The sequence below is a fragment of the Triticum dicoccoides genome, chromosome 7A (genome assembly GCF_002162155.2).
Source record: "Triticum dicoccoides isolate Atlit2015 ecotype Zavitan chromosome 7A, WEW_v2.0, whole genome shotgun sequence".
Classification (NCBI taxonomy): Eukaryota; Viridiplantae; Streptophyta; class Magnoliopsida; order Poales; family Poaceae; genus Triticum; species Triticum dicoccoides.
In genome coordinates this window covers 395,444,409-395,516,497 of record NC_041392.1, presented here as the reverse complement: position 1 = coordinate 395,516,497, position 72,089 = coordinate 395,444,409, and the positions used below count along the sequence as shown (strand labels likewise).

General features: G+C 43.1%; 1 protein-coding gene and 1 long non-coding RNA gene across 4 annotated transcripts; one reads left to right on the top strand and one right to left on the bottom strand.

Annotated features, from left to right (window-relative positions):
* Positions 1-54,438: 54,438 nt before the first annotated feature.
* LOC119331195 lies at positions 54,439-55,904 on the bottom strand. 2 transcript variants are annotated; one of them, XR_005160414.1, is made up of 3 exons: positions 55,405-55,904; positions 55,111-55,299; positions 54,439-54,818 (listed from the first exon to the last, which is right to left on the bottom strand). It is a non-coding gene; the product is annotated as an uncharacterized LOC119331195 (long non-coding RNA). The 2 variants fall into 2 exon arrangements; XR_005160415.1 differs by having other exon boundaries at positions 55,111-55,238; positions 55,564-55,904.
* A 539-nt stretch (positions 55,905-56,443) lies between these two features.
* LOC119332552 (14-3-3-like protein GF14-A) lies at positions 56,444-67,862 on the top strand. 2 transcript variants are annotated; one of them, XM_037605733.1, is made up of 4 exons: positions 56,444-57,026; positions 57,121-57,243; positions 67,353-67,469; positions 67,555-67,862. In XM_037605733.1, exons 1-4 carry the CDS (start codon positions 56,541-56,543, stop codon positions 67,606-67,608), a joined length of 780 nt encoding a protein of 259 aa, XP_037461630.1. In that variant the 5' UTR covers positions 56,444-56,540; the 3' UTR covers positions 67,609-67,862. The 2 variants fall into 2 exon arrangements, with proteins under 2 accessions (XP_037461630.1, XP_037461629.1); XM_037605732.1 differs by having other exon boundaries at positions 67,552-67,862.
* Positions 67,863-72,089: the final 4,227 nt, after the last annotated feature.

The following is a 72,089-nucleotide window of genomic DNA, read 5'->3' as shown; positions in this document are numbered from 1 at the left end:
CCAATCTATTGTTTCCGTAGTGGTAGAATTTCGCCTCAATTTCGAGAAGTTTTCCATAAGCCCACTACAAGCTTATTCGTTTCGTTGTTGGTTTTCCAACAACTCCGTTAAAATTTCCTTGGAAGGGTGTTTTCCAAGCTCATTTGTGGCACAAGTTGTCATTTTCTTCTCAATTCTTTCCTTGCCAATGATTCAACTTCTATTCTTTCGTTCCAGAGGCATAGTGATGTTGCTCTCTTCGTCCATCATCCCATTTTGCCAAAGATCATGTTTCTTTCCTTTTGCTTATCCATTCAACCGGAGTGTCGTGTCCTTCATTCAAGTTCTCTCATCTTATCAAGTTTTGCCTCCCTTCTCAACCGGAGTGATGTCTGAAATCTTTCTTACCCATTGTGCAATTCTTTCAATAGTTCCGAAGGCAGTCTGTTGTTGATATAATCAAGTATCCTCTCATCTTGTAAAGTTCATGTTCAATTCCTTCCATTTACAGTCGGAGTGCTGTCCAAATTATATCATTCTTATTCCGTCTCTATCTTGTTTTAATCGGAGTGTTGTCGTAATTCATCTTTATCGTTTCTTGTACATCTCGTTTCTACCGGAGTGCTTGCATGTACTTCTTGTCCATTGCAACCCTTTTTCTTATGTCTTTCAACCTACAAGGTTCTAGTAATGTTCCTTGTTCCTCTTTTCTAACGGAGTGCTTTCAACTTTGTTCATCTTTGTTGTTTTCTTTCTTTCAATTGTTCAACCTCTCAAGGTTCGTGGTTTCACTCGTTTGTCCAAGAAGCAACTTTGTTTTACCTCTTCCTCTTCTGTTTCCCTCCGATGCCATCCTAGGTCTCGGGACGAGATCCTCTTGTAGTGGTGGAGTGTTGTAACACCCCGAGACCGTCGCGCCAGGTGTCTTCCAGTTATTTGCTGTTGTTGGCATGTCATTCGCTTGCGTGTTGCATCTTGTCATATCATCATGTGCATTGCATCCTCATGTTTTTAAAACTTGCATCCATCCTGGTCTCCCCCGTTCTTTCCGTTGTCCGTTCTGAGCCCAGACACACTTGCACACGCCCGCAGCATGTCCGAAATATTATTTTAAAAGTGGCCGGAAAATGTTCTCGGAATGCGATGAAAGTTGGCGTGCGGTCTTTTTATAGTGTAGGTAGACCGCCTGTCAAATTTTGTCGCATTCAGAGTTCGTTTGATGCCCCAACGGATAACTATAGCGGCAATATAGTCGGTCTAACGTCGGACATTTTCGGTCTCTGAAAACCTTGCCGGGCTGCATTTCCGTCTCGCTCTTCTCAGCCTGAGACCTCTCCTACACAGCCCACAAACCCCACCTAGTTCCCCCTCTGTCCGGAGCCGCACGATCATGATCGGAGGCTCCAAAACGCTCCAGAAACCCCTCCTAACCCTAATCCTAGCCTCCTTTCCTATTTAAACCCCCTCCCCTTCCATTTTTGGCAGCCTCCTAACCCCCTCCTTGTTTTTCGCGCCGCCCCAATCATTAGCGCCGCCGCTCCCCTCCGTTTCTGTGCCGGCAACCGCGTCCCTGCCACTTGGAGCGCTCCGATTTGCAGCGCCGTCGCCAGCCACCACGCGCAGCCAACCCCAACGCGCCATGTCACCCCTGCCTCCCTCCACCTCCCGCAGGGCCCGCTGAAGCCCATCTCAGGCCCGCCCCAGGCCGGCTCTGGGCCCGGACGAGCCTAGCCGCGCCCCCACAAGCGCCTGCTCCGCCGCCGCTCGTCGGCCTCGCCGAAGTACACCGATCCCACCGCCCGGATCGAGACCATCGAGCCACCGCGCCGGTTCCCTGTGCCTTGGACCTCCCCGGCGTCGCATGGTCCAGCGCCGCTGCCGCTCATCCCGTCGCCTTCGCCAAGTCCCGTCGCCGAGCCCTGCATCCTGGGAGCCAGTCGCGCCTCGTCCAAACTCCACTGCCGGCGCCGGCAGGCTCCTCTGTCGTCGGATCTGGACCTCCCTGCCCCTGCCTCGCCGCCTGGCGTCTCCCCGACCAGCTCCGTCGTCAGCCGGCCCGAACTGCTCCCTGCGTCGCCCTCGTCGGAGATGCTCCAGCGCTGCCCTGCTCCCGTTGACCTGCGCCAGCGCGTGGGCCTCGCCAGGCCCAGCGCCCCTTCCGGCCTGCTGCTTCCTTCTCCACCCACCGGGCCAAGCCCATGGGTGAGCTGACCCCCATGCACCCTCCTTTTTTCTCACTATTGGGCCAACCAGTTTCAGCCCAACTGCTGTTTTTTTAGCGAACAAAATTCTCTATTTTGAAGAAAACTGCAGTTTTATAGAAAAGTCCTCCTAGTTCATGCATAACATAACTCACAAATGGTGCATCGGTTTAAAATGATTTATATATGAAAGATGCTTAGAATTTTGTGTAGATTAATAATTTCCAACTTTCATGCATGTTTGCAATGTTTAAAATGTTTCTTGCATTAGTTTGCATAAATGCCATGTTTAAATGGTTTATTTCATAACTAAATAACCGTAGCTCCAAACTTAACAAACTTTATATGTAAATGGGGTAGAAAAATGCAAAGGTTAACATGGAGGCTGTACTTTGCATGTTTAATAACTCTAAAAAATGGACTAGGGCAGAACAGTACCAAATCTAGTATATGCTCATGAGGATTTTTCTGGGCTTGTTGCTTGTTGTTCCGGCCTCATTTAAACTTGCCTAGATAGGTAGTTTTCATATGCTTCACCTCTTGCCATGTTAATCAACATTTAATATTGTTGGGTACATAAACGAGATCAAACTAAATAACTTGAATGTGGTGTTCCGTCAATATGCAACTCGTTGCATATTGAGCTCCACTTAATTTGTAGAGTTGTTCGTGCACTTTGTCATGCCATGCCTCATTAAACCGGGCATGCATCATACTTGGTTGTGCATCATGCCATGTTTATGTGATGGTTGTTTACTATGTTGCTTGCTTCTTTCCGGGTTGCTTCTCTCGTTAGCTTCAGTTTCGTTTCATAGTTGTGAGGATCCGTTCGACTATGTCTGTTCGTCTTCTTCATGGACTCGTTCTTCTTCCTTGCGGGATCTCAGGCATGATGATCATACCCTCGAAATCACTTATATCTTTCCTTGCTAGTTGTTCGCTCTATTGCTATGCCGCGCTACCTACCACTTGCTATATCATGCCTCCAATATTGCCATGTCAAGCCTCTAACCCACCTTTCCTAGCAAACCGTTGTTTGGCCATGTTACCGCTTTTGCTCAGCCCCTCTTATAGTGTTGCTAGTTGCAAGTGAAGATGAAGTTTGTTCCATGTTGGAACATGGATATGTTGGGATATCACAATATCTCTTATTTTAATTAATGCATCTATATACTTGGTAAAGGGTGGAAGGCTCGACCTTATGACTGGTGTTTTGTTTTGTTCCACTCTTGCCGCCCTAGTTTCTGTCATACCGGTGTTATGTTCCTTGATTTTGTGTTCCTAACGCGGTTGTGTGTTATGGGAACCCCTTGACAGTTCGCTTTGAATAAAACTCCTCCAGCAAGGCCCAACCTTGGTTTTACATTTTCCTAACAACCTATTACCCTTCCCTTGGGTCGGCCAACCCGAGGGTCATCTTTATTTAAACCCCCCGGGCCAGTGCTTCTCTAAGTGTTGGTCCGAACCGAGCCGCCTGCGGGGCCACCTCGGGGGAACTCAAGGGCTGGTTTTACTCATAGTCTGTCTCATCCGGTGTTGCCCTGAGAACAAGATACGTGTGACTCCTATCGGGATTGTCGGCACATCGGGTGGCTTTGCTGGTCTTGTTTTACCATTGTCGAAATGTCTTGTAACCAGGATTCTGAGACTGATCGGGTCTTCCCGGGAGAAGGAATATCCTTCATTGACCATGAGAACTTGTGATGGGCTAAGTTGGGACACCCCTGCAGGGTTTGAGCTTTCGAAAGCCGTGCCCGCGGTTATGAGGCAGATGGGAATTTGTTAATATCCGGTTGTAGAGAACTTGACACTTAACTTAATTCAAATGCATCAACCGCATGTGTAGCCATGATGGTCTCTTTCCGGCGGGTCCGGGAAGTGAACATGGTTCTTGTGTTATGTTTGAGCGTAAGTAGTTTCAGGATCACTTCTTGATCACTTCTATCTTCTCGACCGTTGTGTTGCTTCTCTTCTCGCTCTTATTTGCGTAAGTTAGCCACCATATATGCTTAGTGCTTGCTGCAACTAAACCTCTCTACCCTTTCCTACCCATAAGCTTAAATAGTCTTGATCTCGCGGGTGTGAGATTGTTGAGTCCTCATGACTCACAGATACTTCCAAATGGTTGCAGGTGCCGATGATGCCAGTGCAGGCAACGCAACCGAGCTCAAGTGGGTGGCTCGATGAAGATCTTGATCTTTTTTTGTTTTGTTTCCTGTTGATCAGTAGTGGAGCCCAGTTGGGGCGATCGGGGATCTAGCATTTTAGTTTGTCTTCTTTTATTTTGGGTTCCGTAGTCGGACCTTGATTGCACTCTGGATGATGTATGTTTAATTTGTATTTGTGTGAAGTGGTGATTATAAGCCATCTCTTTATCCCTTTCTTATTCAGTACATGGGATTGTGTGAAGATTACCCCTCTTGCGACAAACCTACCATGCGGCTATGCCTCTAAGTCATGCCCCGACACGTGGGAGATATAGCCGCATTGTAGGTGTTACACCACCCCTCCCCTCTGGCACAAGGGTTCACACCCCCTGTAACTTTCACGCATAATCCAGTCGACCAAGCCCCCGGGCACCGAGACGTAGGGCTATTACTTCCTCTGAGAAGGGCCTGAACTCGTAAATCTTGCTGCATGTTGACCCACAAGTATAGGGGATCAATTGTAGCTCTTTTCGATAAGTAAAAGTGTCGAACCCAACAAGGAGCAGAAGGAAATGACAAGTAGTTTTCTGTAAGGTAATGTCTGCAAGTGCTGAAATCGTAACTAGTAGAGTAGTTTGATAGCAAGATAATTTGTAATGGGCAAGTAACGATGGTAGTAGCAAAAGTGCAGCAAGGTAGCCCAATCCTTTTGAGGCAAAGGACAGGCCTAAACAGTCTCTTATAATAAGCAAAGCGTTCTTGAGGGTACACGGGAATTTCATCTAGTCACTTTCATCATGTTGGTTTAATTCATGTTCGCTACCTTGATAATTTGATATATGGGTGGACCGGTGCTTAGGTGTTGTTCTTACTTGAAGAAACGTCCTACTTATGATTAACCTTCCCGCAAGCATCCGCAACTATGGGAAAGTATTAAGAATAAATTCTAGCCGTAGTATTAAACTTTTGGATCCAATCAGTCCCTTACGGAATAGCGCATAAACTGGGGTTTAAGTTTCTGTTGCTCTCGCAACCAATCATCTAATTGCTACTCCACAATGCATTCCCTTAGGCCCAAATATGGTGAATTTTCATGTAGTCGGCGTTCACATGACACCACTAAGGGAATCACAACATACATACTATCAAAATATCAAACACATATCAAATTCACATGATTACTTGCAACATGATTTCTCCCGTGACCTCAAGAACAAAGGTAACTACTCACAAATGATAAACATGCTCATGATTAGAGGGGTATTAAATAACATATTGGATTTGAACATATAATCTTCCACCAAATAAACCATATAGTTATCAACTACAAGATGTAATCAACAGTACTAGTCACCCACAAGTACCAATCTATAGTTCCGGTAACAAGATTGAACACAAGAGATGAACTAGGGTTTGAGAGGAGATGGCGTTGTTGAAGATGTTGATGGAGGTTGCCCTCCCCAAGATGGGAGAGTTGTTGGTGATGATGATGACGATGATTTCCCCCTCCAGGAGGGAAGTTCCCCCGGTAGAATCGCTCCGCTGAAGGGCAAAAGTGCTCCTACCCAAGTTCCGCCTCGAGGCGGCGGCAATTCGTCCCGAAAGTCCTCTCATTATTTTTTCTAGCTCAAAATGACTTATATACCAAAAGATGGGCACCGGAGGTGGGCCGAGGAGGGCACAACCCACCAGGGCACGCCTGGGCTCCCTGGCGCGCCCAGGTGGGTTGTGCCCACCTGGTGAGCCCCCTATGGTAGTTATTTGCTCCAATAATTCTTAAATAATCCATAAAAAATCTCAGTGAAGTTTCAGCTTGTTTGGAGTTGTGCAGAATAGGTGGCCTGGTGTAGCTTTTCTAGGTCCAGATTTCCAACTACCAGAATTCTCCATCTTTGTGTATACCTTGCATATTATGAGAGAAAAGGCATTAGAATTACTCCAAAAAGCATTATTATGGATAAAAATATTGTAAATAACAGTACGAAAACATGATGCAAAATGGACGTATCAACTCCCCCAAGCTTAGACCTCGCTTGTCCTCAGGCGAAAAACAAAATTGAAAAACATGTCCACATGCTTTGACAGAAAGGTGTCGATAAAAACAAAATACGGACATAGAAGCATCATGTTGATTATTATAACAGCAACAAAATTAAACATTGGACTTTTATCATAGAACTTTTATCATATACTTCTCATGAATGAGTAATCGTTCATCACACAATCAAAGTATAAAGCAAAAACTCTATTAGAAACCAACAAACTATGTTCTTAGTCAAATTTGCAACTACAATTCATCATCTTTTCAGGAAGGGTCATGTGTCGGATCCTTTAGGAAAGTCCACATACTCAACCATCATATAGCCTTCTATGATTGCTAACACTCACCACGTACCCATGAGAAAAACATTTCAACCGGACACATAGAAAGATAGGGGGCTTATGGTTTCGCCTCCCAACATACTCACCTCAAGGGTGATGTCAACAATAATAACTCATGCCACCCATATTCAACTAGACATATGTGCCTAGATCTTTCCTCACCACATGATGCTTGCCAAAGGAGAAAAATAAAAAGGAATAGAAGGAAAACTTTGACTCTTTGCATAAAAGTAAATACATAAAAGTAAAAGATAGGCCCTTCGCAGAGGGAAGCAGAGGTTGCCATGCGCTTATTTGTTTGTATGCTCAACCCCTTAGTGCAAAAGAACGTCACGTTACATTGCCCCTTGTGATAGTGACTTTTATTATGTAGTCTGTCGCTTTTATTCTTCACCATCACAAGTTCGTGCAACGCTCAATTTTCTCTTATACTAAATGATCTCACACATTTAGAAGCAATTTTTATTGCCTTTTTGCACCAATGACAACTTACTTGAGGGATGTTGCTCAATCCCTAGGTTGGTATGGTGGACACTTGAAAATAAGATTTGGGTTTAAGGGTTTTTGGATGCACAAGTAGTATCTCTACTTAGTGCGGAATTTTTGGCTAGCAAAGGTAGGGGGCAAGCACCACATGTTAAAGGATTTATGACAATATAACTTCTACGTGAATATGAACAAACATAAATGATTACGTTGTCTTCCTTGTCCAACATCAACAATTTTGGCATATAATATTTTGATGAGGGCTCACAATCACAAAAGATTTCTAGGATAGTATATTTATATGTGAATCTTCTCTTCCCTTGTTAACTCTTTCATGAGTTGCATCATTGACTAATGCTATGTTTGTCAATCTCTAATAGAATTTTCTACTTATAATTTTCCTTACGTGGTGCCATCACCTACCATAGGATTAGTATATAATCTTTTCTTTATTTATTTCCTTTCTTTTATTTGTTTCCCTTCTTATTTCTTTTCTTTTATTTTCCACATGAAAGTAAAGAAAGCAAAAACTCATACTAAACTTTATTATATAACTTGCACACGATTACAGGGATAGATCACTAAGCAAACTCTCAAAGAAGAAATGATCGAACTAAAATTTTATTCATCTAAAGCAAAAGGATCGAACTAAAATAGGTAAAAGCAAAAAAGATAGTGGGATGATACGATACCGGGGCACCTCCCACAAGCTTGGTGGAAACCAAGGGGAGTGCCCATACCCGATACTCAATTTTCTTTTGGTGGTGAAGATGATGATGGTGGTAATGAAGTAGTATTCTCCAATATAACCATGAGTAGATGCCTCAAACCTTGAATCTCCCGAAGGGTTTGATGAATTAATTCACTATTTTTCTTCACCTTGACCATTATGTGTTTATTCTCAGGGCCCCATGGTTTTGTTCCTGCACTATTTTCTCTTGGCCGGGATATGTCCCAGTTGGACGGCATGTGCCTACGAGGAGTGTTCTCGAACCCATAATTGTGAATCAAATTATGAAAATTAGTATGATGTAACCTATGTAATGGCCTCCTTGGTGGGATCTCTTCTTGCACTTCCAAGCTCGCTTGATTGTTCGATGATCCCATGGCTTGATGAGGATCAGGGTGAGCAGAGATGACAGCTAGTGTACCCCTCTTGGAGGCCGGAGGGTGAATCCCAAAGGGACTTTCCTCTTCTTCCTCCATAGTAACCTCTTCCGCTTCATCCCTCCTTAGATCCTCCTGAACCGACCCTATGTCTCCTTCTCCATTATTGAAGGGTGAGGAAGACATGACGTTGGTCTAGTTGAATATGTCAGAAAATAGCAAGAAAAGAGAACAAAGGATTTCTCCGTGATACGGTGGTCAACAGGTTCGGGAAGTATATATAGATTTTTTATCTTGGAGGACAAGCATATGGTAGAAAAATGGAGTATGAAAGGTGTCCCAGGTGGGCACAACCCACCTGGGCGCGCCAGGCAAGCCTGGCGCACCCTGGTGTCTTGTGCCCACCAGGGGATGCTTCCTGGAAGTTTCTTTATTCCCAAAATTCTTAAATATTCCAAAACTGATAAAAAATATTTTTCCGGATTTTTCGGAGTTTTTTACTTACCGTATCACGTACCTCCTTATTTTCACGATACTAGAGTGTTCCAGAAGGACTCTTTTATGTGTTCTTCCAGTATCATAGTTTGGATAATATTAATTTCAACATTAATGGGAGTACCTAAGATATAATGCTTTATTCGATGCCCATTGACAACCTTCGGGTTAGTACCTTCGGAATTATTTATTTTGATGGCTCCAGATCGGTAAACCTCCTCGATGACATATGGGCCTTCCCATTTTGAGACAAGTTTTCCTGCAAAGAATCTGGAATGAGAGTTGTACAAAAGAACATACTCTCCGACCTTAAACTCGCGCTTTTGAATTCTTTTGTCATGCCATCTTTTAACTTTTTCTTTAAATAATTTTGCATTTTCATAAGCTTGGGTTCTCCATTCATCTAATGAGCTAATATTAAATAACCTCTTTTCACCAGCAAGTTTGAAGTCATAATTGAGTTCTTTGATTGCCCAATATGCTTTATGTTCTAACTGAAGAGGCAAATGACAAGCTTTTCCATAAACCATTTTATAAGGAGACATACCCATAGGATTTCTATATGTTGTTCTATAAGCCCAAAGTGCATCATCTAATTTCTTAGACCAATTTTTCCTAGACCTATTGACATTCTTTTGCAAAATTAATTTTATTTATCTATTTCTAAGTTCAACTTGACCACTAGACTGAGGATGATAAGGTGATGCAATTCTATGGTTAACATCATACTTGGCAAGCATTTTACGGAAAGCACCATGGATAAAGTGTGAACCACCATCAGTCATTCAATATCTAGGGACTCCAAACCTTGGGAAAATAACTTCCTTAAGCATTTTAATAGAGGTGTTGTGATCAGCACCTACTACTTGGAATAACTTCTACCCATTTAGTAACATAATCAACAACAACCAAAATATGTGTATACCCATTAGAGGAAGGAAAAGGTCCCATGTAATCAAATCCCCAAACATCAAATGGTTCAACAGCAATTGAATAATTCATAGGCATTTCTTGACGCTTATCGCCTATTCTTTGACATTCATCACAAGATAAGACGAACTTACGAGTATCCTTGAAGAGAGTAGGCCAATAAAATCCAGATTGTAATACCTTATGAGTAGTTGTATCTCTAGCATGATGCCCTCCATAAGCTTCGAAGTGACATTTCCGTAGGATTTGTCCCTGTTCCTGCTCAGGTACACAATGTCTAATAATACCATCTACTCCTTCTTTATAAAGATGTGGCTCATCCCAAAAGTAATGTCTTAAATCATAGAAGAATTTTTTTTCTTTTGTTGGTATGTAAAGATAGGTGGTAAATATTTAGCAACAATGTAATTAGCATAATTAGCATACCAAGGAGTACTGTGAGAAACATTTATTGCATCTAACTGCTCATCAGGAAAACAATCATCAATAGGTAGTGGGTCATCAAGCACATTTTCAAGCCTAGATAAATTATCAGCTACTGGGTCCTCAGCTCCTTTTCTATCAACGATATGTAAATCAAATTCTTGTAACAAGAGAACCCATCGAATAAGCCTAGGTTTAGCATTTTTCTTTTCCATAAGATATTTAATAGCAGCATGGTCTGTGTGAACAGTTACTTTGGAATCAACAATATAAGGTCTAAATTTATCACAAGCAAACACCACTGCTAAGAATTCTTTTTCAGTAGTAGCATAATTTCTTTGAGCACTGTCTAGAGTTTTACTAGCATAATGAATAACATTAAGTTTCTTATCAACTCTTTGTCCTAGAACAGCACCAATAGCATAATCACTAGCATCACATATAATTTCAAAAGGCAAGTTCCAATCAGGTGGTTGAATGATAGGTGCAGAAATTAAAGCTTTCTTAAGTGTTTCAAAGGCTTCTAGACAATCACCATCAAAAACAAAAGGAATATCCTTCTGCAAGAGACTGGTAAGAGGCCTAGAAATTTTTGAACAGTCTTTGATAAATCTCCTATAGAAATTAGCATGGCCTAAGAAGCTACGAATACCTTTTATATCTTTAGGACACGGCATTTTCTCAATTGCATCAACCTTAGCTTTGTGCACTTCAATACCTCTTTTAGAAATTTTATGACCCAAGACAATGCCTTCATTAACCATAAAGTGGCACTTCTCCCAATTCAAGACAAGACTTGTTTGTTCACATCTCTGCGAAACTCGATCAAGAGTGCTTAAACAATCATCAAAAGACTTCCCATAAATAGAAAACTCTGCCATGAAAACCTCAACAATCTTTTCTCAGAAGTCAGAGAATATAGCAGTCATACATCTTTGAAAGGTAGTAGGTGCATTACATAGACCAAAAGGCATACGTCTATAAGCATAGGTTCCAAAGGGACAAGTAAAAGTGGTCTTTTCTTGATCAGGTTGAGAAACAGGTATTTGTGAAAACCCAGAATATCCATCAAGGAAGCAAAAGTGTGTGTGCTTAGGTAATCTTTCAAGCATTTGATCAATAAAAGGCAAAGGGTAATGATATTTTCTAGTTGCTTTGTATAATTTTCTAAAATCAATTACCATTCTATAGCTTGTAACAATTCTTTGTGGAATAAGTTTATTCTTGTCATTAGAAACAACAATTATACCTCCTTTCTCAGGAACACAATGAACAGGACTTACCCATCTACTATCAGCTATGTGATAGATTATACCTGCTTCCAGAAGTTTTAATATTTTCGTTCTTACCACTTCTTTCATCTTCGGATTTAACCGAGGTTGGTGATCAACAACGGGTTTAGCACCAGGTTCCATATTAATTTTGTGCTGACATAGAGTGGGACTAATGCCCTTTAAATCATGAAGAGTATATCCAATAGCAGATTGGTGCTTCCTTAGAACTTTCAATAATCTTTCTTCTTCATGTTTTGAAAGGTTGGCACTAATAATAACAAGATATATCTTCTTTTCATCAAGATAAGCATATTTCATGGTGTCTGGCAATTGTTTTAATTCAAACACAGGATCACCTTTAGGTGGAGGAGGACCTCCTAGAGTTTCAATAGGCAAATTGTGTTTAAGCAGAGGACGTTGTTCAAAGAAAATTTTATCTATTTCATTTCTTTCATGCATATGAAAGTCATTCCCATGGTCTAGCAAATATTGTTCTAAGGGATCAGTAGGTGGTACCACAATAGAAGCAAGACCAATTAATTCATCTTTACTAGGCAATTCTTTTTCATGAAGATTTCTACTAAACTTGGAAAAATTAAACTCATAAGACTCATTACCAAAACTAACACCGACAGTTTGTTTCTCACAATCTATCTTAGCATTAACAATGTTCAAGAAAGGTCTACCAAATAAAATGGGACAAAATTCATCTTGTGGGGAACCAAGAACAAGAAAATCAGTAGGGTATTTTATTTTCCCACACAAGACTTCAACATCTCTAACAATCCCAATTGGTGACATAGTGTCTCTATTAGCAAGTTTAATAGTAACATCTATGTCTTCTATCTCTGTGGGTGCTATGTCATTTATAATTTGTTGATATAAGGTGTAAGGAATAGCACTCACACTAGCACCTATGTCACATAAACCATGATAACAGTCATCTCCTATTTTAACTGAGATGACAGGCATGCCAACAATAGATCTGTGTTTATCTTTCTTATCAGGTTTGGCAATTCCAGCAGCTTCTTCACAGAAGTAAATAACATGCCCATCCACATCTTCTTCCAAGAGATCTTTAACCATAACAATACTAGGTTCTACTTTAATTCGTTCATCAGTTTTAGGTGTTCTAATGTAGCTTTTGTTAACCATAGATGAAACTTTAGCATGTTTCCTTATCCTAGGGAAAGGTGGTTTCTCAATGTAAGCAGAAGGAACAACTGGATCAGCATTATAAAGTATAGTTTCTTCTTTAATTGGTACCGGTTCTTTAATTTCTTATTTAATAGGTGGGTGATATTTAAACCACTTCTCCTTAGGGAGTTCAACATGAGTAGCAAATAATTCACAAAGGAGGCTACTATCTCAGAGTCAAGTCCATATTTAGTGCTAAACTTTTGAAAAGCATCGGTATCCATAAAATATTTAACACAATCATACTCAAGTTTAATACCTGACTCTTTACCTTTGTCGAGTTCCCAATCTTCAGAGTTGCATTTAATTCTTTCCCAAAGATCCCACTGGAATTCAATAGTCTTCTTCATAAAAGAACTAGCATAAGAAGTATCAAGCATGGTTTGATCATTACGACAAAGCCAAGCATAAAAGTTCTGAATAATAATTTCTCTTGAGAGCTCATGATTGGGGCATGAATATAACATTGACTTAAGCCTCCCCCAAGCGAGAGCGATACTTTCTCCTTCACGAGGCCAAAAATTATATATAATTCTGATCATGATGAATTAGATGCATAGGATAATTTTTTTGGTGGAACTCCAATTTCAAACGTTTCCAATTCCATGATCCAATATCATCGCATAGCCTATACAATGCCAATGCTTTTCCCTTCAAAGATAAAGGGAAAACCTTCTTCATAACTTTATCTCCGGGTAAACCTGCAAGCTTAAACAATCCATAAATTTGTTCTACATATATCAAGTGCATACTAGGATGTTCGGTTCCATCTACTGCATAAGGATTAGCTAGTAGTTGTTCTATCATACCCGAAGGAATTTCATATTCAATATTTTCAGTAGGTGCAGTAGGTTGAGGGGTAGCTAATTGTGGTTCCGGACGAGGTGAAGATACCCCGAAAACCCCCCTCAAAGGATTGTTTTCCATAGTAATAAGTGACAATAAATTTCAGCACGCTATATAAATGTTTCCTTACCAAAGGTGCTTCACTCCCCAGCAACGGCACCAGAAAATAGCCTTGATGACCCACACATACAGGGGATCAATTGTAGCTCTTTTCGATAAGTAAGAGTGTCAAAACCAACGAGGAGAAGAAGGAAATGACAAGTAGTTTTTAGTAAGGTAATGTCTGCAAGTGCTGAAATTGTAAGTAGTAGGGTAGTTTGATAGCAAGATAATTTGTAAGGGGCAAGTAACGATAGTAGTAGCAAAAGCGCAGCAAGGTAGCCCAATCCTTTTGAGGCAAAGGACACGCCAAAACGGTCTCTTATAATAAGCAAAGTGTTCTTGAGGGTACACGGGAATTTCATCTAGTCACTTTCATCATGTTGGTTTAATTCATGTTCGCTACTTTGATAATTTGATATGTGGGTGGACCGGTGCTTAGGTGTTGTTCTTACTTCAACAAACCTCCTACTTATGATTAACCCTCCCGCAAGCATCCTCAACTACAAGAAAAGTATTAAGAATACGACATTGCTATTTTCCTGCCGACTGGTGGTTTGCAACAGGCACATACAATCTGGCGACCGCTCGATCCGCTCCAATTTTTTTTCTAGTCTCCCGCGCAACAATCGCTCGATCTGGTTCTTTTTCAGTCTCGCGCGTGGAAAAGAAAAAAAGGGCACTAGAAAGAATCAAACCTAGAACCTGTTGGTTGAGGCCATAGCACGCTACCAACTGAACTAACTCTCTCTTCTGGTTTTACACGCAGATTACTTCTTTTTTATACCTTATTAAATGAGTAGAAAGGAAAAACAACTCAATCCGTTTCTCTCAGGCGACAAAACCGGGAACTTGTGTGTAAATAGCATGGTATTTGACGCATGCGGACCTAGTAAATTATGATGCAAAGACCGTGATAACTTATGGGTAAATAGCACGATTATGCATCGTAGATCTGATAATTTACTTACAAATACCATTGGTAATTTTGACCCGGAAAATTATTAAAACATATCCCGATAACTTCTGTCTAAACAACAGGATAATATACACGCCAATTTTGTGTAAAAAACATAGTAATTTACGCACGATACGGCTGGGTGTTGTACAAAATTATTATACTTTGCAGTGTGTAAAAATCATGATAGTTACACAAAAGTTATCAAAAGATGTTTTTAAAAACTTTTTTCTAGGTCAACGTTATCATGGTGTTTGTACATAAGTTATCGTGATAGCGATACATAAATTATCATACTATTTACATAGTAATTATCAGGGTACGTTTCAAGCACCCCTCGCGTTGAAATATTACCGTCAAGTTTGTATCTAAATTATCAGGGCTGCAGTGCATAAATTATCATGTCATTTACACAACAGTTATCGGAGTAATGTTTTCCAAAGAGAAAATTTTCAAAGTCAAAGTTATCAGCTATGTTGTGTGTATATTATCATGTTATTTGCACAGAAATTTTCGGGGTATGATTTCCAACAACTTTTATCCTAGGGTCAAAGGAGTTACCACGGTGTTCATACATGGGCTATCAGCTTTGTTGTGGGTATAATACCATCCTATTTACACAGAATTTATCAGGGATTGTTTTCAATACTTTTCCTCAGGTCAAATGGTTACCAAAGTGTTTGTATGTGAGTTATCAACTTTGTTGTGTCTATATTATCATGTTATTTACATACAAGTTACCGGACTAGATTATTTAACATTTTTTGGGTAGAAAGGTTACCATGGTGCTTGTACGCGAGTTATCATCTTTGTTTTTCTTATATTACCATGATATTTGCACAAAAGTTACCGGGGGTATTGTTTTCAACAACTTTCATTCTGGGGTTAAAAGAATTACCGTAGTGTTTGTATGTGATTTATCGGCTCTACTGTGCGTATATTACTATCATATTTACATAAAAGTTACCAGGGTTTGTTTTTCCACTAAAATTTTCCCCAGTCAAAAGTTACCGACTCTATTGTGTGACCACGGTTGTTTGTTATATTGTCATTCGTGCGTAAATTACTGTGTTTTTTACACAAAATTGGTCTGTATATTATCCTGTTGTTTAGACAGAAGTTATCGGGATATGTTTCAATATTTTTTCCGGGTCAAAATTACCGATGGTATTTGTATGTAAATTGTCAGATCTAAGATGCATAATCATGCTATTTACCCATAAGTTATCACGGTCTTTGCATCATAATTTACTAGGTCCGCATGCGTCAAATACCATGCTATTTACAGACAAGTTCCCGGTTTTGTCGCCTGAGAGAAACGGGTCGAGTTGTTTTCCCTTTCCACTCATTTAATAAGGTATAAAAAAGAAGTAATCTGCGTGTAAAACCAGAAGAGAGAGTTAGTTCAGTTGTTGGTAGCGTGCTATGGACTCAACCAACAGGTTCTAGGTTCGATTCTTGCTAGTGCCCTTTTTTTCTTTTCCACGCGCGAGACTGAAAAAGAACCAGATCGAGCATTTGTTGCGCGGGAGACTGGAAAAAAAATTGGAGCGGATCGAGCGGTCGCCAGATCATACGTGCCTGTTGCAAACCACCAGTTGGCAGGAAAATAGCATTGTCGATTCTTTTTATTGCGCTAGAAGAAAAAAAAAGATGCGGTGGATCGATTCCCACATCGAAGAAAAAAAGATGCGGTGGATCGATTCCCACATCGAGAGAAGCGGATCGTATGTGGGTGGAATCATCCGGATCTGTCGCTAAGTGACCAATCGACTGGTCGTTAGCACAGTCCTTAGGAATAAGTTCTAACCATAGCATTGAACTTTTGGATCCAATTAGTCCCTTACGGAATAGCGCATAAACTGGGGTTTAAGTTTCTGTCACTCTCGCAACCCATCATCTAATTGCTACTCCACAATGCATTCCCTTAGGTCCAAATATGGTGAAGTGTCATGTAGTCGACATTAACATGACACCACTAAGGGAATCACAACATACATACTTTCAAAATATCGAACACATATCAAATTCACATGATTACTTGCAACATGTTTTCTCTCGTGACCTCAAGAACACAGGTAACTACTCACAAATCATAAACATGCTCGTGATCAGAGGGGTATTAAATAGTATATTGGATCTGAACATATAATCTTCCACCAAATAAACCATATAGTAATCAACTACAAGATGTAATCAACAGTACTAGTCACCCACAAGTACCAATCTATAGTTCCGGTAACAAGATTGAACACAAGAGATGAACTAGGGTTTGAGAGGAGATGGTGCTGTTGAAGATGTTGATGGATATTGCCCTCCCCAAGATGGGAGAGTTGTTGGTGATGATGATGACGATGATTTCCCCCTCTGGGAGGGAAATTCCACTGGCGGTATCGCTCCACCAGAGGGAAAAAGTGCTCCTGCCCAAGTTCCACCTCGAGGCGGTGGCGCTTTGTCCTGAAAGTCCTCTCCTTCCTTTTCCTAGGTCAAAATGACTTATATACCAAAAGATGGGCACCGGAGGTGGGCCGAGGAGGACACAACCCACCAGGGCGCGCCTGGGCTCCCTGGCGCGCCCAGGTGGGTTGTGCCCACCTGGTGGGCCCCCTCTGGTAGTTATTATGGATAAAAAACATTGTAAATAACAGTAAGAAAACATGATGCAAAATGGACATAGCAGTGCACAACCTCGCCGTAGCTAGGACGTTGCCTCCTCCTACGTACCCCCTATTCTTACTATCAGACTTGCTCCCACAACACGATGCCTCTTAAGAATTGACAAATAGATCAGAAGAAACTAAAAGGAAATGTCCGGGCTTAGTTTAATGATAGCAGATCCAAACCATATGGCCATGGTACACTAAGAGGCTGGCGGAACTAAAAATAAAATAGGAAGGAAACCAGAGACCAAAGAAACACGAAGCCCTAAGAACTATCGGAAGTCATGCAAGAATGCTAGGAGGACCACTGACTGGCACAATGCACTGGTGAGGTAAAGGCTAATAGAAATAATATAGTTATTTAAGATGAAAAGTGCAAAAATGAATGCTTGATATGAAGTTAAACATATGGCAGTATTCTATTTACTTTCAACCCTTCTCTATATTTTCTCTTCAAACCCAAGATAAACTTTAAGCATGATATCATAAAAAATAGCCCTGCAACATGAACTTACATATGAGAAAAAGTAGGATACCAGTGAGCAAGTCAATGAACAAATATAGCCCTGCTGGATACACTCTTCCACAACCAAGCATATAGTGATGTTGCAACATCCACATATGTATCAAAGAGAAACATTTTTAGTCAGCAGCTCATGTCTACCATAAAAGCATAACTTATAACAGATACAATGTAACAAATGAATACATTACAGGCAACTGCATGCAGTTCAGGGTTTTAAACACCCGGGACAAGAAAAACTTGAACCATCGAAAAAACAAACCAAAGAAACCCTACAAAGATTTGTTGTCGGCTTCAAATTTTAACGCGGTTCAGGGTTCGTTAAACCGGCGGATGCTGGACTGAAACCAAACCACATAATATTTGTTTGGCTTTTTAGAGAGGATCTTGTTCATTCCCTAAGCACCCCTAAATGGCAACAGGTATATAACATCTTCTTTGATGTGTTAATTTTGAAACAACCAAAACTCAAAGCTTCCCTAAACTTGTTTTAGTCAAGTTAACATGAAAAGTGCATGAAAACAATGGACCATGGGAGGATATAGCTTCCAGGTAAATTTATATTCTATGAACTGAGATATATTGGACATGAACCTAAACCTGGACCAATATATCTTGGCTTCCATGGGTTTAATATAAATCAGTAAATGGTTATGTGCCGACGACTATTATCCAAAAAAATGCATTTGCAATAACTTCTTGATCTCAACTCGCACATATGTACAAATGAAAATAAACACATGCCATGCAATTTCCAGAGAAAGATTTCTCTGGTTGTTTTTGTTGCCTTTTTCTAACTGATTAAGAAGTTATGCCATTTAAGCTGCCTATGCATGGTTACATAGTAGTCAACAGAGAATGGTAATGAAATAAAGAAATGACTACAATGGCGGAGGTAGCTTGTAATTAAAAGAAAATTGCAAGAAAATTAGTACCTTAAGAAATAGGAACCACGACGTCTATATCTATCAATTACCTCCTCTTGAGTCTCTATCAATCATCTACTTCCGCAAAATCATAGCAAATCTGGCCCTGGAAGAACAGGGTACAAAACAAAACATAGTCAACAGACAATGCTAACAATCTAAATGTACCACCAAACAGTTAAAACCATATAGAAACATGACCTTTGTTAGAAATAATGCCCTGGGTGACCTATGACTGAAACTAGAATCAGGATAAAGCACAAAACATAAACTATATAATAAATTAGGTGTTCACCGTATTGTTTCCGATAAAGAAATAGTGTAGGCTGATTTTCCAAATCTTTCAACCATTGATTAGATGCAGTAGTACAGACTGATTTTCTAAATATTTACTCCCACCATTCCATATTAATTGTCGTTGATTTAGCACTAAATCAGCAACACTTAATATGGAGCGGAGGGAGTAGCTTTTATAACATCTTCACCAATTTCATGGGACCATACTTATTCTATAGCACCCAGTCTGGCTTATCAAAACAGAGTATAATACTCCCTCCGTCCCAAAATATAAGAACGTTTTTTACACTATACTAATGTCAAAAATGTTCTTATATTTTGGGACAGAGGGAGTAATTGGGAAAGATCTATATAAAAGATAGTATTACACAATGTAACGGGCAGACCCCTCCTATAAATTAGACATACACAAACATGGGAATCCGAAAGAAACTGCAAGATTTGGGGTTCGTGTACAAACCCAAAAAAAGGAAACCTGAGACACACAACAAGATTTTAGTAAGGTAAATATCATCCCTATGACTATAGAAAATAGCAGGCACCAAAGTGAACACCTATGATGAGAACTGTACACGTACTAAATAAGGCACTACTTCCTAATAATGAAAAGAAACTGCCAATACAGAAACCAAAAAACTGATCTGGCCTCGATCTCTAATTACAACTGCGGCACACATGTAACAATATCTTTCTACCTAGAGCAATCTTTGTTTTGCATATATATAGTAATTATAAAATTGGAATGTATTGATACATCGTCGTCTATTTTTATGCATGTACATCAGTTCAGAATCTATTCGACAACAAACAATACATACAATGCATCAAACCTAAGCAAAAGAAATTGTCAATGTTGAATCACACGAAGCATCAAGAGTAAGCATGCAAGAGAACACACACTGCATGAGCCCAAACTAAACTATGGGTGTTCATCCAATACTATGGAAACAAATTAGAAGGGAGAACGATCTGTTATACCTGCAATGTGCAGAGGTGGGCAAGGCTGATGGCATCCATGCCTTCTTCTGGCCAAGCACGTCCAACTAAGATGTTAAGCAATGTCAGCTTGTGCTACAAATTAACAACAAATAATAGTCTAAGTGCTATTATTCGGATCGAAAAGTCTCTACATCCATCTTCCATGCATGAACAAAACCATTCCCTGACCACACATGCACCCACTAAAGCCATTCATTTTCCAGGGCTAATATGTAGGCACTCATACAGTTCAAAGCAGAGAATCAAACATGTATAATCCAATCTAATAAGCAGTCAGTCGTACAGTTCAAAGAAAATTATCAAACATGTACAGACAAATCATACATTTCAAAGGAAATAACACATCAAGACTCCTAAAAAGACCGTTGCTTTGGCCGCTACTTTGACAACATTTCCAATGCTTCTGTAGCATGCTCATTGATGTTGCCGCTGCTTCGACAACATGGCTGGTGCTTCCGCAGCATGCTCGTTGCTGCGGTCACTGCTTTGAGAACATGGCTCGTGCTTCGTCGGTGCTGCGGCAACATAATCGGTGCTTCTGCAGCATGCTTGTTGCTACGACTGTTGCTTCGACAACATGGCTGGTGCTGTGGCAACTTGGCATGTGCTTCCGCAACATGCTCGTTGATGCGGCCGTTGTGGGATGCTTGGTTGTAACAGCGTTGGGGCCTGGCTAGGATGTTGAATGTGAGTTATGACAGTGCTGGGGTTGGTGGCCTGCGCGTTCAGTCGAAAGGGACACTAGGTCGTGAGGTGAAGCCGTCGCTAGACACTTGATTGCGCTCGATCCAAGAGAAATCAGTCAGATGACGCCTAGCGTCGCCCTTAATAGAAAGCCCGCCTCAAAGTGTTTGGGTAATTGGACATCCAAGAATCCTGAATTGCCATCGTACGGCTATTTCCAACACCGTTGACCTTACTGTATATTCTAAAACTACAAAGAAAGGAAAACTATGAATAGACCAGCCAAACATTATATATATACATATTGACCAACACAACATTATATATATATATATATTGTCAGCAAAGAACCTTAATCACATCATGCAAGAATTCAAGCGAACCATATAGCCAAGACCATTTGACTATCCCTGGCATGGGAACGGAAGAAAAGTTTGTTGGCATATAGAATTCCTCAGAACAAACAAACTATATACTACACTTGACATACTACACGAAACAAAGCAGTCGCAACAGAAGGTTCTACCATGTATGAGACCTTATGTAAAACAATTAGTATTAGCACTATTATTACTGTGCCATCAAATGTTCTGAGGAATAAATGTAGTAGTACAAACATCACAATGAATACAGTTCAAAAAAACATCACAGGGAATAGTTTGAAGCTACAATAATCAGACATCAGTAAAAAATAATGTTGTATATACCCATAAAAAGTGTCCTAGTGCAAAATCCTACCAATGAGAGTTCCCCATAACAAATAAACTCTCAGTCCATGGACCATACAAAGGTTTCCAATATGGAAATACTGCATCTAGAATTCAACAGTAGCATATGCATGGTAGTAAAGATAGTGATCAAGGTATCACCTGGCTTTGGCTTCCCAATTTAACCTCCTACTGTTGTCACAATATCTGGCCAGCTTTTATTCCATGTCAATGAACGGTAACACCTTCAGCTTCCTATAATCAAATAATTCATCACATAAATAGCAAAAGAATAAATGGATCAGACCAACAGATCAGATAGGTTTCCATTACTAATGCACAATCTGGAATGGTGCTACTTGATACGTCCCCAATGTATCTATAATTTTTGATTGTTCCATGCTATTATATTATCTGTTTTGGATGTTTTATATGCATTAGTATGCAATTTTGGGACTAACTTTTTAACCTAGAGCCTAGTGCCAGTTTCTGTTTTTTTTCTTGTTTTTGAGTTTCGTAGAAAAGGAATACCAAATGGGGTCCAAATGGAATGAAACTTCACGATGATTTTTCCTGGACCAGAAGACACCCAGAGAACTTGGAGTCCAAGCCAGAAGAGCCACGAGGCGGCGGCAAGGGTAGAGGGTGCGCCCTAAGGGGGACACGCCCCCCTACCTTGTGGGCCCCTCATGACCTTCCTGACCTAGCTCTTCGTCCTATATAGTCACATATATTCCAAAACCCTTAGAGGAGTCCACGAAAATACTTTTCCGCTGCCGCAACCTTCTATTCCCGTGAGATCCCATCTTGGGGCCTTTTCCGGCATCCTGTCGGAGGGGGATTCGGTCACAGAGGGCATCTACATCAACCCTATTGCCCTTCCGATGAAGTGTGAGTAGTTTACCATAGACCTACGGGTCCATAGCTACTAGCTAGATGGCTTCTTCTCTCTCTCTCTCTCTCTCTCTCTCTCTCTCTCTCTCTCTCTCTCTCTTTGATTCTCAATACCATGTTCTCCTCGATGTTCTTGGAGATCTATCCGATGTAATCTTCTTTTGCGGTGTGTTTGTCAAGATCCGATGAATTGTGGATTTATGATCAGCTTATCTATGAATATTATTTGAATCTTCTCTGAATTCTTATATGCATGATTTGATATCTTTGTATTTCTCTTCGAGCTATCGGTTTAGTTTAGCCAACTAGATTGGTTTTTCTTGCAATGGGAGAGGTGCTTAGCTTTGGGTTCAATCTTGCGTGATATCACCTAGTGAAAAAGTAGGGGTAGTGAGACAAGTATTGAATTGTTGCCATCGAGGATAAAAAGATGGGGTTTTCATCATATTGCTTGAGTATATTCCTCTCCATCATGTCATCTTCCTTAAGGCGTTACTCCGTTCTTTATGAACTTAATACTCTAGATGCATGCTAGATAGCGGTCGATGTGTGGAGTAATAGTAGTAGATGCAGGCAGGAGTCGGTCTACTTGACACGGACGTGATGCCTATATGCATAATCATTGCCTTGGATATCATCATAACTTTGCGCTTTTCTATCAATTGCTCGACAGTAATTTGTTCAACCACCGTACCATTTGCCTTCATGAGAGAAGACTCTAGTGAAAGCTATGGACTCCGGTGATGGAGACCTGGATTCGGGGGTCCTTAGGTGTCTGGCCTATTCAAGCATGGGCCGGGCTGATGGGCCATGAAGATAGAATGAAAGATTATTCCCCGTGTTCGGATAGGACTCCTGGATGCGTGGATGGCAAGATTGGAGACCGGATGTATTGTTTCCTTCCCTTGTAAACCGCCTTTGTACCCCTCTGGTGTATATATAAACTAGAGGGTTTAGTCCATAGGGATCATCAGAATTCATATAGGCTAGACATCTAGAGTTTAGCCATTACGGTCTCGAGGTAGATCGACTCTTGTAACCCCTATACTCATCAAATACAATAAAGCAGGACATAGGGTTTTACCTCCATTAAGAGGACCCGAACCTGGGTAAACATCATGTTCCCTGTGTCCCTTGTTACCTTCGATCCTCGAACGCACAGTTCGGGACCCCCTACCTGAGATCGGCCGGTTTTGACACCGATATTTGTGCTTTCATTGAGAGTTCCTCTGTGTTGTCGACAAAAGAATCGATGGCTCGCCTTGTCATTAATGATGATATTACTTCTGGAAGGGCCTTAGCTCCAGGACGGGTCGTCCAGCTCAACGGTTTTACCATGGGCACTTGCTCGGTCGTCAAGCCAACGGGCGCCCTCACAATCGCCAAACATCATCCCCATGTCAGCCTCGAACACTCCGAAAAGATGGAACCAGCGGATATCTCATCCTTGAACAAACTGCTAGATCGCATCGCCTCCCTGGGGGTCTCAACAGACTATGATCGGATTGGGCTTAAACCCGATCAGAGGGGAATCAAGTCCCCACCGGTCACCCACCTGGTAGCGGTCATTGACCAATGAGATGAGTACGCCTCTCCCCGTAAATTAATTACCAGCTATGTTCGGATTTCCGAGCCCTACGGGCGGATACCCATCTTCGAGAAGAGACCTCATGTCCTTCGAACACAGAATCGGGCATTAAGTCGGGAAGTCTTCAGGACCTTACTAATCCTGAACTGGTGACCTCGGAGATTCTTCAAACTCCGGATCCAATAGTGGGCCAGGGTTCGGATTTCAGCCCACCCGCCCACCACAAGCAATATTCCCCAAGCAATTCAGGTCCTCCAGACATATGTGACCTCATGTATGTACGATAGCAACCTCTGGAAATGGTCCACCACTTCTGGGCCAGGTTCCTCCTTGTTAAAAATAAGATTAAAGATTTTTTTTGACTGAAAACAAGATTAAAGATTGTTGCGACGACGGCGCAGTTTTAGTTTTTTGCCGCAACTGCATGGACAAGGGACTCCTCAATGGCCTCAACCGCCACCGCATACTGCACCTTGCAGATTTGGCACACATAGCATAGAAGTATTGCGCAATGGAAAGCGCCTAGAAAGCCCAAACAGCCCAGTGGGAACCTCCTGCCTTTAAGCAGCCCACTGGACGGACAAAAAGGATGCACCCTTACGGGGCACCCGATCATCAGCCTATTGACAAGAAAATCAAGCCCTTCATGGGACATATAATTGTCCTCAACGAATTGCTCGACAAGCCATGTCAGATACAACGACGCCAAATATCGAACCAACACATAGCCTTCGGGCATGTTGGGTACTCCGGCAGGTGGCTAAGAGCGGCGAGGCCATCCTTACCAACACTACCCCAGAGAAGCACTCTTCGGAGGATGACGATTACAATGTGTTTACGGTCTTTGAGACCTTTCCTTCAAATAATCGACGCAAAAGGACGCTTTGCGACCTCGCCGAAGTTAACCAAGTAGCCACAATAAATCCTTGGAACGATACGGCAATAACTTTTACCATCGACGATGAACCAAGGGCCCGACCAGTCCAAGCACCAGCCGCCTTGGTCTTAAACCCAATTGTGGATGGATTTCGACTCACCAAAGTGCTCATGGACGGTGGCAGCAGACTGAACCTCATCTATGAAGACACGCTAAATAAAATGCAAATGGACAAGAGTCACATCAAGCAAAGCAATATCACCTTTCGATGCATTATTCCCAGTCGAGAAGCACGATGTTCGGGGGAAATTAAACTTGATGTAGTATTCGGCACGCCGGAGAACTACAGGTCCGAAGAGTTGCTCTTCCACGTGGCACCTTTCAATACCTGATATCACGCCCTGTTGGGGTGAGACACCTTCACACGCTTTCAAGCCATACCCCATACGGGTACATGAAGCTCAAAATGTCAGGGCCCAGTGGAGTTATCACTATCAACAGTGATCCGGATACAACACTCTGCGCCGAAAACAAAATTGCATCCTTGACCCTTGAGGCACTATCCGAGGCCCTTGCGGCCGAGGAGCTAACCAATGTGTGCTCCACAGTGGACAAAGATGATGTAATCCTCGACAAGAGGCCCAAGTCCACTTCATTCAAGCCAGCAGACGAAATAGTCAAATTTCAAGTGCACCCGATGGATCCTAACAAGACATCCTCCATTGGAGCACAACTGGATCCATCGATCGACGTTGCCTTACAAGCGTTCCTGCGTGAAAATTGGGACATCTTTGCCTGGCATCCTTCAGATATGCCAGGAATCCAACGCAGACTGGTCGAGCATAGCCTCAGCATAGTAAAGGGGTTCAAAGCAGTCAAGCAAATACTGCAGCGATTTTTCGAACCCAAATGAGAAGCTATGGGAGGAGCTAGCCAAACTACTTGAAGCCGGGTTTATTAGAGAAATCAAACACCCGGACTGGCTAGCGAACTTGGTCATAGTGCCGAAGAAGGATAGATCATGGCGCATGTGTGTCGATTTCAAGGACCTGAATAAGGCTTGCCCTAAGGACCCCTTCCCGCTGCCCCGCATTGACCAAATCATTTATGCGACCGCAGGACACGACTCACTGTGTTTCCTCGACACATACTCCGGATACCATCAAATTAAGATGAAGGAGTCCGACCAGGCCGCAACGGCATTCATTACCCCGTATGGGCCTTTCTGCTTCAACACTATTCCTTTCGGACTCAAAAACACTGGCGCCACTTACCAATGCATGATTCAAACATGTCTAGAAAAGCAAATTGGCAAGACAGTGGAGGCATACATAGATGATGTAGTCATCAAGACCAAACACGTCAAATCATTGGTGGATGATCTACACCTCACATTTGACAACCTCTGAACATATGACATACGGCTCAATCCGGAAAAATGTGTCTTCGGCGTTCCAGCCGGAAAACTACTCGGGTTCGTTGTTTCCAATAGAGGAATCGAAGCAAACCCAGCCAAAATCCAAGCCCTATCACAGTTGGCAACGCCAAAAGACCTAAAGCAGGTCCAAAAACTAGTTGGGTGTGTGGCAGCCTTGAGCCGCTTTATCTCCAGATTGGGAGAAAAAGCGTTGCCACTTTATCGACTGCTCCGATGCACCGACCACTTTGAATGGACGGATGCGTCTTCAACTAGATTGGAAGAAATAAAAACCTTGTTAGCAAGCAACCCAATCCTTGCCGCACCAAGTGTTGGCGAACCTATGTTGCTCTACATATCTACGACTCACCAGGTGGTGAGCGCGGTACTCGTCGTCGAACGAGAGGAAGAGAGACATGAATTCCCACTCCAGAAACTAGTGTACTATGTATCGGTGGTCCTTACACCATGCAAATCTCGATACCCACACTATCAAAAGATAGCGTGTGCGGTCTTCATGGAATCCCGGAAGCTGTGGCACTACTTTCAAGAGTGTTCGATCACGGTGGCGTCCGAAGTACCACTCAATGACATCATAAATAATCGGGATGCCATCGGCCGCACAGCCAAATGGGCCATCGAGCTCTTACCATTTGAAATAACATACAAGCCACGCCGAGCTATTAAATCTCAGGTGTTGGCCGACTTTGTCGCCGAATTGACGGAAGCCGAACTCCCTAAAGAGTACAGGACATACTCCAACTGGGTAATGTACTTCGATGACTCTAAAATGTTAGCCGGATTGGGGGCTAGCGTCATCTTAACATCCCCTATAGGGACACGGCCTGCTATGTATTACAAATCATGTATACGGACTCCAACAACGCGGCCAAATACGAGGCACTAGTGCATGGTCTCCGAATGGCTATTTCTATGGGCATACAACGCCTAGAGGTGCGTGGGGATTCGAACCTCACAATATCCCAAATAAATGGAGAATTCGATGCAAAACATCCAAAGATGGCAGCATACTGGCCGTACTCAAAATATCAGCTTTGTTTGACGGGCTCGAGTTCCATCACGTTGCTCGAGACATTAATCAGGCAGCAGGCATCCTTGCTCGAATGGGCGCTAAACGCGACCCCATCCCGCCTAACACCTTTGTGTAAAGGCTCTTCAAGCCATCCGTGGTATGCCAGGACGAGAGCGGAAATACTAGTCCGGCGCTGATCATAACCCCAGATGCCGAACACAATTCTGATATCACCGAGGGCTCGATCACCAAAATGACACCTTCCGCCCATGTAATCATGGTTGTCATTGCTCCATGGACCGAACCCTTCCTGGCCTACCTCAACAAACAGGAGCTCCCTGATGACCAGAATGAGGCATGTCGCATAGTTCGACGCTCTAAAGCCTACAAAGTTCATGAAGGCGAGCTCTACAAGAAAAGGACTATTGGAGTTCTTCAAAGATGTATCTCCAAAGAGGAGGGACGGCATCTCTTGGCCGAAATACATGCTGGTCTCAGTGGCCATCACGCCACAGCTCAAGCCCTCATAAGCAACGCCTTCCGTACAGGTTTGTTCTGGCCAACAACCCGAGCAGATGCACAGTCCCTTGTGTAGCGTTGTGTAGGATGCCAGCTTTTCACCAATCAAAGTCATATGTCGCCTACCTCCCTAGGAACAATCCCCATTACTTGGCCTTTTTAGGTCTGGGGGCTAGATATGGTCGGACCTCTTAAAGGGGGCAACCACAAGAAGAAATATTTGCTGGTTATGGTGGATAAATTCACTAAGTGGATAGAGGCCAAACCAGTAAAAACGGCTGAAGCTGGGCCGGTGATCGACTTTATATCTGGCACTGTACACCATTATGGTGTCCCACACAACATCATTACTGACAATGGCTCTAACTTCATAGCTGATGAGGTGAAAAATTGGTTTCCTAACCTGGGCATCAGGCTCGATTACGCCTCCGTATATCACCCTCTAACAAAAGGTCAGGTCGAATGGGCTAATGGCCTGATAATGAGCGGCATCAAACCCAAACTAGTGCGATCCCTACGGGAGTTAGATAAATACTGGGTCGAGGAACTCGATTCCGTGCTCCGGGGACTGCGGTCTACGCCCAATCGCACGACCGAATACACACCCTTTTTCATGATGTACAGCGCATAGGCTGTCTTGCCCCTGTGACATTATTCATGACTCACCTTGAGTGCGCATGTATGAAGAGAGAGAAGCCGAGCTCGATCGACAGGATGACCTAGACGACCTGGAGGAGGAGAGCGATATCGCAAAAGCCCGTTCCGCATTCTATCAACAACAAGCTCGTAGATACCAAAGCAGGGAAGTGCGGGCCAAGACTTATAATGTCGGTGAACTCGTTTTACGCCTCCCAGAGAAGAAGAAGGACAAGCTCAAACCAAGATGGGAGGGTCCCTTCATTATAGATGAAGTTCTCACAGGAGGAGCCTATCGCCTTCGTAATGCATCGGATAATCGCCTAGAGCCGAATCCATGGAACGCTACTCGGCTCCAAAGATTCTACGCATAAGTTCGGCCATACTTCTTTTCATTCTTTTTTTATCCTCTTCATTTTGTTTTTTGTTTTCTTGCTTTTATACAATTTCCAGAATATGTTCGGATAAGCCGAACACTTGAGGGGTACACATCCTAAAATGTATACACACCACCATGACTGGGGGCTTCTTTAACCATAGCTTATTATTATTCCGAGCCTGGATCTCACAATATATGTGTCGTTTGCTCTTATACACCCTTTTTACCATTATATGCACCTCTATGACTTAAGTTTTTGCCAAGCTGGGTTGCCTTGCTCCTATGTTTATGCCCTACGTTCCCGATTGTTTGGCTATGGCGTAAAGGGAGCACCTCTGCAATTGTTACAACCGGGTCATCCAGACATGTACCTCAGAGGGGTGAAGCCGAAAGCTAGCATTCTTAAGAGAATAATTGGTCGGCAATCAAACAACAAATTGTTACATTCTGGTATTTCTTCAAACATATAGGATAGTTTTTTCCGTATTGCAGACCAAAGCCACGGCGCGCATAATTTCAGCATGCCAACCCAAGGAAAGGAACCCTTGATGGAACTATTCTCTTTGGAAGATGTTTCTTACATATGTAATATAACATACATCCCGAACTAAATTTTTTGTCTGTTTGAGCACAATGACCGGGTTGCCTGGTTTCCGGACATAGCGAATGCCATTTTGGTTCGGAGGTTAAAGCCATTTTGGTTTAGAAACACTCCACCATTTTGGTTAGGAGGTTAAAGCCGAAAGCCTACGATGACAGGCTTCTCACATGTTCGGATAAAGGTACAGGTCGATTATAACGTACATTAAACACATTAAATCAAATACCTATTCCTTATCTATTCCATCTATAAGACTGTCTAACTTACAGTCTTCCTGTGAATACTTCGCAGGTATCATTACTTGGTCATACACCAAATTCACTGGAATTTCTTTCCCGTCTGGTCCCTATGGTCCTACTCGTTCCATATGATTTGGATCGAGCTTGGTGAAGCATGTTTCACCATGGCCCAGGCTTCTCGTGCTCCTTCACGGCAGGCGGATGTCTTCCATAGCTCAAACCGGTGCCAGGCACCTTTGAATAGGTTCGCCAAGCCCTCCATACTTTCTGGAGGGGTATCAGATGGCCATAACGCCTTCACCATACTCCTCATGACTTTTCGGGCCCGAGCATACACCACGAATAGTTCCTTCAGCACGTCGCCTTGAAATCTTGATACCTCTTCTTCCGGTCAGCGGTTAATAGGCCTGCAGCAACAGAGTCATGATGTTCCGCATTATGGACTAAACATGAGCCCCTAGGGTGGTTTTAAATAAGAAAGGAAGACATGTCGAACATGCCTCCCTTCAACTTATCATTTTCTTTGTGCGCGGCTGATAACTGAGCCTTTAAGGTCTTTATCTCTTTGGATTGTTTGTCTTTTTCCTCCTCATGTTTTTTCTTCCTGGACGCACTCATTGCGGCCTTTTTCATCTCCGCCAGTTCGGCGGTGACGACATTTAGCCATGTCTGACTTACATTTAGCTCCTGGGATAGCGCAGTATTCTTCTCTCTGAGAACCTGCAGGTCACATTGATCCTTAAATCGGTTAGCCTCACCGCTTCAAGTCTCGGGGGCTACTGGTATATGACTATCAAAATTGCATAAACTTTTACCTGCATATCCTTTGAGAACAACTAAGTGACTTCGGCAAGCCCGTCTCGAGCAGTATATCCACCGAGCAGAGTGCGGTAAACTCTTGCTCGGAAAAGGCTGGAGCGCGCATGGCCTCTTTCAATCGGCGGTGATTCATCACACTCTCCACTTCAGAATTCATGATAGATACGTCGTCCGAATCCTCGTGAGGCGGCGGCGCTGGCATTGCATCGGCTCTCGTCCTAGTTGGCGAGTCCGGCACCGGATTGGCGGACATTTGGCTAACAGGATGTTTTCCCACCGTCTGCCACATGTTTCTCCTGACATCAAGGATAAAAGGAGACTTTAAACTATCTGGACTCATGCCCAGGGATGCATTAAGCAGACATACCTTTTGGAAGACTCTGAGGTTTCTTCAGTGCTCCTGGTCCCCTTCCATTTTAAACGATGACCTTGCATAGGGGCCCCCCTTGAGGAGGTACGGTCCGCCGAGCGCCGATCCTATTAAAGTCCGGATTACTATAATAGGATAAAGGTGCAAGTAGAGACTTCCTTTTAAGAGCCCTCCGAATACTTACGATGGAGAAAGGATAGGGGCGGGGGTAATCGGCAGTGATAGCCACTTCCGAGCCATCAAGGCTCGGTTGATAAAATACCCCGTCATCAAGCTCTCTCTCTCTCTCTATATATATATATATATATATATATATATATATTTATATATATATATGGGGTTGTACATGGAATAGCCTTCCTAGCAGCTTAAATGGAGGAAATCTTCTTTTTCACCCTTATACAGACCGGCCAAGATCGTGGCTAGTTCGGTAGGGGTATCCGGACCCTTCCGTCTGTAACGGGACACATCATCTTCTCCATTGTAACACCATAAGGGAGTTACTCTAGATTGGAGAGGCTGGACGCACCTCTTTATTGCAATAGCCATGACCTCGACTATCGAGAACTCGGTATGGGCTAGTAACCTGACCTTGCTAACCAACCTTTTTATTTCCACATTGTTTTCCTCCTTGGGACTTCAGGGACGCCAGTTGAAATGCTTCTTTAAAGGACCGCTGGAAAATTCAGGAAGGTCGCGCTGAACTGGGTCCAGCAGTGGGACGTCATCTATATAGAACCATTCTGAAGACCACGGTGGGTATACCTCTTTGGGAGTTCCTATGAGGTATCCGGATCCGGCTATACGCCATACTTCGGCACCACCCACTTCAAATATGGAGCCTCCTCGATGGCGGGGAACAAGGCAAAAGAACTTCCTCCATATTTCAAAATGGGCCTCAATGCCTAAGAATAGTTCGTAGAGGGCAACGAAACCTGAGATGTGCAGAATCGAACCTGGGGTGAGCTTGTGCAGTAGGATGCCATAAAATTCCAATAGGCCCCTGAGAAAGGGATGTATTGGGAATCCTAGGCCCCACAACAATAATGGGGCAAAGCACACCCTCTCCTCCTTATTGGGGGTGGGGAAGTTCTCAGCCATCACATCGTTGCCGATTGAGGCCAATCCTGCTTGAACGGGAACTAGATCTGCAAGGGGAAGATAGCCCTGCGTCTGGAGTCGACTCAGCTGAAGATGAGGCATTGGGCAACTCTACCAATCACCCTCTTGAGGGCCATGGGGGCGCGAAGAGGAGCCTGGGGCACTGGCCATGTTGGAAGGCTTTTCTCGTAGCTAGTCTTGACGGTTTTTCTTTTGCGCGATGTGAGATGGCATTTGGGGATCTAAATCTCCTTATATAGATGCCATCTGAGCATGATAAGGGGCTTATTTGCAAAAAAGTCACAGGTCGTTCATATTCACCCGACGCATGGAAATCGAAGCGACAACAGGAATGAGTCATAAAGACAGAACATAGTGTTAAGGCATATCTCTCTCGATGTAGTTTTGGTGATTGACGACAACATGTTTGCGGACTAACCGTGTGATTTGAGCCTTTCAGAGATTCATCCTTTGGCACGAGATGATTTCTTTCCCCTCGGAGTGTTTTTCAAGACGGTGTAGCTCCTTCGTTTCTTGTTTGGTGGACTAGTTTCGTAGGAGTCATCGTTCTATCAAGAGGGGGTCCACTTTGGTAAGGCTTAGGTGGAATCAACACGTACACATCCTTCACTCACCCTCTGAGCTTTTCCGCTTCAACTATAGAGCTCGTTCCCCTTGCAGTTGTGCTGATTTGTGTCCGAGCGGTAGTACCGCGGTACCCAGTGGTAGTACCACTTGTGGTTCTCAGCCGCAGTACTGCTGCGGTACCGGGCTACTACCGCGTCGACTCGAGGGGGTCGCCTCTCATGTCGGGTTGAGCGGCACTTTGCAGCGGTTGTAGAAGCAACAGTACCGCTCGAGGCTGGTAGTACCGCCCTACCACCGCGGTAGTACCGCGCTGGGCACGTTTCCTGCTCTCTCTCTTCCAGCCCTCCCAGGCTGGGCGGTAGTATCGCAAGGGGGAGCGGTAGTACCGCTGGGTCCAGCGGTAATACCGCTACCACCTGCGGTAGTATCGCCTGTGCGGGGCTGTTTTGGGGGGTAACGGTTGGATGGGATCCCCTTCTATAAAAGGGGGTCCTCTTCTTCTTCGTTGACTCACCTCTTCCCCCAAAAGCTCCATTAATGCTCTAAGCTCCATTTTCGCCCGATCTCTCTCCCTAGCCAATCAAACTTGTTGATTTGCTCGGGATTGGTTGAGAAGGCCCCGATCTACACTTCCACCAAGAGAAATTTGATTCCCCCACCAATCCCTAGCAGATCTTGTTACTCTTGGGTGTTTGAGCACCCTGGATAGTTGAGGTCACCACGGAGCCATAGTCCATTGTGGTGAAGCTTCGTGGTGTTGTTGGGAGCCTCCGATTAAGTTGTGGAGATTGCCCCAACCTTGTTTGTAAAGGTCCGGTCGCCGCCTCCAAGGGCACCAATAGTGGAATCACGGCATCTCGCATTGTGTGAGGGCGTGAGGAGAATACGGTGGCCCTAGTGGCTTCTTGGGGAGCATTGTGCCTCCACACCGCTCCAACAGAGACGTACTTCCCCTCAAAAGGAAGGAACTTCGGTAACACATCCTCATCTTCACCGGCTCCACTCTTGGTTATCTCGTACCTTTACTTGTGCAAGCTTATTAGTGTTACTTCTCTTGCTTGCTTGTGTGCTCGTTGTTGTTGCATCATATAGCTTGCTCACCTAGTTGCACATCTAGACAACCTACTTTGATGCAAAGTTTAATTTGGTAAAGAAAAGCTAAAAATTGTTAGTTGCCTATTCACCCCCCCCCCCTCTAGTCAACCATATCGATACTTTCAATTGGTATCAGAGCCTCGTCTCTTTACTAAGGACTTTGCCGTCCGAAGAGTATGGTTGACACCGTAGACAGTGTGGAGGAGCACTCCGGTGTGAATTAGATCTCGTCTACGGGTGATGGGGGAACCTCGGTCTCCCGTGAGGAACTCAATGTAGCCTTGGAGACATTGAAAACCTCAATGACGACCGAGGTTGAAAGCATGTTTACTAAATTCATTGAAGGGCTTAAACTATCCACTGCATCATTGAAAGTGGGTGATCCCACTGACAAGGTGACGAATACTAACTCCGACAAGGGGGAAGCTAGTAGTGAAAAGGCTCCTTCTTCTAGTGGTAAAAATGGCACCGGCATCTTTGCCCATGTGGAACCACCACTTGTTTATGGTGGACCAATTCCTTCCACTCATTTGAATCATGTCGGTCCTCCCCCTAAGATTGTGAAAAATGAGGACTTTGATTCTTGGGTTTATCGCTTTAAGCGTCATTTAAATCATGTGAATACTAATCTTTGGAGAATCATTGAAGAAGGTTTCTATCCGCATGACCTAAGCAACTTCACTCCTCGAGAAGCCGCGGATAATCAATTCAATGAGAATGCTCTCTTCATCATCCAAGATGCAATTCCACCCGAAGATCCACCTCATCTTCGGCCCTTTGCCTTGGCCAAAGATGCATGGCTTTGTGTTGTCTCTCTCTACCGGGGAAGCGCAAGAATTCAATGCTCCAACTATGAAGTAGTGCAAGATGAAGCCGATGAGTTTGCTATGAAAGAAGATGAAGAACCTCGTGAGCTTTATTGGAGAGTAACCAAACTCGCGGTCTCACTCTGAGATCATGGGAGCAAGGACACGGATGACAATTGGATCAAGCGCAAATTCCTCAAGGCAATGATGCCTTACCACAAGGCCATGTCCTCCGTCATTCGTCAAAGGCCGGACTTCCACACCTTAACCTCAAGTGAAGTGTTGGATGAGTTTGTGGCTACGAACATCTTGGACAAGACCGCCGATAATGCGGTGCTTCGCTCTCAAAGGGCAAAGAAGCCCAACCTTACATTGAAGGTGAAGGTTTGTGTTGAAGAAGAAGAAGAAGAGGAAGAAGAGGAAAGCAACCCCGAAGATACAAAGTATGCCTATCATGAACACATGGCACTTGCTTCAAGGCAATTTTGGAGCAAGAAGAACTCAAGGCCAAACTTTAACAAGAACAACTCAGGTAGCATGAAGAGCAAGCAACATGTGAGGACTTGCTACAATTGTGGCAATGTGAGCCATTTTGTTGCGTAGTGTCCATATGAGAAGAGGGAAGACAATGGTGGCAAGCTCATCCGAAAGAACAAAGCCAAGTCTTTCCCCAACAAGAGCAACTTCACCAAGAAGACCCCTCACAAGGCGTTGGTGGTTCAAGAAGAGTACCACGAGGATGATGATGAAGATGGAGATGGTGAGTCGGTTTCCATGGCCTCCGTTGCCATTGCAAAAACTCCACGAGTGTCTCTCTTCGACTCACCCAATGAGAACATCACCGCCAAGTGCCTCATGGCTAAAGCCACCAACAAGGTAAGCCCCAACATCAAAACTACCATCATTAATAATCCTTCCTTGACGGATTGCATTGATGAATATGAGGGATCCAATGTGGAGGAAAATGAGTTTGAGTCCTTTATGAGTAAACTCAAGGGTAAATCCAAGAAGCATTTTGTTGCTCTCCTGGAACAACTTGGTGAAGCCAATGACATGATCGAGGCTCACGAAGATACTATCTCCAAGATGGAGGGGCATGGTCGTGACTATGCCGATGAGATTTCGGATATTTCCAATGCTCTTGAGGAAGAGCGTGGTCTTCGTTTGGCTCTTGAGGAGTCACACAACGTTGGTCACGCTAAGATAAATAAAGATTTTGATCATGCTCTTGTTGTCTCTCATGTGCTAAACTCCGAGAAGGCCAAGCTTGGGGTTGATCTTGCTAGACTCAAAGAGGAGTTTGATCTACTTGACAAGGCTCACAAGGTCTTGAAGGGTGCTCATGCTAGCCTCAAAGAGTCTCATGATCAACTTCAAGTAAAGCTAACCAAGGAGAAAGCCACTTTTCCTCGTATGATGTTAATTGATAATGAAAATGCTACTAACCCATGTTGTGAGCATGTGCATCTTGTTGAGGAGAACGCTAAGCTAAAGGTGCAACTTGAGAAAGGTCTTGTGTCTTGCATACAAGTAGAGAAGAATCTCAACGACCTTTTGACCAACCAAAAGGGAGTTGTGGCCAAGGAAGGGATTGGGTACGTGCCCAAGTCCAAGAACAAGAAGAAGAATGACAAGGCCAAACGACCTCCTCCTCTCAAGCAAACTTTTGTGAAGGAGGGAGAGGGTGCTACTAAGGATAAGGAGAAGAACTCCGTGAGGGGTAGTGATGCCAAGAAGGGCAACGCTTCCATTCCCAACAAAGCCGACGACTTTAACCCTTCTTATGTGTTGTGCCGTGCTAAAGATGGGCATGTTTATGCCAAATTTGTTGGTTCTCCTTATGAGTACATTGAATGGTCTATTTGGGTTCCTAAGACCCTTGTTACTAACATCAAAGGACCCATTAAAAATGGGTACCTAAAACCAAGCATTGATCTCTTGTAGGTGTTTGCTTCCGGTGGGGGATCATGGTTGCTCGATAGTGGAGCTACTAATCATATGACCGGAAGCAACGACTTGGTGGTGGACGTGCAAAAGATTCCATCCATGCCCACCAACGTCGAGTGGGGTGACGTCTCATCCTCTAAGGTATTGGGACCCGGAAAAGTTGTCATTTCTCATGATCTTACGATCGAGAAGGTCATGCTTGTTGAGTCCCTTGCATACAATTTACTTACCGTTCGTCAACTAGCACTTATGGGCTTTGCCACTTTCTTTGATATTGGTACCGTGGCCCTCTTGTGGAGCAAGACTCTTAAGGTAGCCTTTGTTGGTGATACATCCATTTTGCATCATGCTTTTATATCGATATTTATTGCATTATGGGCTACTATTACACATCGTGTCACAATACTTATGCCTATTCTCTCTTATTTTACAAGGTTTACATAAAGAGGGAGAGCGTCGGCAGCTAGGATTCTGGGCTGGAAAAGGAGCAAATATTAGAGACCTATTCTGCACAACTCCAAAAGTCCTGAAACTTCATGGAAGACGTTTTCAGAATATATAAAAAAACTGAGCGCAAGAAGTTCACTAGGGGGGGCACACCCTGCCCACAAGGGTGGGGGCGCGCCCCCCTACCTCGTGGGCCCCTTGGTGGCCCTCCGATGGCCATCTTCTACTATATGGAGTCTTTCGATGAGGAAAAATCATAAACCATCTTTCCGGACGAGACTCCGCCGCCACGAGGCGAAACCTTGGCGGAACCAATCTAGGGCTCTGGCGGAGCTGTTCTGCCGGGGAAACTTCCCTTCAGGAGGGGGAAATCATCGCCATCGTCATCACCAACGCTCCTCCCATTGGGAGAGGGAAATCTCCATCAACATATTCACCAGCACCATCTCCTCTCAAAACCCTAGTTCATCTCTTGTATCCAATTCTTGTCTCTAAGCCCGGGATTGGTACCTGTGGGTTGCTAGTAGTGTTAATTACTCCTTGTAGTTGATGCTAGTTGGTTTATTTGGTGGAAGATCATATGTTCAGATCCTATATGCATATTAATAGCCCTCTGATTATGAACATGAATATGCTTTGTGAGTAGTTACATTTGTTCCTGAGGACATGGGAGAAGTCTTGCTATTAGTAGTCATGTGAATTTGGTATTCGTTCGATATTTTGATGAGATGTATGTTGTCTCTCCTCTAGTGGTGTTATGTGAACGTCGTCTACATGACACTTCACCATTATTTGGTCCTAGAGGAAGGCATTGGGAAGTAATAAGTAGATGATGGGTTGCTAGAGTGACAGAAGCTTAAACCCTAGTTTATGCGTTGCTTCGTAAGGGGCTGATTTGGATCCATATGTTTCATGCTATGGTTAGGTTTACCTTAATACTTTTGTTGTAGTTGCGGATGCTTGCAATAGAGGTTAGTCATAAGTGGGATGCTTGTCTAAGTAAGGGCATTACCCAAGCACCGATCCACCCACATACCAAATTATCAAAGTACCGAACGCGAATCATATGAACGTGATGAAAACTAGCTTGATGATATTCCCATGTGTCCTAGGGATCGATTTACATCATATAAGAGTTTGTCCAGGCTTGTCCTTTGCTACAAAAAGGATTGGGCCACCTTGCTGCCCTTTATTTACTTTTGTTACTTGTTACTCGTTACAAATTATCCTATCACAAAACTATCTGTTACCTATTATTTCAGTGCTTGCAGAGAATACCTTGCTGAAAACCGCTTATCATTTCCTTCTGCTCCTCGTTGGGTTCGACACTCTTACTTATTGAAAGGACTACGATAGATCCCCACTTGTGGGTCATCAAGACTCTTTTATGGCGCCATTGTCAGTGAGTGAAGCGCCTTTGGTAGGTGGAATTCGGTAAGGAAAAATTTATATAGTGTGCTGAAATTTACTGTCACTTGTTACTATGGAAAGTAATCCTCCAAGGGGCTTGTTCGGGGTATCTTCACCCCGAGCAGTAGAGCAAAGAGTTGCTCCTCAACCTACTGAACCTACTGAAAATGAAAATGTCTGCTTTGAAATTCCTTTGGGTATGATAGAAAAATTGCTAGCTAATCCTTTTGCAGGAGACGGAACAACGCATCCTGATGAGCACTTAATATATGTGGATGAAGTTTGTGGATTATTTAAGCTTGTTGGTGTACCCAGAGATGTTATTAAGAAGAAGGTCTTCCCTTTATCTTTGAAGGAAGATGCATTGACATGGTATAGGCTATGTGATGATACAGGGTCATGGAACTACAAACGATTGAAATTGGAATTTCATCTATCCTATGCATCTTGTTCATCGTGATCGCAATTATATATATATAATTTTTGGCCTCGGGAAGGAGAAAGCATCGCTCAAGCTTGGGGGAGGCTTAAATCAATGTTATATTCATGCCCCAATCATGAGCTCTCAAGTGAAATGATTATTCAAAATTTGTATGCTCGGCTTTCTGATAACAATCGCACCATGCTCGATACTTCTTGTGCTAGATCTTTTATGACGAAGACTATTGAATTCAAATGGGATTTATTGGAAAGAATTAAACGCAACTCTGAAGATTGGGACCTCGACGAAGGTAAGGAGTCAGGTATGACACCTAAGTTTGATTGTGTTAAATCTTTTATGGATACCGATGTTTTCCGTAAAATTAGCACTAAATATGGACTTGACTCTGAGATAGTAGCTTCTTTCTGTGAATCTTTTGCTACTCATGTTGATCTCCCTAGGGAGAAGTGGTTTAAATATCATCCTCCCATAGAAGTAAAAGTAGCTACATCTATTAAAGTTGAAGAAAATACTATCACTTATAATGATCCTATTGTTCCTACTACTTATGTTGAGAAACCACCTTTTCCTGTTAGGATAAAAGATCATGCTAAAGCTTCAACTGTGGTTCGTAAAAGCAATATTATAACTTTTACACCTGCTGAGCAAATTAAAGTTGAACCTAATATTGCTATTGTTAAAGATCTCTTGTTTGATAATATTGATGGGCATGTTATTCATTTCCGTGATGAGACCGCTAGAATTGCTAAACCTTGTGCTAAAGATAAACCTAGATCTTTGGTAGGCATGCCTGTTATTTTTGTTAAAATAGGAGATCATTGTTATCATGGCTTATGTGATATGGGTGCCAGTGCTAGTGCTATACCTCATGACTTATACAAAGAAATTATGCATGATATTGCACCTGCTGAGATAGAAGATATTGATGTCACAATTAAACTTGCCAATAGAGATACTATTTCACCAATTGGAATTGTTAGAGATGTTGAAGTCTTGTGTGGGAAAACTAAATATCCTGCTGATTTTCTTGTTCTTGGTTCCCCACAAGATAGCTTTTGTCCCATTATATTTGGTAGACCCTTCTTGAACACTGTTAATGCTAAGATAGATTGCAAAAAGGATGTTGTTACTATTGGTTTAGGTGATGAAAGTGCGTTATATCGACTAGAGGGGGTGAATAGGCGATTTTTATGAATTCTTCACTAAGGAATTTGCAGATGAGGAAATTCCTTAGAGAAGAACTACTAGCAGCGGAATAAGTACTCAAAAGTAAACATAACAGAACACAAGCATAGTCATCATGATGAAATGAAGACAGGCACATAGTACAGGAAGCGTAAGCATAGGATAGCACAGGATGAAGACATACATACTGAGGAAATTGAACTGAGGAAATTGAGAAAATCTTCAGTCAAAGTCTTCAGGCACAGATATGAACAATCACACAACACAGTTATGAGGAAATGAATGAGTTGAGGAAATAGAACCAGTAAGCTTGGTGAAGACAATGATTTGGTAGACCAGTTCCAACTACTGTCTCAGTTGTACATCTGGTTGGAGCGGCTGAGTATTTAAACTCGAGGACACATAGTCCCGGACACCCAGTCCTGAACACACAGCTCAGGACACCAAGTCCTCACCGTATTATCCTTGAACTAAGGTCACACAGACCTCGTCCAATCACTCGTGGTAAGTCTTCAGGTGACTTCCGAACCTTCACAAACTTGGTCACTCGGTGATCCACAATTCCTCTTGGATGCTCTAGACCATGACGCCTAACCGTCTGGAAGAAGCACAGTCTTCAAAGGTAACAAGCGTCGGATCCACGCAGGATCAATCTCTTCAGTGATGCTCAATCACTTGGGGTTTGTAGGTGTTTGGGTTTGGGTTTTTCCTCACTTGATGATTTTCGCTCAAAGTCCTCGGAGGATGGGTTGCTCTCAAATGACAAGTGTCAGTTTCTCTCGGAGCAGCCAACTAGCTAGTGGTTGTAGGGGGCGGCTATTTATAGCCTAGGGAGCAGCCCGACATGATAAGACATAAATGCCCTTCAATGATATGACCGTTAGGTGGATAGATATTTTATGACAGCTGGCTCATAGCACAGCAACGGTCGGAATTTTGAGTAGCAAAATCCTCAGGGCTATCATGTTCCTCACTATGTAGGTAATCCGCACTGGCGAATTCCTAACTCCTCAGTCAGAACAAATTCCTCAGAGACCAGAAGAGCTTCGTCTCTGTCACTGAAGAATATGACTATACTGTATGAGAATCCCAATGGCTTCACTCGAAGGTATTGGTAGGTGTAGGATTTTGAGTTGAGCATCACATGGAAATTTTTCCTTAGTATTTCCTCGACCCCCTTTAACAGTACGGTGTTTCCTATGACTCAAGAAAGAGAAAATGAAACTACGAAAACAAAAGTCTTCACGCTTCATGTTCCTCGAATGAATACCAAGTCTTCAAGGTCACACCAATTTCTTCACTTTGAAAGTCTTTAGAAATCCAAAGTCTTTAGTCGAAGAACTTCATTTTTAGGGGTCGACTTTCTCTATAAATATCAAACTCCTCATAGACTTATAGACCTGTGTACACTCACAAATGCATTAGTCCCTTAACCTATAAGTCTTCAATACACCAAAATCACTAAGGGGCACTAGATGCACTTACAGGTGATATGTCTCATGAATTTAATTTCTCTAAATTTCGTAGACAACACCGTGAAGAGGAATTGCCTAGTAAAGATGAAATTATTGGTCTTGCTTCTATCGTCGTACCTCCTAGTGATCCTTTAGAACAATATTTGCTAGACCATGAAAATGATATGTTTATGAATGAAAGAAGGGAAATAGATGAAGTGTTCTTTAAACAGGAACCCATCCTGAAACACAATTTGCCTGTTGAAATCCTAGGGGATCCTCCTCCACCCTAGGGTGATCCCGTGTTTGAGCTTAAACTGTTACCTCATACTCTTAAATATGCTTATCTTGATGAGAAAAAGATATATCCTGTTATTATTAGTGCTAACCTTTCAGAGCATGAAGAAGAGAGATTATTGAAAACTCTAAAGAAGCACCGTGCTGCTATTGGATATACTCTTGATGATCTTAAGGGCATTAGTCCCACTCTGTGTCAACACAAAATAAATTTGGAGGAAGATGCCAAACCAGTTCGTGATCATCAACGACGACTGAATCCTAAGATGAAGGAAGTGGTAAGAAAGGAAATACTAAAGTTTCTTGAGGCAGGTATAATTTATCCCGTTGCTGATAGTCAGTGGGTAAGTCCTGTCCATTGTGTCCCTAAGAAGGGAGGTATTACTGTCATTCCTAATGATAAATATGAGTTGATTCCGCAAAGAATTATTATAGGTTATAGGATGGTAATTGATTTCTGCAAATTAAATAAAGCTACTAAAAATATCATTACCGCTTACCTTTTATTAATCAAATGCTAGAAAGATTATCCAAACATACACATTTTTGCTTTCTAGATGGTTATTCTAGTTTCTCTTAAATACCTGTGTCAGTCAATGATCAATCAAAGACTACTTTTACTTGCCCTTTTGGTACTTTTGCTTATAGACGTATGCCTTTTGGTTTATGTAATGCACCTGCCTTTCAAAGATGCATGATGGCTATATTCTCTGACTTTTGTGAAAAGATTTGTGAGGTTTTCATGGACGATTTCTCTATCTATGGATCCTCTTTTGATGATTGCTTAAGCAACCTTGATCGAGTTTTGCGGAGATGTGAAGAAACTAACCTTGTCTTGAATTGGGAGAAGTGCCACTTCATGGTTAATGAAGGTATTGTCTTGGGGCATAAAGTTTCTGAAAGAGGTATTGAAGTTGATAAAGCTAAAGTTGATGCTATTGAAAAGATGCCATGTCCCAAGGACATCAAAGGTATAAGAAGTTTCCTCGGTCATGCCGGTTTTTATAGGAGGTTCATTAAGGACTTCTCAAAAATTTCTCGGCCTCTGACGAATTTATTACAAAAAGATATACCATTTGTTTTTTATGATGATTGCGTAGAAGCATTTGAAATACTTAAGAAAGCATTAATCTCTGCACCTATTGTTCAGCCACCTGATTGGAATTTACCTTTTGAAATTATGTGTCATGCTAGTGATTATGCTGTAGGTGCTGTTCTAGGGCAAAGAGTTGACAAGAAATTAAATGTTATTCAATATGCTAGTAAAACTCTAGACAATTCTCAGAGAAATTATGCTGCTACTGAAAAGGATTTCCTAGCAGTTGTATTTGCTTGTGATAAGTTTAGACCTTATGTTGTTGATTCTAAAGTAACTATTCACACTGATCATGCTACTATTAAATATCTTATGGAAAAGAAAGATGCTAAACCTAGACTTATTAGATGGGTTCTCTTGCCACAAGAATTTGATTTGCATTACATTGATAGAAAGGGAGCTGAGAACCCCGTTGCAGACAACTTGTCTAGGTTAGAAAATGTTCTTGATGACCCACTACCTATTGATGATAGCTTTCCTGATGAACAATTAAATGTCATAAATGCTTCTCATACAGCTCCATGGTATGCTGATTATGCTAATTACATTGTTGCTAAATTTATACCACCTAGTTTCACATACCAGCAAAAGAAAAAGTTCTTCTATGATTTGAGACATTACTTTTGGGATGACCCACATCTTTATAAAGATGGAGTAGATGGTGTTATTAGACGTTGTGTACCTGAGCATGAACAGGAATAGATCCTACGCAAGTGTCACTCCGAAGCTTATGGAGGACACCACGCTGTAGATAGAACTGCACATAAGGTATTGCAATCCGGTTTTTATTGGCCTACTCTCTTCAAGGATGCCCATAAGTTTGTCTTATCTTGTGATGAATGCCAAAGAATTGGTAATATTAGTAGACGTCAAGAAATGCCTATGAATTATTCACTTGTTATTGAACCCTTTGATGTTTGGGGCTTTGATTATATGGGACCTTTTCCTGCCTCTAATGGTTATACACATATTTTAGTTGCTATTGATTACGTTACTAAGTGGGTAGAAGCTATTCCAACTAGTAGTGTTGATCATAACACTTCTATTAAAACGCTTAAAGAAGTTATTTTTCCGAGGTTTGGAGTCCCTAGATATTTAATGACTGATGGTGGTTCACATTTTATTCATGGTGCTTTCTGTAAAATGCTTGCTAAATATGATGTTAATAATAGAATTACATCTCCTTATCACCCACAGTCTAGTGGTCAAGTAGAATTGAGTAATAGAGAACTCAAATTAATTTTGCAAAAGACTGTTAATAGATCTAGAAAGAATTGGTCCAAGAAACTTGATGATGCATTATGGGCCTATAGAACTGCATATAAAAATCCTATGGGTATGTCTCCGTATAAAATGGTTTATGGAAAAGCATGTCACTTACCTCTAGAAGTAGAACATAAGGCATATTGGGCTATTAAAGAGCTCAAATTATGATTTCAAACTTGCCGGTGAGAAGAGGTTATTTGATATTAGCTCACTTGATGAATGGAGAACCCAAGCCTATGAGAATGCCAAATTATTTAAAGAAAAGGTTAAAAGATGGCATGACAAAAGGATACAAAAGCGTGAGTTTAATGTAGGTGACCATGTATTGCTATACAACTCTCGTTTAAGATTTTTTACAGGAAAACTTCTCTCTAAATGGGAAGGTCCTTACGTTATCGAGGAGGTCTATCGTTCCGGTGCCATAAAAATCAACAACTTTGAAGGCACAAATCCGAAGGTGGTGAACGGTCAAAGAATTAAACATTATATCTCAGGTAATCCTATAAATGTTGAAACCGATGTTATTGAAACCGTAACCCCCAAGGAATACATAAGGGACACTTTCCAGAATGTTTTAGACTCTGAAAAGGAATAGGTATGTGGTACGGTAAGTAAACCGACTCCAAAACAGTTCTAATGGCAATTTTCTTCCGTTTTGGAATATTTAGAAAGTCCGGAAAGGACATGAGGCCTGCACGAGGGTGGAGGGTGCGCCCTACCCCCTGGGCGCGCCCCCTACCTCGTGGGCACCTCGTGTGCTCTCCGGACTCCGTTTTCTTACACATTACGTATTTTGGTCGGTAAAAATTCATTATATAATCTCCCGAAGGTTTTGACCACCGTATCATGCAAAAATCTCTTGTTCTTGTTTCGAGCTGTTTTCTGCCAGGGTTTTCAAAGCTAAGCATCATGTCGTCTCCCTCCTCCTCCAACAATGAGGGCAACGGCGCTTGGCTAATGAAGATAGAGCTGAAGAGAGAAGAACCCATGGAGATCAACAAGGATGAAGGGATCAAGAAGGCCACGGAGGACCAAGTTCTGGCAACAGAAGACATCCTTCAACTTGATCACAATCTTCTTACCCCAACTGAGATCGAAGCTTTCAAGATGATTGAGCTAGCTCGTATACAAAGCAAGTATCTCACACATGAAAATATTTTGTTGAAGGAGCATATCATCGCACTCAAGGGCATTATCCGCAAGTTGGAAGACCTCCTACGCTCAATGTGCGACTACCCATCATCACCACCATCTTCTTCACCAACAAAGGAGACATAATCACATGGGTATGGGCACTCCCCTTGGCATCTGCCAAGCTTGGGGGAGTGCCCCGGTATCGTATCACCATCACTTTTATCTTTACCGTTTTTCTTAGTTCGATCCTTTTGATAATATCTTGATCTAGTAGAATAAAGTTTTAATATGATCTAGTTGTGAGTTTTGCTTTATGATCCTTCTATGTAATCGAGTCCGTGAGCTATATATAATAAAGATTAGTGTTGAGTCAAGGGCTTGATTATTTTGCCATGATCTTGAGTGAATAAAAGAAAAGAGAAAGAATAAAAAGAATAAAAGAGATCATATGGATATTATGGAGAGTAATGAGCTCACATAGAAAATGCATGATGAATAAAAGTTGTTGAGAGTTGACAAACATAGTTTTGGTCATCGTTGCAATTAATAGGAAGTAATAAAGAAAGAGAGGTCTTCACATATAAATATACTATCTTGGACATCTTTTATGATTGCGAGCACTCATTAAAATATGACATGCTAAAGAGTTGACGTCGGACAAGGAAGACAGCATAATGGGTTATTTTTTCTTACATCTGAGATAAATTATATTGTCATGGATCATCCAACATGATTGAGCTTGCCTTTCCCCCTCATGCTAGCCAAATTCTGTGCACCAAGTAGAGATACTACTTGTGCTTCCAAACACCCTTAAACCAGTTTTGCCATGAGAATCCACCATATCTACCTATGGATTGAGTAAGATCCTTCAAGTAAGTTGTCATCGGTGCAAGCAATAAAAATTGCTCTCTAAATATGTATGATTGATTGGTGTGGAGGAAATAAGCTTTATACGATCGTGTGATATGGAAGAAATAAAAGCGACAGACTGCATAATAAAGGTCCATATCACAAGTGGCAATATAAAGTGACATTCTTTCGCATTAAGATTTTGTGCATCCAACCATAAAAGCGCATGACAACCTCTGCTTCCCTCTGCGAAGGGACTATCTGTTACTTTCATCTTCTACCTTACATAAGAGTCATGGTGATCTTCACCTTTCCTTTTTACATTTTATCTTTTGGCAAGCACAACATGTTGGAAAGATCCTGCTATATATGGCTAATTGGATGTGAGTTTTCATGAACTATTATTGTTGACATTACCCTTGAGGTAAAACGTTGGGAGGCAAAACTATGAGCCCCTATCTTTCTCTGTGTCCGATTAAAACTCCATACCCATAAGTATTGCATGTGTATTAGCAATTGTGAAAGACTATATAATAGTTGAGTATGTGGACTTGCTGAAAAGCTCTTGTATTGACTCTTTACTATGTTATGATAAATTGCAATTGCTCCAATGACTGAGATTATAGTTTGTTAGTTTTCAATGAAGTTTATGATTCATACTTGAAATTGTGATTGAATTGTTATTCTAGCATAAGAGATCATATGACAAGAATTATATAAGTTGCTGTTCTAAGAATGATCATGATGCCCTCATGTCCGTATTTTATTTTTATCGACACCTCTATCTCTAAATATGTGGACATATTTTTCGATTTCAGCTCTCGCTTGAGGACAAGCAAGGTCTAAGCTTGGGGGAGTTCATACATCCATTTTGCATCATGCTTTTATATCGATATTTATTGCATTATGGGCTGCTATTACACATTATGTCACAATACTTATGCCTATTCTGTCTTATTTTACAAGGTTTACATAAAGAGGGAGAGTGCCGACAGCTGGGATTCTGGGCTGGAAAAGGAGCAAATATTAGAGACCTATTCTACAGAGCTCCAAAAGTCCTGAAACTTCACGGAAGACGTTTTCAGAATATATAAAAAATACTGAACGCAAGAAGTTCACCAGGGGGGCCACACCCTACCCACGAGGGTGGGGGGCGCGCCCTACCCCCCTGGGAGCGCCCCCTACCTCGTGGGCCCCCTGGTGGCCCTCTGATGGCCATCTTCTTCTATATGGAGTCTTTTGATGAGGAAAAAATCATAAGCCATCTTTCCGGACGAGACTCCGCCGCCACGAGGCGGAACTTTGGCGGAACCAATCTAGGGCTCTGGCGGAGCTGTTCTGCCGGGGAAACTTCCCTCCGGGAGGGGGAAATTGTAACGCCCTCGATGCGGCTATATCTCCTACGTGTCGAAGCACGACTTAGAGGCATAACCGCATTGAAAGCAATGTCGCAAGTGAGGTAATCTTCACAACAACCCATGTAAATAAATAAAGGGGAAAGGTACATAGTTGGCTTACACTCGCCACGTCAAACAAATACATAAATAAGTCATTACAATCATCCAATACACTCAGTGTCCGACTACGGTACCAAAATAAAGATCAACCCCCAAATGCGACAAAGTCCCCGATCGCCCCAACTGGGCACCACTACTGAACATCTGGGAAAGAAACATAGTAACGGCGAGAGTCTTCATAGAACTCCCACTTGAGCTTGGTCATATCATCTGGAGCGGTATCATCGGTCCCTGCATCTGGTTTAGGAAGGAATCTGTGAGTCACGGGGACTCAGCAATCTCACACTCTCGCGATCAAGACTATTTAAGCTTATAGGTAAGGTAAAGGTATGATGTGGAGCTGCACCAAGCGACTAGCATATATGGTGGCTAACCTATTCGCAAAAGAGAGCGAGAAGAGAAGGAAAAAGCACGGTCGAACAACTATGATCAAGAAGTGATCCTAGAACAACCTATGTCAAGCATTACTCCAACACCATGTTCACTTCCCGGACTCCGCCGAGAAGAGACCGTCACTCCGCCGAGAAGAGACCGTCACGGTTACACACGCGGTTGGTGTATTTTAATTAAGTTAAGTTTCATGTTATCTACAACCGGACATTAACAAATTCCCATCTACCTATAATCGCGGGCAGGGCTTTCGAAAGTTCAAATCCCTACAGGGGAGTCCCAACTTAGCCCATCACAAGCTCTCACGGTCAATGAAGGATATTCCTTCTCCCAAGACAATCCGATCAGACTCGGCATCCCGGTTACAAGACATCCTCGACAATGGTAAAACAAGTCCAGCAACACCGCCCGAATGTGCCGACAAATCCCGATAGGAGCTGCACATATCTCGTTCTCAGGGCACACTCAGATGAACACTACGTACAACTAATACCAACCCTCAAGTTTCCCCGAGGTGGCGCTGCAAGTGGCTCTGTTTGGACCAACACTCAGAGGAGCACTGGCCCGGGGGTTTAAATAAAGATGACCCTTGGGCTCCGGAAACCCTAGGAAAAAAGAGGCTAGGTGGCAAATGGTAAAACCAAGGTTGGGCATTGCTAGAGGAGTTTTATTCAAGGCGAACTGTCAAGTGGTTCCCATTATAACCTAACTGTGTAAGGAACGCAAAATCCGGGAACATAACACCGATATGACGGAAACTAGGGCAGCAAGAGTGGAACAAAACACCAGGCATAAGGCCGAGCCTTCCACCCTTTACCAAGTATATAGGGGCATTAAGATAAACAAGATAATATTGTGATATCCCAACAATAAGCAAGTTCCAACAAGGAACTATCTCCAATCTTCACCTGCAACTAGCAACGCTATAAGAGGGGCTGAGTAAAGCGGTAACATAGCCAACAACAGTTTGCTAGGATATGGTGGGTTAGAGGTTTGACATGGCAATATGGGAGGCATGATAAGCAAGTGGTAGGTATCGTAGCATAGGCATAGCAAAAGAGCGAGCATCTAGCAAGCAAATATAGAAGTGATTTCGAGGGTATGGTCATCTTGCCTGCAAAGTACTCAGAGTTGCCTTGATCCTCGTAAGCGAACTCAACGGGATCCTCGTTAACGAACTTGTCTCCCGGCTCTACCCAAACAATAACAACAAGCAAAAGGAGCACAATCAACCACGTGCAATGCTCAAGCAACATGTTCAAACATGGTATGATATGCGGGATACGATATGTGATGCATATGCAAGATTTGGAAAACAATGATTGAACCTAGCCTCAAATTGGAAATCCAAGAGTGCCACTAGAAAGGTGAGGTAATTTCGGTCGAAATCGATATAAAGATCACCGGAATCGGATGCACGGTTTGGAAATGGCAAGCAAAACAAATATGGCATCGGTCTGCGATAATCAGCAAGTAGCCATCTAAATGCATCAAGATAAATATGCTACAGCACTGAAACATGACAACAAAATACATGGAAGGGATCCACTCATGATGCTTGACAAAAGATGAACACTGAGCTACGGCTAATTCATCCATTAACAGGTCCAAACAAGCATGGCAAAAGTGCAAATGATAACAGGTTTCAGACTTAGTGAAATTAACACAAGTCTGGAATTTATCAGCAGGAAGCAATCTTTAGAGTATAAAAACTACATGCTACAAAAACATATCATGGCAAAACAAGGCATGGCATGAAGCTACTCTAAGCACATAACAAAAGTCCCTTAGTGACCTTTAGCCAAAAGGGATCAGAAAATACAATTGCAAGCATGTGAACATAGCAAAAACACAAACAGATTCAGACTTAGTGAAAAACTGGAGCATGCAAAACAGTTAACGAGTAGGCATGTTTACGAGCTCGATGCACTCACTACAGAGTATGGCATGACAAAATAAGCATACACCCATCAAGAAGACATGGCATAGAAGCTAGACATGGCAAGAACAACAATATAGCATGCACAGATCAATAGCAACAAGCTCGGCAAAATCGCTAAACATGTTAACAATCTGCCGGGAACAATTTATAGTAAAAGTAGAGATCGATTGACTCAAACTAGGGTGCTCCATAAATGCAAACAAAGACATGAATGGATAGAGCACTACAATTTAACAAAACATCCTTACTGATCATTCTCAAAAGAGGCACGGATCACTAGGAAACAACATGAACATATGGCATAAAAACAATATCAGAACAAGGACTTAGTGAAATTCTAAGTCCCTGAAATCAGCATCATCGAGTAAGCTACTTTGCATGCTTGTGCTAGTCACCACGAAGATCACAAAAATACATGGCATACACCCCTGTAAAGATGGCATGACATTCTACAAAACACATGTAGAGCTCAGGATCATATCATGCACACATTAATCATGACAAAAATGACAAAAGGCCATTTGCTGAAACAGATCTGACATATTCCTCACATAGCCCTCTTCCAACAGCATCTCGGGCATCAAGATGAGTTCAAATGAAAATGATGCAATGAGATCAAATGATGTACTCGTCGAGACGAACATTTTGATATGCGACACGCACGAATCAAAGCTACGATGACAGAGTTATGGCATGCGGAAAAATGCAAAAAAATACTGAGAGAGGGGCAAAAAGTCAACCGATCCGGATCTAGGGTTTGCGTGCGGATCGAGGTTCGTCGCCAGCGAGCACTGTAGACGGCCGGAGAGTCGCCGGAGAGCGCGGGGAAGATCGGGGAAGATGCCCCCGGGCCGGACCTCACCGGATCCGGCCGGAGGTGGGCGCGCAGCGGCGGAGGATGACCGGCGCCGAGCTTGGCGGCGCTCCCTGGCGCGGTCGCCGGCGAGCTCAAGCCGCGGCGGCACGGCGAAGGACTGGACGGCGGGGACGAGGGAGCCGGGCGCTAGGAAGCTCCAAATGGAGTGTGGTTTTCGACCACGCGATCGTAATCGAACGCTCTAGACGATGGGAGAGGTTTAGGTGGATTTTGGGCCAGATTGGAAGGATGTTGGGCTGCAACACACACGAGGTCTTTTCGGTCCCTCGGTTAACCGTTGGAGTATCAAACGAAGTTCAAATGACACGAAACTTGACAGGCGGTCTACCGGTAGTAAACCAAGGCCGCATGACAAGTCTCGATCCAATCCGAAAATGTTTAACACACACACACGAAAAAGAGGTAAAAAGGACCACCGGAGGACATAGGAGCACCGGAATGCAAAACGGACAACGGGGAAAATGCTCGGATGCATGAGACGAACACGTATGCAAATGCAATGCACATGATGACATGATATGAGATGCATGACAAAGATAAAACACACGGAGACAAAAACCCGACAACGAGGAAATAAAATAACTTAGGGCCGAAAACGGCAAGAGTTGGAGTACAAATAAGGTAAATTACATCCGAGGTGTTACAGAAATCATCGCCATGGTCATCACCAATGCTCCTCTCATCGGGAGAGGGCAATATCCATCAACATCTTCACCAGCACCATCTCCTCTCAAAACCCTAGTTCATCTCTTGTATCCAATTCTTGTCTCTAAGCCCGGTATTGGTACATGTGGGTTGCTAGTAGTGTTAATTACTCCTTGTAGTTGATGCTAGTTGATTTATTTGGTGGAAGATCATATGTTCAGATCCTATATGCATATTAATAGCCCTCTGATTATGAACATGAATATGCTTTATGAGTAGTTACGTTTGTTCCTGAGGACATGGGAGAAGTCTTGCTATTAGTAGTCATGTGAATTTGGTATTCGTTCGATATTTTGATGAGATATATGTTGTCTCTCCTCTAGTGGTGTTATCTGAACGTCGACTACATGACACTTCACCATTATTTGGACCTATAGGAAGGCATTGGAAAGTAATAAGTAGATGATGGGTTGCTAGAGTGACAGAAGCTTAAACCCTAGTTTATGCGTTGCTTCGTAAGGGGCTGATTTGGATCCATATGTTTCATGCTATGGTTAGGTTTACCTTAATACTTTTGTTGTAGTTGCGGATGCTTGCAATAGAGGTTAGTCATAAGTGGGATGCTTGTCTAAGTAGGGGAAGTACCCAAGCACCGGTCCACCCACATACCAAATTATCAAAGTACCAAACACGAATCATATGAACGTGATGAAAACTAGCTTGATGATATTCCCATGTGTCCTAGGGATCGATTTACATCATATAAGAGTTTGCACAGGCTTGTCCTTTGCTAAAAAAAGTATTGAGCCACCTTGCTGCACTTTATTTAGTTTTGTTACTTGTTACTTGTTACAAATTGTCCTATCACAAAACTATCTGTTACCTATTATTTCAGTGCTTGCAAAGAATACCTTGCTGAAAACCGCTTATCATTTCCTTCTGCTCCTTGTTGGGTTCGACACTCTTACTTATCGAAAGGACTACGATAGATCCCATATACTTGTGGGTCATCAGTTGGGCATGTCGAGAACGGTCTCTATGTGATTAACTTTTCGGAGCGACCCACTAAGACCGCGACATGCCTAATAGCTAAGGTTCTCAGTCGTAGTACCGCTGCGGTACCGGGCTACTACCGCGTCGACTCAAGGGGGTCGCCTCTCGTGTCGGGTTGAGCGGCACTTTGCAGTGGTTGTAGAAGTGGCAGTACCGCTAGAGGGCGGTAGTACCGCCCTACCACCGCGGCAGTACCGCGCTGGGCACGTTTCCTGCTCTCTCTTCGAGCCCTCCCAGGCTGGGCGGTAGTACCGCAAGGGGGAGCAGTAGTACCGCTGGGTCCAGCGGTAGTACCACTGCCACCTGCGATAGTACCGCCATGTGCGGGGCTGTTTTGGGGGTAATGGTTGGATGGGATCCCCTTCTATAAAGGGTCCTCTTCTTCTTCGTTGACTCACCTCTTCCCCCAAAAGCTCCATTAATGCTCTAAGCTCCATTTTCGCCCGATCTCTCTCCCTAGCCAATCAAACTTGTTGATTTGCTCGAGATTGGTTGAGAAGGCCCTAATCTACACTTCCACCAAGAGAAATTTGATTCCCCCACCAATCCCTAGCGGATCTTGTTACTCTTGGGTGTTTGAGCACCCTAGACGGTTGAGGTCACCACGGAGCCATAGTCCATTGTGGTGAAGCTTCGTGATGTTGTTGGGAGCCTCCGATTAAGTTGTGGAGATTTCCCCAACCTTGTTTGTAAAGGTCCGGTCGCCGCCTCCAAGGGCACCAATAGTGGAATCATGGCATCTCGCATTGTGTGAGGGCGTAAGGAGAATACGGTGACCCTAGTGGCTTCTTGGGGAGCATTGTGCCTCCACACCGCTCCAACGGAGACATACTTCCCCTCAAAAGGAAGGAACTTTGGTAACACATCCTCGTCTTCACCGGCTCCACTCTTGGTTATCTCGTACCTTTACTTGTGCAAGCTTATTAGTGTCACTTCTCTTGCTTGCTTGTGTGCTTGTTGTTGTTACATCATATAGGTTGCTCACCTAGTTGCACATCTAGACAACCTACTTTGATGCAAAGTTTAATTTGGTAAAAGAAAAGCTAAAAATTGTTAGTTGCCTATTCACCCTCCTCTAGTCAACCATATCGATCCTTTCACATAGAGGTCAGAATCAGGTTGTCGTTGGTCCGGAGTATAATGAAGAACCCGCCTTGCAAAGCTGAAGACATAAGCCGGATACTACGTCATCATTGAAGGCAAGTTCGGAGGCTACTGAGGGAGACCTTGATTCAGGGGTCCTTAGGTGCCCGGCCTATTCAAGCATGTGCCGGGCTTATAGGCCGTGAAGATAGAACAAAAGATTATTCCTCGTGTTCGAATAGGACTCCTAGATGCGTGGAAGGCAAGATTGGAGACCGGATGTATTGTTCCTTCCCTTGTAAACCGCCTCTATACCCCTCTGGTGTATATATAAACTAGAGGGTTTAGTCCATAGGGATCATCAGAATTCATATATGCTAGACATCTAGGGCTTAGCCATTACGATCTCAAGGTAGATCGACTCTTATAACCCCTATACTCATCAAATACAATCAAGCAGGACATAGGGTTTTACCTCCATTAAGAGGGCCCGAACCTGGGTAAACATCGTATTCCCTGTGTCCCTTGTTACCTTTGATCCTCAGACGCATAGTTCGGGACCCCTTACCCGAGATCGGCCAGTTTTGACACCGACACCCGGGTCTATTTTCCATCATATTTGTTTCCGATCTACTATTTTGCAATCTTTTTTTTTCTAGATCTATAAACCAAAAACCCAAAAATATTTTATATTTAATTTAGTTTTATCTATCTCTATCAGATCTCACCTTTGCAAGTGACCGTGAAGGGATTGGCAACCCCTTTATCACGTTGGGTGCAAGTGTTTGATTGTTTGTGTAGGTGCATCTATTTGGGACTTGCATGTTTCTCCTACTGGATTGATACCTTGGTTCTTAACTGAGGAAAATACTTATCTCTACTATGCTGCATCACCCTCAAGGGAAAAACCAACACAAGCTTAAGAAGTAGCACTACTGTGACAGGAAGAAAGGGGTAGTTATAATAAAATAGCATCTATGTTAGCAACATGACATGATATTTTTAATTGAACCAAACCTCCAAGATCATGTCAACGATTAAAACTGGCATTAACCAAACCATCCATACACAATGACTAAGAAGCTAAAAGGACAATCCACCATGCATCACAAAAAGTATACCCTGTTCTCACCCGGAGTGAGTTTCATTTAAGCATTCAGATCAATGATGAACTATATCATCATATGAAAATACACGAGACAACAAAAGAAATAAAATGCGGGATCCATGTGTGTTTAGGAGCTAGGTGCAAGCAAACATTACAATACCTGCAAATAGAACCTTTTGGAGTAGCAGAATAATTTGAAACCACATTGATAAGGAGCAGCCATATAAAATCCAAATTACATCATGGTCAAGATATCAAAAGGAGGAGCTCACACGTGTTGTGACCTTGCCGAAGACCAGCCCTCCAGATTCCTACACAGCCTTGCAAGAAGCCCCCACCCCCGGTTTTGTGGGTAAGATTTCTATTCCAGTGTCTTTGTTTGAGTAACATTTTGCTGCAAAATTCGGTCCAATGCCCAAATCCAGAAGTGAGGAATAGGGAACACAAACCAAGCTATGTCTCTCAATTAGATAGTTTTCAACAGAGCTCAACACAAACAATTGAATTTTTAGTCAGTCAGTACGACGCAAAGAACTCCAAAACTGTAGACAAGAGTCACCAACCAAACATTGTTCACATTTCAGAACGAACTTAGACGACTTAAGTTTGCTTGGAAGCCCCATCAAACCTTGTGAGTTGTGAGTATCTTGGCAATAAGTAACAAGTGAAACCTTGTGGTTATATACCTATTTAGAGAAGCTTATGATCTGGAAATGGAGCGTGATGTCGTGCATGTCCTCATTGAAACAAGTGACCTGCGCCCCCCTTGAGAAGATAGATGGACTGAAGAGGTGATTTGGATGGTCACCGGAGCCTGCGAAGCCACCACCAAATCTAAGAACCTTGTTGTGAGAAGACATGATGTCGAGGTGGATCTAGATGCACACAGAACAATTGTTGATGTAAATTAATTTGCGATTAAGGCCCCGCTTGGCTTCCAGGAGCGAGGGGAGCATGTGTGTGTGTGGGTGCCCTCGCACCTGTATAACAACGAGGGGAGCAGCTCCCATGGCCTCGCCGGCCATGACCGGGAGCTCGGCTCCGACCAAAAAGTGCCCGCACTTGTACAGGAGAAAGGGGAGCAGCAACGGAAGGGGCAGAGAGAGATGAGAGGGATGGAAGAGGGATGCGAGTTCAACCTGTGCCACACGGAGAGGATGCATGCCGGCGACCATCGCGCGAGCCTTCTCCAGGCGATGGTGACGGCGCGCGAGAGGCAGTCCGCTTGCTCCTCCCGACGACGCTTCGAGGCCCAGGACGGGGGCGGTGAGCTTGACGAGACAGAAGCATCGCAACCGAAGGCAAGGACGAGGAGGGCCAGTGGTGGTGAGTAACGGGAGGAGAGAAGGCATGGTGGCGGCGCTAGGGGCGGGAGGACGGGTGGTGGCGGCGGCGTAGAGAAAAGCTAGGGTTAGGGGAACAAGGAGAGAATGGGGGAAGTGAGGAGACGAAGAGAGGATGATGCGGTCAGTGCCCTATCGACACCCCTCTCCTAGGTCGACCCTCGGCAGCCACCAGATTTTACTAGTGGTGGCATGACCCTCGCACTCATATGGACCAGCACCGATCGTGCAGAGTCACTGACAGTAGTGGACCGCCCACCTCTCGGCCCACCAGTCAGCGAGCCAAAGAAAAAAAATCAAAAGTAAAAACGAAACAACACTATTCATTGATTGTCACATCAAAGTCGATCCAACGGCCCAGATCAAGCCATCTGAAGATCCGATGGTCCGGATTAGTTTGGACACTCAATCCGACGGTTGAGAATGTTTGTGCCATGAGATGGCTCCATTTTAGCATTTTTTTTAGACAAGGCTCCATTTTAGCTCACAATATAACAATGGGATGGGATGGCGAGGGCCCATTTTCTGCACCGGGCCTCCATTTTCCCCGGTACTGCCCTGACCCACACTCCGGTGAGAAACCGCAACAGCCACACGCGAACGTTTTCGGGGAAGTGGGGTCCGGTTGTAGATGCTCTCCCCTCCCCTCCCCTCGTTTTAAAACCGCAGCCGCTCCTCCTCCCCACTTCCCCTCCTGCACCCACCCACTCCGCCGAGAAACAGCAACAGCCACAGCCACACGCCCACGCGCACACACCAGATCGTCGACAGCGATGGCAAAGGCAGCGGCAACGAGGGAGGAGATGGTCTACTTGGCGAAGCTGGCGGAGCAGGCCGAGCGGTACGAGGAGATGGTCGAGTTCATGGAGAAGGTCGTGGCGGCGGCGGGGACCGTCGAGCTCACCATCGAGGAGAGGAACCTGCTCTCAGTCGCGTACAAGAACGTCATCGGGGCGCGTCGTGCTTCCTGGCGCATCGTGTCCTCCATCGAGCAGAAGGAGGAAGGGCGTGGAGCGGCGGGGCACGCCGCCGCGGCGCGCGGGTACCGCGCACTTGTCGAGGCCGAGCTCTCCAACATCTGCGCGGGGATCCTCCGTCTCCTCGACGAACGCCTAGTCCCCGCCGCTGCCGCCGTCGACGCCAAGGTATTCTACCTGAAGATGAAGGGAGACTACCATCGCTACCTCGCGGAGTTCAAGTCGGCCGCCGAGCGCAAGGATGCCGCTGACTCCACCCTCGGTGCCTACCAGGCCGCTCAGGTATCCCCCTATCTTTAACTAGCTTTTCTCCCTTCCTCTGATGAGCGGTTTGACTTTTTTTTTTTTTTGGATCTTGGGTGGTTCCTTGCTCTAGGACATAGCCATGAAGGAGCTGCCACCGACTCACCCCATCAGGCTGGGCCTCGCGCTCAACTTCTCCGTGTTCTACTATGAGATCCTCAACTCGCCTGATCGTGCGTGCTCGCTCGCCAAACAGGTACTTTGCTGTTACTTTCTCACCTTTTGAGCAAGTTTGCTAATTCATGAACTTTGGGCAGTTCTATAACTTGGCACAGATGAGAGTCGCAGAAGATGCTAGAACACGATTTGTTTTTCCTCTTCTCCAATGCACTCAGCCTCTTTTTTCCTATTCCCTCCGACCCATAATGGAAGACATTGTTGAGTCAAAAATCGTCTTACATTATGGGACGGAGGGAGTAGTTCTTTGCATCCGCATATACAATATTTTTCATTTTCATATGAAGTAGATTCTTGTGCAGCTTAGGGAGTGGACATATTCTAATTGTTTGCATCCGCATATATATTATTAAGTTTCATGTGAAATAGTTGTAGATTTTTGCGCTGCTTAGGCAGTAGAATGTTCTTCAGTTACAATCACTTTTGGCAATATTCAGCTGCTTTGCATATTTGGTCATTAGTTGTAGACATGCTCAGTTTTTTTTTTTTTTGCGTGGAGATACTTGTATTACTCAAACAGTAGGGTTACAATCAGATTCACAAAGTTTTTTGACCTCATCAGGTCCTGAACCTAACCAAACAACCGTGCGGCTCTAAACTCTACAATAACTTGCCATAGAATGGCTTACATTGTTTTTGAGTGCGACGTATATGAGTAATACCAGTATCTGTTCAAGTAGTTTCCTTTGGATCTCCCGGATCAAGAAAGTTAGAGGAAAGCCCTGTTTGATAGCAAAGTACTATAAAAACCAAAGTATCAAAAACTACAATAATTTAGCCTGTAGGTACAAAATACCATGGTTTTAATATAACAACGTTTTTTGAAGTATTCACGATACAGACTACTTGTTTGGCTACGTCACAAAACGCTGTAAAATTTCCTGGCTAGCCGTTAGCCATGCATGCATTTGAAGCTAGCTAGCCATCGTGGATCGCCTGGCTAGCCGTCACAAAACGCTGTAATATATGGATCGATTAGACTAATGATGATTAGCAGCAGCGACGGCGGCGGAGTAATTAGCAGATGACCTTTGAGCAATCTTAGGTACTTAAAAACCTTCATACCAGACATTTGCAAGGAGAGGGCACATGAATCGAACATATAGATTTTGGCTCAAACATTCTTCTGTGTAACATAAGCACCACACACAGCTGGTCTATGAAAATCAAACAAAACATTTACCACCTAGTAAAATGTGATGAAAACATCCTTTGAATCATCATATAGACATCAAGGAAGAGAGAAAAATTCCCATGTCAGTTTTTTGCCAGTGCTGATGAAAGAAAGCAGAGTGTTCAAGTACTGCAGCCGCAGGTAATGAACAACTAACAGACCTCAGCTGAGACAATTTGTACTTGCACCCTACCTATTGCCTAAGCTCCATCCGACCCTTCTTTTTGGCTGCTCAGTTGTTTAAAAAGAGGTATGGGGTTCTTTTTTATATACAGAGAAAATACTGTGGTTTGGCAAAAGCTGCAGTATTAAAATCACAGTTTTTTAGAGGCAGCCAAACAACCCTTTGTAAATAAAACTACAGTAATAAAAACTGTAGTATTTTGAGAATACTTAGGAAATACTTTGTTACCAGACGGGGCCGAAGTCTCAAAAGGTGAAGGCCAACCCGCCCCTTCCTTTTTCTTTGCTGCTATTGCGAATCCGAGGTGCAGATCGGAATTTCGGAAGCTAGGAGGAATAGAAAACTAGATTGCTCGGGGTTAATCTGTCAACCCTGCCTCATGTTACCTCCTTCCAAGCCTGCGGCATTCTGGCTGGCATATCTCGGGATTGAGTTTCAGTTTCTTTGACCTACCAATTTAATTGCTTCTCAACAAGTTGACAGTCTCAAGAGTCAAGTCAGCCCGATTCTACATTGATAAGCAGATTACTCCATTGTAGAGCTAAAGATACACCTTGAGAGATTGCTGACAGTTCTAACTCAAGGGCATTATCACATTTGATTAGGTTGCGGCATGCTGTAAATATGATCGCTCCACTTGAGTCTCTGAGCACCCTATGGGTTGCCGCTGAACCCTCCGAGGTCAGATACGGTCCATTTGTATTTAACTTGATCCAACCAACATCCAGAGGTTCCCATTTTGAGTTCTATGAGCGAAGCAGCAGGATGTGCCACAGCGAGCCCAGGTGCTTCGCATTCGTCCAGAACACCCTTCCCTTTCACTAGATCATATTCATGGTTTTGAGAGATGTTGAGGATCAAGGAAACAAAGCTGCAAAGAAACCTTCTGGATACATCAACAAGTGGTACAACCTTCCCATGCGTCTCATTTTGTACATACCCATATTCTCCAAAACAACATTAGAACCTTGAGTCTCATGGTTTTTGTCAAGTCACATAGCAGGTGGAAAATCCATTCAGGTCCTGTATTCGACTAGCGTGATACATCCGGTAAAGACCAGGAGGTCGACATGTCCTTCCATAGGGCTCTAGCCAAAGTACAACGGCACATGGCATGAAAGGAGTCCTCGCGATCAGCTGAACATAACGGACAACCATCATTAACTTCCAAGTTCCTAGAGAGCTTAATGTCCCAAGTTGGCAGCGAATTTGAAGCAAGTTTCCTGGCAAAAACTTTGACCTTTGGTGGTGCTAATCTTGCCCAAACCCGCTTCCACATAGACATGTCGCCGCTGGGCGAGGAGCTCAAAGAACTCTGAGCAGCGTGACTTTTCTCTTCCAATGCCATCCGATGTGCACTCCGGACCATAAAGTTGCCAGATTTTTCGCCTGCCCAAGCAATGAGATCTTTAGCGTGTCGGGAGCAAGTTTTTATTTTCAAAATCTCCTCAGTGTCAAGTGGGCGAACAATATTTGTGTCCCAAGCACCATTGATGTCCATTAGCTCGAAAACCCAATGAAGTCTGCATCTTCCTTTTGGTGAAATCACTTTATGAATACTTTCATGGAATCCATCTGCCCCACCAAATTCTAACTTGTGTGCCATTTCCAATGCCCGAAACCAAGCCCTTATTCAATAATTGAAGCCCATGAGCTATGCCTTGCCATGAAGATGAATGGTTCCCTGAGAGTACGGTGTCCTCTAGTTTGCCATGGGGGTAGTATTTTACTCTCAACATACATAGGCTGTCCGGGAATGCAAGTAGCCGCCATGTCTGTCTAGCAACGAAGTAGCGAGGATAGTTCGGTTGGACTTTGCGGATGCTGGAGTGAGTTTTTTACTTAACGGGAGGAGTCCGTAAAGAGAGATCTGAAGGATTGTAGTATCACCAAAGAACTAGCCGTGCATAGGGGTGTGTAGAAGCTTGCTATCCATGTGCCAGAACCATGAGTTGGTTGCGAGATCTTATGGGTTTCAGCTCTAGCCTACCCCAACTTGTTTGGGACTAAAGGCTTTGTTGTTGTTGGAGCGAGTTTTTGAGAAAGAGCTTGATTAAATAGATAGAAATCTCGGAAAGAGCCTTTCTTTTCCCCTTCTCAGAGCCCCACCAATAGTTCCTAGCCATATGGTTTAGATCATCACATATGCCTAGCGGGAGCTTAAAGACACTCATGATGAATGTGCATATGGACTGAGCTAAATATCACCAAAGAACTATCCATGGACAGGGCCGCGTGGAAGCTTGTTATCCATGTGCCAGAACCATGAGTTGGTTGCGAGACCTTATGGGTTTCAGCTCAAGCCTACCCCAACTTGTTTGGACTGAAGGCTTTGTTGTTGTCGTTGTCTCAGAAATAGCCTTTCTTTTCCCCTTCTCAGAGCCCCACCAATAGTTCCTAACCATCTGGTTTGCATCATCACATAGGCCTGGCGGGAGCTTAAAGACACTCATGATGAATGCGCATATGGGCTGCGCTATAGATTTTATAAAAACCTCCTTACCACCTTGTGACAGGCAGCCCCATAATAGTATCTCTTGGTCAACTTTTCTTTAAAGTTTTGAAACTTGCCTCTCACCATACGTCCATCAGTAGTGGGTAAGCCAAGGTATCGTTCTTCAAAATCAATTGTCTCTGTCCCTAGGGTATCATGGATATCAATCTATTGAACCAATGGGCAGTTGGAGCCAAGCATAATTGAGCACTTAATGTTATTCATTAGCTTACTTGTGGCCAAAGCGTACTTGTTCAAAATATTTTTAACTGGGACTGCTTGCTCATGTTTAGCCTCAAAGAATAGTAAGGTGCCGTCTGCAAATAATAGGTGCGATATGCCTGACGCTCATCGACACACCTTCACCGGGGTTACATTTGATATTCCTTCCTCAACTAGAGAAGAAAGACCATCAAGAGAAACAAATAGGGGACACGTTCTTCAGTGATAGTTTACTAGTTGTAGTTGTGAACCATGGCATGCCGGCTCAAATTGCCTCATGCGTCAAAAGGTGACTATTAGCATTATTTTACCTCGGTGGCCCCTTTTGAAACTTAAAACACTTTAGTCAGGCCACTCGTTTTGGCGTTTTTAAGAGGATGTCACGTCATATGTGATTGGCGCATCTAGTGGATGTTGTCATCTTTTTTGTTTGTCGGAGTAGAGTTGGCACTACAATATGGTATAATAAACTACCCTGTCCACTTATTTCGCAACCATATATTAGCTTAGATTGTAAGGTGTTTGATACGGGCAAACCCTATGGTGGCCCAATCTTCACAAATTGGAGGTGGATTTAAGGAAGAACACAAAGAACACAGAGGGAATCAAGAGGAAACAAATCAACTCTCATAGATGCAATAAAAGATATACAGAGATAGATCCTTGACCCAAATCATCTACAAGAGAGAGATGGAACAAGATAGGGTTCTTCTTCCCCATGTCCTACGACAAGGAGGGCTTGAATTCCACATGGGAAAGTTTCTCCATGGATGGAGGTCTAATGCTCAAAGGGCCTACACCCTTAGGTGGCCTTGAACTCCTTGGAGTCTTCACCCTTAGGTGGCCTTGTACTCTAATGGAGTCTTCTCCCTCAAGAGGAATCCCGTAAGGTGAGATACATGAGCTAAGCTCTATGATTTCAGTTCTATCTTAGCTAACCCTAAAATGGAGGAGTGCGAGGGGTATATATAGGTCCAAGGCATGAACGAGTAAGTGAGGGGCAAAAAGGGGAGATACAAGGGCCATGCACAAACTCTGCTCACATGCAGCACTATCGGGCTGTCTGGTTAGGGGGTCGGACAGTCCGGTGGCAACAAAAGGTTTCAACCTTCGCGCAGACGGTTACCTGATTGTCTGGTTGTTCGGCTTGCACCCCTTCTTCCATTGCCCCATCTTCCCTTGCTGCTTCCAGGGTTCCCTCACGGGTAGGGGTACTCTTGTGCTTGCACTCCTCGTCTCGTGTGATGCTCCGCTCAAACCTATGCATGCATGAGGGAGGAGGGTCAAGTAGTGTACCATCCATGAGATTGTCAAGTAAACACACATATAGGAGACTCGTGTGATGCTCCGCTCAAACCTATGCATGCACAAGGGAGGAGGGTCAAGTAGTGTACCATCCATGAGATTGTCAAGTAAACACGCATATAGGTGAAGATTCACCTTTACATGTATGAATTAGATGTTGCGTGTCTCTTGACGATGGGACACTTGACATGGTGATGTCCATGGGATCTCTGCATCACCCCCTTGGAAGATCCGTCATCGGATCAAGGTCATCATCACCATGGGAAAGACATCGCATCGTCATGTGGTATTGGACGCTCACCATGTACTTGAGACCTACACATGCACCAAAAAATCGAAGAATTTGTGTGCATGGTACACAAATGCATCATCCATTGTGATGCATCTCTTCTCTTGCACACCACTGTTAACACAAAATATGGACAACGATAAATGGTGTACGCATGGTATAGGTCATAGCAAGTGGCAACAATCATAAGTGAGAACGCTGGATACTGACCCCTTTCCCCTCGCCGCTCGTCACTCCCGTGGGCAGCGGCTGGGCGAAACACTAGCTCCAGCCACCTCCCCCCCTCTCTACATCGTCGGAGGGTGCTACCCTTGTCGATGAGTTCGATGGTGGCCCTTGTCTTTGCACCTTCTTGATGCAGAGGTACTTGACTTATTGTGCTTGTTGGCTGAGTCGCCATGGCCACCAACATCCTTATTGCTTGTGTGGCACTCTCCGCTAGAGTGGTGGCGATGAAGTTTTTGAGGCTTCGCCGCATGTCCATCGATGTTTGCTCCACACTCCCTATACATCATGGCACTAGGGCAAATAGTAAGTGGCTAAAGGAATGGACAATATCAAGCTACCTTCTCTACTCTACATTCTCTACTCCTTGGATGAAAAGGATCAAAGATTGTCCAATGTGAACCAATAGAACAAAATTGTGTTGATACGTGTTCCCAATGCACACCTACCAGCTCCCAACAAGGCCTCGATAAGGTTAGCGGACCAAATGAATGATTGGGCAAGATCCAAACGAACTCAGAGTATGCAAGTTGGTCTCAAATGTAGAGGAAGGAAACAATAGAACACACACACACAAAGATAATGGGGCTTGTGCAACCAAAGGAATGAGAATACAAGATTTTGCCTAACGAAGACTAATCTCGTGTTGCACAAACACAAGGAGAGACGTTAGCTTGATTGCACGTAAAGGGCAAATGTTTTGTCACTTGGCACCATTTTATTGATTCACATATTTGACGACTATATGATGTATACTTGCACATGTATCTCTTAGCTCTTTCTCTTTTGCTTATAAGCTTTTGATCTTTCTTCTTTTCCCCTTTTTTGGACCTTTTTCTCCCTTTGCCTTTCGCTTGTGTCAAATCAAAGATACAAGACTATCGGTGACGAGATTTAACTAACATGTGCACAAGATACCAAAGTGATGTGCAAAGTAGATATGAAATCTCACTAAGCGATGCTTGATGTCACTATGGTGATCAAGTGTATGATGCCCGACAATACTCAAAGAGCTAGTCTCAATAGGACAAGGTATTCACAAAGAACGGTAGGGCTCACACGGGTAATGTCAAGGGAAGGCAAAGTGTTTGATAGAATGGAGATACCTTCGTCAACACAACAACTTCATTGAAATCGAAGGGGACCGGCCTTGCTTCTGGTTGTGGGTTCAAAGGATGAAGTTGTACCTTCGTCGAAGTTGATGGGACCGACTTTGCTTCCAGTTGTGGTTTTGAAGGATGAAGTTGTTGTCGTCGATGATGAAGTTCTTGGCGACGATCTTGGTGGTTGTCAATGTAGACGGTACCCAATGGTCACTCGAATGTTACTTGGGCGATGAAGCAAAGACTCGAGTGTGATGGTTGGTGGAGGTGTTCCGGTTTTGATGTAGTTCCTCCAAATTTGTCTTGGCCAAATGATGTGGAAACCTAGGTGATGGCCTTGGAAACACTGATAACTTCAAAATGAGCCAAAAAAGTCAAATTGGAGTTCCGGTGTGGAAGTTATGGCAACAACGGTAAAACAGTCCGGTCCTTGACCTATTTTTTTATGCGACCGGACAAGTGGTCTGACCAGACTGTGGTTCTAATCTACCAGACAATCTGGTGGTACCTTAGAAGGCATAATTTTGACTTTCGAAGGTGGGAAATTGTGATTTCATGGTAAAAAAATGAAGGGGGGAAAGAACAAAAATGCGGCCAGGGAACGCAAAGGAAGGCAGATCAACTAATTTTGCATGAGATCCATGGCAATCTCAAGAAATCCAACAAATCACAAATTTTTTGGGTATGGCTCTTTTGTTTGGATTTTCGAAATTGGACAAGAACAAAACAAAATAAGAGGGGCGAGGGCTCCAAATCATAGCAACATTGCTCATACCAAACGATACGAGGCAAACCCTATGGTGGCCCAATCTTAACGAATTGGAGGTGGATTTGAGGAAAAACACGAAGAACACGGAGGGGATCAAGAGGAAACACAATGGAAAAACTCAAATCCCTTCCCTCTTGCCCGACCGTGGGCAAAAAGGCCCCCGGCCGGCCCTCTCGCGCCCTCCTTCTAGCAGCGCCATAACACATAGATGCAATAAAAGATACACACAACTATATTCTTGATCCAAATCATCCACAAGAGAGATGGAACAAGATAGAGTTCTTCCCCATGTCCTAAGACAAGGAGGGCTTGAATTCCACATGGGGAATCTTCTCCATGGATAGAGGCTTTGTGCTCAAAGAGCCTACACCCTTAGGTGGCCTTGAACTCCTTGGAGTCTTGACCCTTCCTCCCTCAAGAGGAATCCCACAAGGGGAGATACATGAGCTAAGCTCTATGATTCGAGTTCTATCTTAGCTAACCCTAGAATTCTATCTTAGCTAACCCTAGAATGGAGGAGGGGAAGAGGTATATATGGGTCCAAGGCATGAAGAGGTAAGTTGGGCAAAAAGGAAAAGATACAAGGGCCATGCCCAAACTTTGCTCGCAGGCAACAGAAGGTTTCGGTCTTCGCGTAGACGCCGGCTGAACTGTCCGGTCGTGATGTCAACTATCCGGTAGTGCAAATTTTCACCCATTCTTCCGTTGCTCCGTCGCCGCTTCCACGCTTCACTCATGGGCAGGAGTACTCTTGTGCTTGCACTCTTCGTCATGTGTGGTGCTTGGCTCAAACCTATGCATGCACGAAGGCAGAGTCAAGTAGTATTGAATGGTTCACTCAGGATGGCAATCTGAGCCAGCACATCCGGGATGGCAATTTTCACCTTATCTGTTGATTTGCGATTCCCTTCCGTCAGCATGGCAATTTCACCATTTTCTTTTTTGTAGACTAACAATTCTTCATGCTTCGATCATGGCAAATACCTGAAAACGCACTGCAACTACTCTGCTGCGGCATGGCATTTTTTGGACTATCTTTTTGTACAACACGACAATTTTTACTCTAGAACATGGCAAATATTTACACAACAACATGACAAATTTATGTGCTTTCGCATGAATTCTGTAGCATTCGTTTGGAGTGTTTTTCTTAGCGAACAAAAATTCGTTCTTACCTACCTGGCTGGAGAAAGGATAGTTCGCTCGGTTGGCCTACATGAGGGAATGTCAGTGTTATTCACGTCCTTAAAAATAAATATACGAAAATCCAAAAGTTAAAGGAAAAATGCAAAAAAGGTGACTACCACGCAATCTAGTTCACTTTTTATACTATAAGTAGTCCAAAATTTCTTTCCTTTCTTTAATATTTCTTTATTTTATATTGGATTGTCTTTAAAGAGTTGATGTGTGCACACAAAAAAAAAACTAGTAAAGGGGTTGAAGGAGAAGATCGTAGGTAAAAAAGCAAAACAATGATGTGCTTTTATTTCATGACATATGAGATATTGTTTACTTTTTATAATATAGGGTACAATGTAAGAGAAGAGAAAATGAAAACGAAGTGGAGAGAAGAGAAAAGGAAAACTGTAAGAGAAGAGTACTTTTATTGCATGAGATATAGTTTACATTTTATACTATACGTAGTCTGCAAGAGAGAAAAGAAAATGCAGTGGGGAGAAGAGGAAAAAGAAAAACTCTTAAGAGAAGAGAAAACGAAAACGTGGAGACAAGAGAAAAGGAAGAACTGTAAGAGAAGAGAAACAGAAAAAGGTAGTGTTGCGGATTCAAACCTGTCGTGCCACTATATATTAAGTTACTAACCCAACCCACTACTGAGGTACCAACTGCTCTTGTTACCGCCGTGCTATTCTTCTGCACACACCCCAGCGAGTTGACGACATCTGCAAGCGCGAGTTGACGGGGCGTGGCTTTAAAAACATAAATGCGGATGGCGTCACATCCTCTTAAAAAGCGAGGGACCACCAAAGTACTGTTTCAAAAGGTGCCATTTTGGGGAAAACGATATCCACATGCTTGATTGCTGTCATGACATGAACTGCTTGATTCAGATAAATAAGTAGTGCAGTAGCATAATGCTCATCTGTCTGGACTGGCCACTTGTTAAGCCTGTAGACAATAAATCTGTAGTTTTTTTCATGCATCTTATTCTCTCAAGTCAACTCCACAAGGCACATTTTACTAAGGTGATGAATCTAATGATGCACGTATTTTTCTTCCAAGTCTGTTATGTCATAAATTGATACCCTTCAGGTTCGGTTTGCTTAGTCCTGTAAAAGCTTTTCTGCAAATTTTTAACACATGTTTTCTTTTTGGCATGTGATCACACTCTCTAATATTTATAGGCCTTCGATGAAGCCATCGCTGAGCTGGATTCCCTCGGAGAAGATTCCTACAAGGACAGCACCCTGATCATGCAACTTCTCCGTGACAATCTCACTTTGTGGACCTCTGATATGCAGGTAGTGTACTGACCAGTAACAAGGAAAAATGTTTACATAGCAGTAGACATTTTTTTAAATAATGCTCAATAATTTATGTCAGCAGGATGACGCTGGCGATGAAATGAGGGATTCAAGCAAGCCTGAGGATGAGCAGTAGTGAAGGGTCCTAGCTACTGCCCTCTTTCTCTCTTAACCTTCGGGTAGTTATGATGCTTGTACAAGGACCATTTTCGTGTGTCCTTTGTTGCTGGGTCTTTTATCTACCCTTTCTTTCGTTATATTGTTATACATCGCCGTCCTCGTGCATTATTTTACTTTACAACTTGAATCCTGCTCGTGTATGCACGGCTTCCTTCAGATTTGAACCAGAGGGTTGTCAACTCTTGCTCCCTAAAATCAAACAGCTATGCATGTTCGGTGTTTAACAAAATTTCTTTCGCGCTAGGTTGTAGTTTGAATTGGCTGTGCAAATTAAATCATCATAAAAAAAGAGGCCACCCAGGACTAGCCCATGGCGGCATTTAAAAAAAATTATACTAGGAAATTTGCCTGTGTTGCAACGGGAACATCTCTTTAAAAAAGAGGAAAGACCTTGGCCTCTGCATGTGTGTTGCAACGGGAACATTTTTTTTAAAAGAGGAAAGACCTTGACCTCTGCATCAGAACAATGCATGTGGCCATTTTATTAAAAGTCTAGCAAACCAAGGTCCATAGCAGTACAACTTGTAGAAAGAGCACAACAAGCCACAATCGGCAATGAACAAAAGCCACAATCGGCAATGAACAGGATAAGACGATAAAACATCTATTCTATTAGTGGACCGTCGTCCAAATCGGTTGTGTATAGCCCGTGCTACCGTCTCCCATCGGTTGCATCCAGTAACCAAAAGCTCACTGGAGTCTGTATGAGTGAGTAACGACCACGTACTGATCCAAGTGGATGCTCTGCAGATAACCTACAAGAAATTTAAAAGGTTATGTCTATGAAAGACCATATCATTCATGCAATTCCATATAGCCTAAAGAAATGTACATATTCCTATTCAAATATGTCCCGCAGTAGCTGGTTTCACTCCAGTAAGTCATGTCCCAAATAACATGCCGATGCTAACTGGAGGCTTATATTGAAAGACTATATGAATCGTACGCCAAAGAAGCTCAGCGAGAGGGCAATCGATGAAAAGATGTTGTATCGTTTCATCATTATCATAGAAACAACAACATGAACTGCCTACCCAACTGTGCTTAAGCAGATTATCTTTGGTAAATATCACTTGCTTGTGAAGGAACCACATGAATATCTTGATTCTCAACAGAACTTTAATTTTTCAAATATGAATTGATCTCGAGATTGGGCCAGAATCAATCAGATCCAAGTACATAGATTTTACCGTGAAAACCCCGATCCTAGTTAATTTCCGGTGAAACAAGTGAGGATGATTAGAAAGATGAACATCCATCAACCTTCGCACAAGATGCAACCAGGAGTTCCACCGCCCCCACTAGGGATCTTCTGAACTGGATGTTCAAGGGGGATGATTGTAATACTGTAGTAATGTAAACCTCCTTACATTGTACAATATTTATACTGAGTGGTATATTGCAAGGCCAAAGGCGCATCCCCTAACCATGTATCTTCCCAAAATCTGGTTGTAGTACCATTTCCAACCAAAAATTCCGTTCTGTGAGAAAGGCATCCTTTGTTCGTATTAGCCCCTTCCAGAATGACGAGTCATTAGGTCTCATGGTAACCTGGGCTAGAGACTTTGATAGTAGATATTTGTTACGTAGGATTCGTGCCCACATACCGTCAGTCTCAACCGATAACCTAAATAGCCATTTACTTAATAAGCACTTGTTTTTGATCTCCGAGTTCTCAATCCCAAGCCCCCCTTGGTCTTTGGGTCTGTAGATAATATCCCATCTAGTAAGTTTGTATTTCGTCTTTACTTCATCGCTTTTCCAGAAGAAACGGGATGTGTAAAAGTCTAACCTTTTTCGCACCTCTATAGGTACTTCAAAGAAAGATAATAGGAACATCACATACTAGTTAGTACTGAGTTTATTAACACCAGCCGACCTCCATAAGTCATAAGCTTGCCCTTCCAGCAGTTTAGCTTCTTTTCAAATCGATCCTTAATACATTTTCATTCTTTATATGTCAGATTCTAAGGTAGCTTCACAACCGAACAATTGTCTATGCACATCTTGTTCCTCTTTGACTCTTCTAAAACAGAACAATTCGCTCTTATTAAAATTTATTTTTAACCCCGACAATTGTTCAAAAAGACAAAGTACTAACTTCATATTTCTAGCCTTTGCGATATCATGTTCCATGAATATTATAGTGTCATCTACGCATTGTAGTATGGAGACCCCCCCCCCCCATCAACAAGATGAGGGACTAGTCCTCCTACTTGGCCATTCTCCTTGGCCCTATCAATAAGTACTGCTAACATATCTGCCACTATGTTGAACAGTATAAGGACATCGTGTCCCCTTGTCTTAAGCCCTTATGAGTCTGAAAATAATGACCCGTGTCACCATTCACTTTAATCCCCACGCTACCCTTTTGAATAAAGGAATCCACATGTTTCCTCCAGGTTTCATTGAATCCCTTCATGCGCATTACCTGTTGGAGGAAGGGCCATTTGACCTTATCGTACGCTTTCTCAAAATCCACCTTGAAGATCACCCAACTAGTTTCTTCGAATGGATTTCATGTAGAGTTTTGTGTAAGACAACAACCTCTTCAAGGATATGTCTGCCTGGCATGAATGATGTCTGACTCGGTTGTACCACCGAATGGGGGATTTGTGTCAATCTATTCGTGCCTAATTTTGTAAAGATTTTGAAACTCACATTTACAAGACATATAGGCCTAAACTGCTCAATACGCACTGCCTCCACCTTCTTTGGTAACAACCTTATTGTTCCAAAGTTAAGGTGGAAAAGCTATAGGTGGCCATTAAAGAATTCATGGAACACCAGAATGATGTCACCCTTTATGATGTGCCAGCATTTCTTGTAGAATTCTGTCGGGAATCCATCTGGTCGAGGTGCCTTATTATGTTTCATCTGTGATACTGCTTCAAACACTCTTTTTCTATAAATGGCGCAAACAAAATCTCATTTTCGTCTTTCTTGAGTTGGGGAATATCCCCGACCGTGAGCTCGTCAAGGGACACGAAACTGTCCTCAAGTGGCCCGAAAAGTTGTTGTAGTAATTTGAGATGTACATCTTGAGATTATTGTGTCCCACCACTATACCTTCATCCTGTTTGAGTTGGATGATTTTCTTTTTTCTATGTTTGCCATTCGCAATCGTATGGAAGAACTGAGTATTGTCATCCCCTTGGACAACTCTTAGAACCTTAGCCCGTAGTGCCCATTTCATTTCTTCTTCTCTAAGAAGTTTCTGCGCAGCCTCAGTTTTAGTGGCTTGTTCAATCGTGCATAACACATTAGATTCCGCTTTCAGATCTAACGCTTTGATTATACAAATAAGTCTTTCTTTTTCTTGTTTATATATTCCGCTTTCATTTGTGGTCCAACCCCTTAGAAATTGTCTCAAATGCCTAAAGTTATTTTGCCACCTTTCGATACTCGAGCGCCCACTGCAATCCTTAGCCCATTCCGTAGCAACAATATCTAGGAATCCCTCTTTCTCAAACAAACTTAGTTCAAAAGAGGAGGTGTACTTGTTACCCCTATGAGTCACTTCTCCTGAGTACACCAGTAAAGGGGTGTGATTAGAGATAGCTCTTTGTAATGCCTGCACCGTTACAAGGGGGAATTTTTGTTCCCAATCAACACTGGTGAGCACCCTGTCTAACTTTTCATATGTGGAATTCGGTAAAGCGTTCGCCCAAGTGAACTATTGATGCCCACTACACAACTTATTCTTGTAGACTCGTGTTGGGTCTCCAAGCGTAGTGATTTGTAGGACAATAGCAATTTTCCCTCAAGTGGATGACCTAAGATTTATCAATCCGTGGGAGGCGTAGGATGAAGATGGTCTCTCTCAAACAACCTTGCAACCAAATAACATAGAGTCTCTCGTGTCCCCAACACACTAAATATCATGGTAAATTGTATAGGTGCACTAATTCGGCGAAGAGATGGTGATACAAGTGTAGTAATGATAGTAGATATTGATTTTTGTAACAGGAACAATAAAAAAGAGCAAGGTAGCAAGTAACAAAAGTGAGCACAAACGGTATTGCAATGCTTGAAAATGAGGCATAGGGTCCGTACTTTCGCTAGTGCAATCTCTCAACAATGCTAGTATAATTGGATCATATAACCATCCCTCAACGTGCGATGAAGAATTACTCCAAAGTTCTTATCTAGCGGAGAACATAAGACGAAATTGTTTGTAGGGTACGAAACCACCTCAAAGCTATCCTTTCTAATCGATCTATCTAAGAGTTCGTACTAAAATAACACCATATGATACACATCAACCAACTCTAATGTCACCTAGATACTCCAATGTAACCACGAGTATCCGTGAGTTGATTATACGATATGCATCAAACAATTTCAGATTCATAATACTCAATCCAACACAAAGAACCTCAAAGAGTGCCCCAAGATTTCTACCGGAGAAACAAGGACAAAAACGCGCATCAACCC

Bases quoted from the DNA above. Each gene is read 5' to 3' on its own strand.
- LOC119332552 (XM_037605732.1), top strand. From the start codon at position 56,541: ATGGCAAAGGCAGCGGCAACGAGGGAGGAGATGGTCTACTTGGCGAAG. The intron at 57,244-67,352 runs GTACTTTGCTGT...TAATATTTATAG, and splicing joins CGTGCTCGCTCGCCAAACAG to GCCTTCGATGAAGCCATCGC. The intron at 67,470-67,551 runs GTAGTGTACTGA...AATTTATGTCAG, and splicing joins TGTGGACCTCTGATATGCAG to CAGGATGACGCTGGCGATGA.